This window comes from Triticum urartu, chromosome 5A (assembly GCF_056163025.1).
Source record: "Triticum urartu cultivar PI428250 chromosome 5A, HENAU_Tu73, whole genome shotgun sequence".
NCBI classification, from domain to species: Eukaryota; Viridiplantae; Streptophyta; class Magnoliopsida; order Poales; family Poaceae; genus Triticum; species Triticum urartu.
The window spans coordinates 297,184,577-297,256,665 of NC_141877.1; the positions used below are offsets into that span (position 1 = coordinate 297,184,577).

A 72,089-nucleotide genomic window follows, 5' to 3' on the forward strand; every position below is an offset into this window, starting at 1 on the left:
GTATAAACCTAGCGTGTCCTTTGTCCCGATTAACCCCTTTAAGATTCCTAGTTGCGATGGCTCCACGATCAAGTCCTTGCAAGAGGACATCTGCCGTGACAATTCCAAGACAGTTGGCGCCCACCGTGGGGCCAGCGCACGGTGGATTCGAGTTCTTGAAGGGCAGCTTCGAAGGGCTCAAGGGATACGCAGTCGGCCGGATGATCAAGAGTCATCGCGGCAAGGTCTACATCGACGGCGAAGGCTGGGGCCCCGACGCCGGTTCAATTGAGTACGGTTACCGGGTCCCCTTTGGCGGAATTCACATCTTCATCGGCCGAATTGGTGAGCCGGGCCCTGAGCCGGACAGCTGCATCGACCTCGTCGAGACGGCTCAGCGTGCGAAACCCGCCCGAGCTCAACCCGTTGTGAAGCATGCCTTTGTGGGTTGCATCCATGGAGGTGAACTTCCTGAAGGATCTGAAGGTGATGGTGAGCCGGCCATCCTCTCTGATGGTGATTCATCCGCCGGCTCAACAGATTCGCTGTATCAAGTTCAAGATGGCATGCTTGGGGGCTGTTCCGATGGTAGCACTATTCCTGACCTCTCAGAGTCGCCAAACCGGGCAGGAGTCTTCATGGCTGGTACTCAACCCGGTCAAAATTCTACGGCTTCAGCGGCGATAACGTCCGAGTTAGGAGCAGCCGGGGCAGGAGGCCCCGTGCGCTCACCGGCTCAGGTGCTGATGGATCTCATGGATAAGCTTACGGCTTTGTTAACTGTTACAGTCATCCCTGCGAACCAATCTGAGCATGAGGCTGAGGTGGCTCAGGTTCGCGATGAGATCGCCCGGGTCAAAGAAACCTTAGCAGCTGAGGACGCTAGATTAGCAGCAGAGCGGACGGCTTTGGACGTACAGGCGCATCAACTTCAGGCAGAAGCCTTGCAGGTCACGTTGAGCCTGAACGCATCTAATGAGGTAATGAGGAGGAGACATCAGAAAACTCAGTCCCGTTTACCTCAGAATTATGATCCTCGGAATCTCTTTGCTACACCCGGGGTCGGCCCAAGTAACCTGCCAGGTGCGAATCAGATTATTACATCCGGAGCGGGAGGTCCAGTCCGGCCTCAGGGGATGGCACCGCCTCACGGCAATATGGCACCGCCCAATTACGTACCAATACCGCAGGGTCACTTCTCCAACCCCATGGAGAACTTAATCGCAACATCAGCACATTTGGCGGCTCTCCCGGTAGATGGGGATGATCCGACAGCGGTGGAAACCCGGAAGATCAGAGAACTTGTCCAAACAGCCCTGGCTCAGCAAGAAACCTACTCCTACAGCCGGGATAGGATTTACTTGACTCCTCCGCCCTGGTTAGCTCTGCCTCGTCAAAATCGGAGCCCGAGTTACAGTAGACACATGGAGTCAGAGGCCTTGTCAAGTAATGCTCAGCGCCGGAACCAGCCCAGCGGGTATAACCTGGTTCAGGATCGGATACGCCAGGAGGACGAGCGGGCGGCTCAGCTGGCGGCTCAACTAGCAGCCCAACAGAACTCACCGGCTTACCCGACGACTTTCGTTGAAGCGGGAGTTGCTACTAGAACCGGAGGAGTTCCTTGTCTGGTACCGGCTCTGCGTAATGTACGCCTACCCAAGGATTTCAAAGGGCCTCGGAAGGTGCCGAATTATACGGCCGATTTACAGCCTGGAGCATGGATTGAAAGTTATGAGATGGCTATGGAGCTGCTAGAGGTTAGTGATGAGGCGATGGCTAAATATTTCACCATGATGCTGGACGGAACGGTCCGTTCTTGGTTAAAGGGTTTGCCACCCAACTCCATTAGTTCATGGGCAGAGCTAAAAGCCCGTTTCATCCAGAACTTCAAAGATACTTGCAAGCAGTCTATGTCAATTGTAGATCTGACAAATTGTAAGCAGGAAGAAGGTGAATCTACGACTCATTGGGTGCGCCGGGTCAAGGATATAATACATTCGTCTGACAAGATGGATGCCGGCTCATCAGTTCTCATGCTGGAGAAGAATTGCTGCTTTGAGCCTCTGAGACAGAAGCTGGGGCGCCTTAAGCGTGATTGCAACGATATGGGGACGCTGATGGCGGCTTTAGTCAAGTATGTCGATTCTGATAGTACCAAGGATCCCGCGTCTGATGAGGAAAAGACAGGGAAGGGAAAGAAGAACGGTAATGGAAAGGGTCAGCAGCATAACCCGGTGAGTCAAGGAGGCAATAAGCGTAAGGCGGACAGTAACCCGGAATTTGTGGCCAATGCACAGGGTAACAATCAGAAGCGCAAAGGAAAGCCACTCCGGTTTGGTGGGTCAGGTCTGTCTCTCGAGCAACTACTCAATGAACCCTGCCCGAAACATGGCACCCGGGAACGACCAGCGACTCATTTATGGAAGGATTGCGCAATCATGAAAGCTTTCAAGAATTCTAACACATTTGATGGCAATCAAGGCCCAGGCGGCGGTTCAGGAGCCGGCGGCTTTCATGGCCCGGGCGGTGGTTCAGGATCCGGTTTTCAGGGAAACCAGGGTGGTTATAATCAACAGCAGTCTGGTCAAGGAGGTCAGCAGCAGCAGCAGTCGGGTTATCAGAGCCATCCAAAACAGTTAAGCAGTGGGCAGTATCACGTGTTCACCACAAGTTTGTGTAAGCGTGATCAGAAAGTTCATAAGAGGGCTGTGAATTCTGTTGAACCGGCAGTCCCTCGTTACTTGAGGTGGTCGGAACAGCCTATTGTCTGGAGTAGGGAGGATCACCCTCCCCGGGTTGATAATCCGGGTCAACTGGCCCTAGTGGTGGCACCGCAAGTTGGTGGTTATAAGTTTACCAAAGTACTCATGGATGGAGGTAGTAGCATCAACATCCTCTATTACAAGACCTTTCGGCGCATGGGCTTAACTGACAAGAATTTAAAGACTTCCAACACCGTCTTCCATGGAGTGGTGCCCGGTAAGTCGGCGTATCCTATGGGGAAGATTGAGCTCAAGGTGGCCTTCGGAGACGAGCATGATTCTAGGGCGGAAAAGTTAACTTTTGAGGTGGTCAAAATCAAGAGTCCATATCACGCTTTGTTCGGGCGGCCGGCCTATGCCAAATTCATGGCACGGCTGTGTTATGTGTATCTACAGCTCAAGATGCCGGGTTACAAGGGTACCATCACTGTGCATGGAAGCCGAAAGGTGGCCCTGGAGTGTGAAGAGGGCGATGCGGCTTACGCCGAGTCTGTTTGTGCAGCAGAGGAGCTCAAATTTTATCAAGATAACGTTGACCTGGCAAATATGACTTCTCTCAAGAAGCCGACTATGGAACATGACCCGGCCATGAAGTTTAAATCGGCTGCAGAGACTAAGCTTGTTGATTTCACTCCAGGCGATTCATCTAAGCAATTCAACATCAGTGCCAACTTGGATCCTAAATAGGAAAGCGTGCTCATCGAGTTCATCCGTGAGAACCGAGACATCTTTGCAACCTTCTGACATGCCGGGTGTACCGAGAGAACTCGCTGAGCACACTCTTAATATTGATCCGAAGTATAAGCCGGTCAGGCAATTTCTGCGGTGATTCAATGAAGAGCGACGAAAAGCTATAGGAGAAGAGGTCGCCCGACTCTTGGCAGCTGGGTTTATTGTTGAAGTTTTTCACCCAGAATGGTTGGCTAACCCGGTGCTCGTACTCAAGAAAAACGGCACCTGGCGGATGTGTGTGGATTACACGGACCTAAATAAGGCTTGTCCGGCTGATCCTTTTGCTCTCCCCCGTATTGATCAAATCATTGATGCTACGGCAGGTTGTGCACGTTTGAGTTTTTTGGGTGCTTATTCTGGCTATCATCAGATCAAGATGGCAGTTAAGGACCAGGAGAAAACGGCTTTCATCACCCCGTTCGGAGCCTTCTGCTATGTGTCTATGCCGTTTGGGCTCAAGAGTGCCCAGGCAACTTATCAGCGGTGTGTATAGAATTGTCTTCACGATCAGATTGGGCGCAATGTTCATGCTTATGTGGATGACATAGTAGTGAAATCCAGAGAGGCGGAAACCTTGATAACTGATCTCAAAGAAACCTTTGACAATCTCCGGGTTTACAAAATGATGCTTAACCCAGAGAAGTGTGTATTTGGTGTGCCTGCAGGCAAGCTTTTGGGATTCTTGGTCTCAAACAGGGGCATCGAGGCTAATCCGGAGAAGATTAAGGCAATCACTTCTTTGGCTAAGCTGGCATGTATTAATGATGTTCAGCGATTGGCGGGTCGTGTTGCCGCTTTGAGCCGGTTCATAAGCCGGTTAGGTGAGAAGGCCCTACCGCTGTACCAATTAATGAAGAAGGCAGACACCTTTGTCTGGAGTGATGCCGCTAATGCTGCTTTTGAGGATTTGAAGAGGCAGTTATCTGAGCCGCCGGTTCTTGCGGTTCCCATTGACAAAGAGCCTTTGCTGTTATATGTGGCTGCTAATTCACGAGCCGTCAGTGTGGCGATTGTGGTAGAGCGCAAGGAGGCTGGTAAGGAACATCCGGTTCAACGGCCGATTTATTATGTCAGTGAGGTACTCATCGAGTCAAAGCAAAGATATCCTCATTGGCAGAAGCTTGTTTACGGGGTGTTCATGGCAAGCCGGAAGCTGAAGCAATACTTCCAAGGTCACCCCTATCACTGTGGTAAGTTCTGCCCCCTTGGGAGACATTATTCAGAACAGAGAAGCTACAGGACGAGTCGCCAAATGGGCCATCGAGCTCGGGCCTCATGGTCTGAAGTACGCGCCGCGCACTGCCATTAAGTCTCAAGCTTTGGTGGATTTCATCAACGACTGGACAGAGCTACAGGCACCTGAGGAGAAGCCCGATAACACTTATTGGATTATTCACTTTGATGGGTCCAGACAGTTGGAAGGCTCGGGGGCTGGAGTTGTATTAACTTCCCCTCGAGGTGACAAGTTTTGTTATGTGCTCCGGCTTATGTTTCCTTGCACTAACAATGCAGCTGAGTATGAGGCCCTGCTCCATGGTCTCTGGATGGCCAAAGAGATGAACTTGAGCCGAGTAAGATGCTTAGGAGACTCAGACCTTGTGGCTCAACAGGTGTCAGGCAAGTGGGACTCTAAAGATCCCCTCATGGCAGCTTACCGTCGCGAAGTCGATGCTGTGGCTGGATATTTCAAGGGTTACGTAGTGGAACACATTAATCAAAGGAAGAATGAGGCGGCGGATGCCTTAAGCCGGCTGGGGTCTCAGCGTAAGCCGGTGCCGCCTAACACCTTTCTTGATGTTTTGCATAACCCTTCTGTTAAGTTACCTACAGAAGAAGATCTGGCAATACCAGACCCGGAGGCACAGCTGGTGGCGGCTCTCCATGTTACCCCGGATTGGACAGTGCATTATTTGGCTTACATGACCCAGGGAGAGTTGCCGGAGGACGAGACATTGGCAAGACAAATCGTCCGGCGGTCCAAGTCCATGACAATTGTCAATGGCGAGTTACATCATTATAGCGTCACTGGAGTGATTCAATGTTGCGTGTCACCGGCAGAGGGTCAGGAGATCCTTCGTGAAATTCATGAAGGTGATTGTGGTCATCATGCCGGCTCAAAATCTCTTATGGCCAAAGCCTTCCGTCATGGGTTTTATTGGCTGACGGCTCATGCTGATGCGGAAGACCTGGTCAGTAAATGTGACGGATGTCAGAAATTCTCACGACGAGCCCATGTGCCGGCTCAAGAGTTGAGGATGATTCCAATTACCTGGCCGTTTGCAGTCTGGGGGCTTGATATGATCGGGCCTTTCAAGAGATCTAAGGATAAAAAGACTCACCTTTTGGTGGTGGTTGACAAGTTCACAAAGTGGGTGGAGGCGGAGCTAGTCAGTAAGTGCGATGCAGCCACAGCAGTCCAGTTTATGAAAAAGGTGATTTTTCGCTTTGGTTTTCCACACAGCATCATAACTGATAATTGTACTAACCTTTCCAAAGGAGCTATGGAAGAGTTCTGTCAACAAGAGCATATCCGGCTTGACGTTTCAGCTGTAGCTCACCCTCAATCAAATGGTCAAGCAGAACGAGCCAATCAAGAAATCTTGAAGGGTATCAAGCCCCGGCTCTTGGTCCCTTTATAGCGGACGCCAGGTTGTTGGGTGGAGGAGTTACCTTCTGTACTCTGGAGCATCAATACTACACCTAACAGATCTATGGGTTACACGCCTTTCTTTATGGTGTATGGAGCAGAGGCGGTCCTGCCAAGTGACATCCGTCACGATTCACCCCGTGTGGCGGCTTATGTTGAGGAAGACAATGAAAAAGCTCGGCAAGATGCACTTGACCTGTTGGATGAAGAGCGAGACTTGGCAATAGCCCGCTCGGCGATTTACCAACAAGACCTGCGTCGCTACCACAGCCGTCGGGTTAAGTCCAGAACCTTTCAGGAAGGTGACTTAGTGCTCCGACTCATCCAGGATCAATCTAACATGCACAAGCTATCCCCTCCTTGGGAAGGACCCTTTGTGGCCAGCAAGAATCTAAACAATGGATCATACTACCTTATCGACGTTCGAGAGCACAAAGACTCACGTAAGTCGAAGGAGGAGACCCGTCGGCCGTGGAATATCGCTCATCTTCGGCCTTATTATACTTGAGCCGTCGGCTCTAATGTGTATATACTTATACTATGTATATTATCTAAAGCAATAAAGCAGGACCTCTGTCCTTTTTTCCACTCCCAAAAAGGTTTATGTGTTTTTCCTTGTCAGGTGGTGGAGATAACCAAGGAGAAGCGGATCATATCTGAATCCGGCTTTCCTTTGGTCCGGCTTATGATCATATCTGAATCTAGCCGTTGATCACTTGGGGGCTTCCTGTTCAAACATAGGTCGTATTCGAACCAAAGAGAACATAGATGTCGATACCCGCTTGATCAGCATACTGCCAAACCCACTTGGGGGCTTCTTGATCATATCTGAATCATAGCTTAACTCCTTTTGGGTCTGATGTGGATCGTATTCGAATCAGCGTCATTAATATGGTCACTTGGGGGCTTCCTGTTCAAACATAGGTCGTATTCGAACCAAAGAAAACATAGCTGTCAATACCCACTTGATTGGCATCGCCACAGCCACTGGGGGCTAATAGATCGTATCCGAATCTTAGCTCAACCCCTTTGGAACGGGTCACTGATCGTATTCGAATTAGAAACCCTTGAATTTTGTTCATCATATTTTACAAGTGCCAACATTAGGTATCTTGTGACCCTCTTGAAGATACAATGGAATACATTACAATCTTCCAGAATTAATGTTAGTTACATCAGGTTGTTAAGAACCAGGTGAACTTATATGTGCCAATTTTCAGGAGTTAAGTTTACCCTCAGGGGTTGGTTTATATAAGCCGAAAAAACAGCCGTGAGCACTACAAGGCAATGCAAGGTATTTTTGCAAAAGACATAACAGATTCATACGAACTACAAGGAGAATAATGGCGGCGGCTTATGCAAGTATTAAGGGCCATAAGCATGCGCAGAGGCATAGCAAAACTCAAGGTATCTTCTACTTTGTTACAAGACTCCCCGAGTCTGAATGATGCATTGTTTTCTACGATGACATAAGCAGGTGGCGCCTGACAAGCTACTCTTGGGGTTGACTTGAAGCCCCTGGGTTATCCTTCTCCGTCTCTCCGCCGGCTGTTTTGTCCTGGAAGGATGATGAGGCCCAGTCAATGCCACTCAAGGCTTCAAACTCAGCTTCATCATCTATTAAACCGGTTGGGTCGACTTCAGGGGAAAAGGTGTGCTTACGGGTTGGAGGGATCAAGCTGACATCATCGTAATGCGGCATGGGGATTCTTCGATTCTCCTTGTCATAACCCGGCTGACACTTGGTGAGGTCAGTATCGTTCCCAATAAGAGTAGCCACCGGACGTATATCCTTCACACAGGCGGTGAAATCCTTATCATTAAACACGGTGCCATCTTCCTTTAAACTGGGATACCCAAGAGCAATATCAACGGGTTCTAGTTCTGGAAGCCACGCCTTGGCCCGGCTTAATGTGGCTATAGCTCTGGCTCTTGCAGATGCTCGTCTTAACTCTTGGATTCGCTGAGGTAGCACAACAAGCCGCTTCAGCACATCCTACAGGAGATAAGGAACATCGTTTGATAAAGCCACAACGGCTAGAGCACGTTGTGACCCGGTGTAGAGTTGTTCCACCAGAGTATAAACCGCCTTCAGCTTGATCACCATGTTCTGCTTAAGATTTGTGCTCCTGGGGCCTGCGTTATTAAGCATAAGTTGAGTCAGAGGGGACAACTGAAATGGTCATTCAAGGAGTGTTACAGTGTTTAAGGTTTGAGTAAGTCACTCACCGAAGATTGCTGAAACCATTCGAGATATCTGGCGCTTTAAGTCAGACAGTTCGGCTGTTGCTTCCGCAAGTGATGCCTTTGCTGTCTCGGCCCGGGTCACCAGCGCGGCCTTTTCATCAGCCAAAATTTTCTTCTCCGATTCAAATTTTGCTTCAACTTCTCTTGTTCAGAGACGCTGAATTCAAATTTGGAGTTGGCCTTTTCAATTTCACTTTCCTGGGTTGCCAGGCGATTCTTCAAATCAGCAATCTCCGATTCAAATTTACTTATGGTGGCCTGCATTACACCGGATAGTAGTAAAAGTTATGGTAAGTACTATTAAGTCCCACGCACTTTGCAAGCAAAGATACTTGACACTTGGGGGCTAATGTATACCGAAGCTTTCTAAATTATTGAGCCTGTCCTGAATATTAAGTCCCAAATACCTTGCAAGCAAAGATTTTTGGCACTTGGGGGCTAATGTATATCGCAAGTTAAAGGTATTGAGTTACATCCGGTTCAATTATTTTTTCTTTAAGCCGGGCAAGTAGCTCTAACAATTTTTTCTAAGTCTACAACATATTTATTCATAAGCAATAGACTTGGGGGCTGGTACAGTAAGTGTGATTGAAAGTAAGCTGGCATAAGTCATACCTTAGATTTTTGCTGTATCTGCTTCACCATGTCAATTTCCAGGTCACGGCTGCTTTGTACTTGATTGATATAGCCGGAGACAATCTCTCCAATACTCAAATGAGTATAGTCAGTGACGTCCAGCTTGGCCTTCCGGCGTTCCACCAATTCCTCTTTAGAACACTTGGCAAGTACAGACGGCTGTGCCGGCTCAACAAACTGAGTCTTGAGAATTTCAACTTCTTGATCATTTGCCTTGGCGGGGCTAGGAGCCTCCGGGTTACCAGAATCGTTGAAGGTTTGTTCAGTAGGCGGGTCAGAGGAAGATATAGGAACATCATGAGACGGTTGAGGCGGCGGCTCATGAGCAGAGGCATCAGGAGCAGCTGTGCCCAGCTCTGGTTCAGTCACAACCGGCTCTTGGGGCAGCTTATTCTTTTTTTCCCTTTTGCTAGGTTTTACTTGCACACTGTGGAAAAGGTAGACAGGTTAAATACAGCAAATATGAGTAAAATAAAGCATAAGGTACAACAAGTTTATATTACCCGGGAGCAGTTTTGAAGGCTGGCATGTTGGACTGCATAGACTCACCGGAGGAAGGTGAAATATCCTGATAGTTGGAGTCAGAATAATTGAGAGGCTAACAAATGAAACCCGCCAAAGGAAAAAGAAGGTGTAAATCGGAGATAACCTCAGTCTGGCGTTTCCTGGTCACATCAGGTAAGCCGGAGGAGAGTTCCACGTCTTTGCTGGTCCGGGTCTGCCTCCGGCTCTCATAAATCTGTCGCTTCAAAAGAAAGTCAGGATCTTGGTAAGCCAAAGGATGTGAAAATCTTACTTTCCAGGTTACTCTTCGAATTTTCTGACGCGGCCGAAGCTCGGAGTCGGAGGAGATTACAATTACCTCTTCCTCGACGGGTTGGCTGTTGCCCGTGTCTTCCTGAAAGAAGGTTAGCATCAGTAAGGTAGAAATAAAGGAGAAAGGGAAATTCAAAGGTTACCTCTTCCTCATTATCATCGGTATCATCAAGCTGAAATAGCTCAGAGGCGCCTGGCTTCCTTTTCCTTGAGGTGGTGGGCTTGGTGGTTTTCTTTTCGGCTCTCTTGGCCGCCCTGGCTTTCTTGGCCGCCTCATGATCATATTGCGTGTTCCAGAAGCTATCATTTTCCTGTAAAAGGTTATAACTGGTTATGTGTAAGAATACAGCCTAATATGGTAAAACATAACCCGATGGCTGGAAACTTACTGCAGGGGCCGGGTTCTTCTGGCAAAAAGGTAGTAAGCCGAAGGCATTACTATTCATTGTGCCCTCTTTCAACAAGGACTGAGTTGTAGCTTCCACTACGTCATCTGGTAAGTCGTCAGGGTTATGACGTTGAGGGTCATCCTTCTCGCCTGAATAATTGCACATTAAGCCGGGGCGGCGGCTTAACGGAATTATTCTCCAAGCAATCCAGACTCGGACCAAGTCAATGCCATCTAAGCCGTTCCCTAAAAGAGCTTTAATCCTCTTGATTTTGGGGGTGAGTGGCAGGCGTTCAATAGCTGTCAACTTATCCGGCAGCGGGTGAGTAGGTTCAAGGCGCAATGCACGGAAGCCGGGCAATGGATTTTCGCCAGCCGGAGAAGTATCTTGGCAGTAGAACCATGTCTGGTTCCAGTCCTTTGGATGACTCGGCAATTCAGCATAAGGGAACAGGCAGTCTCTCCGCCTTTGAATTGATATGCCACCAAGCTCCAGACTGGGCCCATTGGCCCGTTCATTCTGCCGGTTCAAATAGAACAATTCCCTGAATAGAAGTAGGCTGGGTTCTTCTCCAAGGTAGACCTCATAGAAAACTTGAAAGTTGCAGATATTTGACACGGAGTTGGGTCCGATGTCTTGAGGTCTTAAGTCAAAGAAGTGCAAAACGTCTCTAAAGAATTTTGAACCGGGAGGAGCAAATCCCCGGCTCATGTGATCGGTAGAAATGATCACCTCCCCTTCCTTGGGTTAAGGTTTCTCTTCAGACGGGTCAGGAGCACGATAAGACATGACGTCCCTCTTGGGCAGATGGCCGGACTTCACAAACTCTGACAGTTTGCTCTCCGTAACAATGGATGGGACCCAGTTGCAGGTAATCGAGGTTTAACAGCTTTGGGTGCCATTGAGTAAATTGAAGCCTACAACAAGATAAAGGAAATTTTCCGGTTTATTATAACCCGGAGAATAAGCATTATTGGGTTGTCTAAGATGGCGGCTTAAGTAGGGGCCTAATGACATACAGGTGGTTATGTGATAATGTTTAAACAGCTGCAGGTATTAAAGATGATGAAAATTGTCTTAAGTCGCCAAAAGCAGGCAGTGCTGACAGTCAGTATTATCTTAAACCGGTCACATGAACTACTATGGCTGAAACAGAGTCAACAGACGCAGTATTTGGTTAAGTGTGGAACAAACAGGTTTCACAAGTTGCAATCATTTTTTTTTGGATCAAACGATGTTCTGGAAAGGAAAAAATTCTAGACCTAAAGCAGCATAGGGAAGTTCATATACTCGAGGAGGGCTTCCAAAAACAAGGAAATTGTTGGGGAACGTAGCAGAAATTCAAAATTTTTCTACGTGTCACCAAGATCTATCTATGGAGAGACTAGCAACGAGGGGAAGGAGAGTGCATCTACATACCCTTGTAGATCGCTAAGCGGAAGCGTTCAAGAGAACGGGGTTGATGGAGTCGTACTCGTCGTGATTCAAATCACCGATGATCCTAGTGCCGAACGGACGGCACCTCCGCGTTCAACACACGTACAGCCCGACGATGTCTCCCACGCCTTGATCCAGCAAGGAGAGAGGGAGAGGTTGAGGAAGACTTCATCCAGCAGCAGCACAACGGCGTGGTGGTGGTGGAGGAGCGTGGCAATCCTGCAGGGCTTCGCCAAGCACCACGGGAGAGGAGAAGGACTTGGGAGAAGGGGAGGGCTGCACTAGAACATTGGTATGGCTGCCCTCCCACCCCCACATATATATAGGGGCAAGGGAGAGGGGGGAGGCGCAGCCTTGGCCCTTCCTCCAAGGAAGGGTGCGGCTAGGAGGAGTCCCTCCTCCCCAAGGCACCTCGGAGGTGCCTTCCCCCTTTAGGACTCTTCCTTTCCTTATCCTTTGGCGCATGGGCCTCTTGGGGCTGGTGCCCTTGGCCCATATAGGCCAAGGTGCACACCCCTACAGCCCATGTGGCCCCCCGGGGCAGGTGGCCCCACCCGGTGGACCCCCGGGACCCTTTCGGTGGTCCCGGTACAATACCGGTGACCCCAAAACTTGTCCGGTGACCAAAACAGGACTTTCCATATATAAATCTTTACCTCCAGACCATTCCGGAACTCCTCGTGACGTCTGGGATCTCATCCGGGACTCCGAACAACATTCGATAACCACATACAAGCTTCCTTTATAACCCTAGCGTCATCGAACCTTAAGTGTGTAGACCCTACGGGTTCGGGAGACATGCAGACATGACCGAGACATTCTCCGGTCAATAACCAACAGCGGGATCTGGATACCCATGTTGGCTCCCACATGTTCCACGATGATCTCATCGGATGAACCACGATGTCAAGGACTTAATCAATCCCGTATACAATTCCCTTTGTCTATCGGTACGATACTTGCCCGAGATTCGATCGTCGGTATCCCGATACCTTGTTCAATCTCGTTACCGGCAAGTCTCTTTACTCGTTTCGTAACACATCATCCCGTGATCAACTCCTTGGTCACATTGTGCACATTATGATGATGTCCTACCGAGTGGGCCCAGAGATACCTCTCCGTTTACACGGAGTGACAAATCCCAGTCTCGATTCGTGCCAACCCAACAGACACTTTCGGAGATACCCGTAGTGTACCTTTATAGCCACCCAGTTACGTTGTGACGTTTGGCACACCCAAAGCACTCCTACAGTATCCGGGAGTTGCACAATCTCATGGTCTAAGGAAATGATATTTGACATTAGAAAAGCTTTAGCATACGAACTACACGATCTAGTGCTATGCTTAGGATTGGGCCTTGTCCATCACATGATTCTCCTAATGATGTGATCCCGTTATCAACGACATCCAATGTCCATGGTCAGGAAACCGTAACCATCTATTGATCAACGAGCTAGTCAACTAGAGGCTTACTAGGGACATGGTGTTGTCTATGTATCCACACATGTATCTGAGTTTCCTATCAATACAATTATAGCATGGATAATAAACGATTATCATGAACAAGGAAATATGATAATAACTTATTTATTATTGCCTCTAGGGCATATTTCCAACAGTCTCCAACTTGCACTAGAGTCAATAATCTAGTTCACATCGCCATGTGATTTACACTCACAGGTCACATCGCCATGTGACCAACATCCAAAGAGTTTACTAGAGTCAATAATCTAGTTCACATCACTATGTGATTAGCACTCAATGAGTTCTGGGTTTGATCATGTTGCTTGTGAGAGAGGTTTTAGTCAACGGGTCTGAACCTTTTAGATCCGTGTGTGCTTTACAAATCTCTATGTCATCTCCTAGATGTAGCTACCACGTTCTATTTGGAGCTATTCCAAATAACTGTTCTACTTGGAGCTATTCTAAATTGTTGCTCCATTATACGTATCCGGTATCTCTACTCAGAGCTATCTGGATAGGTGTTAAGCTTGCATCGACGTAACCCTTTACGACGAACTCTTTTACCACCTCCATAATCGAGAAAATTCCTTAGTCCACTAGTTACTAAGGATAACTTTGAACGCTGTCCTGTGATCCATTCTTGGATCACTCTTGTACCCCTTGACTGACTCATGGCAAGGCACACTTCAGGTGCGGTACACAACATAGCATACTGTAGAGCCTACGTCTTAAGTATAGGGGACGACCTTCGTCCTTTCTCTCCATTCTGCTATGGTCGAGCTTTAAGTCTTAACTTCATACCTTACAACTCAGGCAAGAACTCCTTCTTTGACTGATCCATCTTGAACACCTTCAAGATCATGTCAAGGTATGTGCTCATTTGAAAGTACCATTAAGCGTTTTGATCTATCCTTATAGATCTTGATGCTCAATGCTCAAGTAGCTTAATCCAGGCTTTCCATTGAAAAAACACTTTCCAAATAACCCTATATGCTTTCCAGAAATTCTACGTCATTTCTGATCAACAATATGTCAACAACATATACTCATCAGAAATTCTATAGTGCTCCCACTCACTTCTTTGGAAATACAAGTTTCTCATAAACTTTGTATACACCAAAATCTTTGATCATCTCATCAAAGCATACATTCCAACTCTAAGATGCTTACTCCAGTCCTTAGAAGGACTGCTGGAGCTTTGCATACTTATTAGCATCTTTCAGGATTGACAAAACCTTCCGGTTGTATCACATACAACCTTTCCTCAAGAAAATCGTCGAGGAAACAATGTTTTGACATCCTATCTGCAAGATTTCATAAATAATGCAGTAATCGCTAATATAATTCCAATAGACTCTTAGCATCGCTACGAGTGAGAAAGTCTCACCGTAGTCAACTCCTTGAACTTGTCGGGAAACTTCTTAACGACAAGTCGAGCTTTCTTAATGGTGACATTTACCATCATTGTTCGTCTTCCTTTTAAAATCCATATGTACCTAACAGCCTTACGACCATCGAGCCGTTCTGCCAAAGTCTACACTTTGTTTTCATACATGGATCCTCTCTCGGATTTTATGGCCTCGAGCCATTTATCGGAATCCAGGCCCACCATCGCTTCTCCATAGCTCGTAGGTTCATTGTTGTCTAGCAACATGACTTCCAAGACAGGATTACGTACCATTCTGAAGTAGTACGCATCCTTGTCATCCTACGAGGTTTGGGAGTGCCTTGATCTGAAGTTTCATGATCACTATCATAAGCTTCCACTTCAATTGGTGTAGGTGCCACAGGAACAACTCTTTGTGCCCTGCTACACACTAGTTGAAGAGACGGTTTAATAACCTCATCAAGTCTCCACCATCCTCCCACTCAATTCTTTCGAGAGAAACTTTTCCTCGAGAAAGGACCCGATTCTAGAAACAATCCCTTATTGCTTTCGAATCTGAGACAGGAGGTATACCCAACTATTTTGGGTGTCCTATGAAGATGCATTTATCCGCTTTGGGTTCGAGCTTATCAGCCTGAAACTTTTTCACATAAGCGTCGCAGCCCCAAACTTTTAAGAAATGACAGCTTAGGTTTCTCTAAACCATAGTTCATACGGTGTCATCTCATCGGAATTACGTGGTGCCCTATTTTAAGTGAATGTGGTTGTCTCTAATGCCTAACCCATAAACTATTGTGGTAATTCGATAAGAGACATCATGGTATGCATCATATCCAATAGGGTGCAGTTATGATGTTCGGACACACCATCACACTATGGTGTTCCAGGCTGTATTAGTTTTGAAACAATTTCCACAATGTCTTAATTCTGTGCCAAACTCGTAATTCAGATATTCATCTCTATGATCATATCATAGATCTTTTATCCTCTTGTCACGACGATCTTTCAACTTCACCCTGAAATTACTTGAACCCTTCAATAATTCAGACTCGTGATTCATCAAGTAAATATACTCAACATCTACTCAAATCATCTGTGAAGTAAGAACATAACGATATCCACTACACGCCTCAGCACTCATTGGACTGCACACATCAAAAATGTATTACTTCCAACAAGTTGCTTTCTAGTTCCATTTTACTGAAACCGAGGCTTTCAGTCATCTTGCCCATGTGGTATGATTTACATGTCTCAAGTGATTCAAAATCAAGTGAGTCCAAACGGTCCATTTGCATGGAGTTTCTTCATGCATATACACCAATAGACATGGTTCGCATGTCTCAAACTTTTCAAAAACGAGTGAGCCCAAAGATCCATCAACATGAAGCTTCTTCATGCGTTTTATACTGATATGACTTACGTGGCAGTGCCACAAGTAGGTGGTACTATCTTATATCTTTTGGCATGAACATGTGTATCACTACGATCGAGATTCAATAAACCATTCATTTTAGGTGCAAGACCATTGAAGGTATTATTCAAATAAACAGAGTAACCATTATTCTCCTTAAATGAATAACCGTATTGCGATAGACATAATCCAATCACGTCTATGCTCAACGCAAACACCAAATAACAATTATTTAGGTTTAACACCAATCTCGATGGCAGAGGGAGCGTACGATATTTGATCAACCTTGGAAATACTTCCAACACATATCGTCATCTCACCTTTAGCTAGTCCCCGTTTATTCCGTAGCGTTTGTTTCGAGTTACTAACACTTAGTAACCGAACCGGTATCTAATACCCTGGTGCTACTAGGAGTAAAGTACACATCAACACAATGTATATCCAATATACTTCTATCGACCTTGCCAGCCTTCTAATCTACCAAATATCTAGGGTAATTCTGCTCCAGTGGTTGTTCCCCTTATTACAGAAGCACTTAGTCTCGGGTTTGGGTTCAACCTTGGGTTTCTTCACTAGAGCAGCAGCTGAATTGCCGTTTCATGAAGTATCCCTTTTTTCCCTTGCCCTTCTTGAAACTAGTGGTTTCACCAACCATCAACAATTGATGCTCCTTCTTGATTTCTACTTTTGTGGTGTCAAACATCGCGAATATCTCAAGGATCATCATATATGTCCCTGATATATTATAGTTCATCACGAAGCTCTAGCAGCTTGGTGGTAATGACTTCGGAGAAACATCACTATCTCATCTGGAAGATCAACTCCCACTCGATTCAAATGATTGTTGTACTCAGAAAATCTGAGCACAAGCTCAACAATTGAGCTTTTCTCCTTAGTTTGTAGGCTAAGAAAATCGTCGGAGGTCTTATACCTCTTGACGTGGGCACGAGCCTGAAATCCCAATTTCAGCCCTCGAAACATCTCATATGTTTCGCGACGTTTCAAAAACGTCTTCGGTGCCTCAACTCTAAACCGTTTAACTGAACTATCACGTAGTCATCAAAACGTGTATGTCAGATGTTCGCAACATCCACAGACGACGTTCGAGGTTCAGCACACTGAGCGATGCATTAAGGACATAAGCCTTTTACGAAGCAACGAGGACAATCCTCGGTTTACGGACCTAGTCCGCATAATTGCTACTATCAACTTTCAACTAAATTTTCTCTAGGAACATATCTAAACAGTAGAACTGAAGCGCGAGCTATGACATAATTTGCGAAGACCTTTTGACTATGTTCAGGATAATTAAGTTCATCTTATGAACTCCCACTCAGATAGACATCCCTCTAGTCATCTAAGTGATTACATGATCCGAGTCAACTAGGCCGTGTCCGATCATCACGTGAGACGGACTAGTCAACATCGGTGAACATCTTCATGTTGATCGTATCTACCATACGACTCATGCTTGACCTTTCGGTCTTCTGTGTTCCGAGGCCATGTCTGTACACATGCTAGGCTCGTCAAGTCAACCTAAGTGTTTCGCGTGTGTAAATCTGTCTTACACCCGTTGTATGTGAACGTTAGAATCTAACACCCGATCTTCACGTGGTGCTTCGAAACAACGAACTGTCGCAACGGTGCACAGTTAGGGGGAACACTTTCTTGAAATTTTAATGAGGGATCATCTTATTTACTACCGTCGTTCTAAGCAAACAAGATGTATAAACATGATAAACATCACATGCAATCAAATAGTAGTGACATGATATGGCCAATATCATATAGCTCCTTTGATCTCCATCTTGGGGCTCCATGATCATGTTGTCACCGGCATGACACCATGATCTCCATCATCATGATCTCCATCATCGTGTCTTCTTGAAGTTGTCTCGTCATCTATTACTTCTACTACTATGGCTAACGCTTAGCAATAAAGTAAAGTAACTACATGACGTTTATGTTGACACGCAGGTCATAAATAAATTAAGACAACTCCTATGGCTCCTGCCGGTTGTCATACTCATCGACATGCAAGTCGTGATTCCTATTACAAGAACATGATCAATCTCATACATCACATATATCATTCATCACATCCTTTGGCCATATCACATCACATAGCATACCCTGCAAAAACAAGTTAGACGTCCTCTAATTGTTGTTTGCATGTTTTACGTGGCTGCTATGGGTTTCTAGCAAGAACGTTTCTTACCTACGCAAAGACCACAACGTGATATGCCAATTGCTATTTACCCTTCATAAGGACCCTTTTCATCGAATCCGATCCGATTAAAGTGGGAGAGACAGACACCCGCTAGCCACCTTATGCAACTAGTGCATGTCAGTCGGTGGAACCAGTCTCACGTAAGAGTACGTGTAAGGTCGGTCCGGGCCGCTTCATCCCACGATGCCGCCGAATCAAGATTGGACTAGTAACGGTAAGCATATTGAACAAAATCAACGCCCACAACTACTTTGTGTTCTACTCGTGCATAGTAACTACGCATAGACCTAGCTCATGATGCCACTGTTGGGGAACGTAGCAGAAATTCAAAATTTTCCTACGTGTCACCAAGATCTATCTATGGAGAGACTAGCAACGAGGGGAAGGAGAGTGCATCTACATACCCTTGTAGATCGCTAAGCGGAAGCGTTCAAGAGAACGGGGTTGATGGAGTCGTACTCGTCGTGATTCAAATCACCGATGATCCTAGTGCCGAACGGACGGCACCTCCGCGTTCAACACACGTACAGCCCGACGATGTCTCCCACGCCTTGATCCAGCAAGGAGAGAGGGAGAGGTTGAGGAAGACTTCATCCAGCAGCAGCACAACGGCGTGGTGGTGGTGGAGGAGCGTGGCAATCCTGCAGGGCTTCGCCAAGCACCACGGGAGAGGAGAAGGACTTGGGAGAAGGGGAGGGCTGCACCAGAACATTGGTATGGCTGCCCTCCCACCCCCACATATATATAGGGGCAAGGGAGAGGGGGGAGGCGCAGCCTTGGCCCTTCCTCCAAGGAAGGGTGCGGCTAGGAGGAGTCCCTCCTCCCCAAGGCACCTCGGAGGTGCCTTCCCCCTTTAGGACTCTTCCTTTCCTTATCCTTTGGCGCATGGGCCTCTTGGGGCTGGTGCCCTTGGCCCATATAGGCCAAGGTGCACACCCCTACAGCCCATGTGGCCCCCCGGGGCAGGTGGCCCCACCCGGTGGACCCCCGGGACCCTTTCGGTGGTCCCGGTACAATACCGGTGACCCCAAAACTTGTCCGGTGACCAAAACAGGACTTTCCATATATAAATCTTTACCTCCAGACCATTCCGGAACTCCTCGTGACGTCTGGGATCTCATCCGGGACTCCGAACAACATTCGATAACCACATACAAGCTTCCTTTATAACCCTAGCGTCATCGAACCTTAAGTGTGTAGACCCTACGGGTTCGGGAGACATGCAGACATGACCGAGACATTCTCCGGTCAATAACCAACAGCGGGATCTGGATACCCATGTTGGCTCCCACATGTTCCACGATGATCTCATCGGATGAACCACGATGTCAAGGACTTAATCAATCCCGTATACAATTCCCTTTGTCTATCGGTACGATACTTGCCCGAGATTCGATCGTCGGTATCCCGATACCTTGTTCAATCTCGTTACCGGCAAGTCTCTTTACTCGTTTCGTAACACATCATCCCGTGATCAACTCCTTGGTCACATTGTGCACATTATGATGATGTCCTACCGAGTGGGCCCAGAGATACCTCTCCGTTTACACGGAGTGACAAATCCCAGTCTCGATTCGTGCCAACCCAACAGACACTTTCGGAGATACCCGTAGTGTACCTTTATAGCCACCCAGTTACGTTGTGACGTTTGGCACACCCAAAGCACTCCTACAGTATCCGGGAGTTGCACAATCTCATGGTCTAAGGAAATGATATTTGACATTAGAAAAGCTTTAGCATACGAACTACACGATCTAGTGCTATGCTTAGGATTGGGCCTTGTCCATCACATGATTCTCCTAATGATGTGATCCCGTTATCAACGACATCCAATGTCCATGGTCAGGAAACCGTAACCATCTATTGATCAACGAGCTAGTCAACTAGAGGCTTACTAGGGACATGGTGTTGTCTATGTATCCACACATGTATCTGAGTTTCCTATCAATACAATTATAGCATGGATAATAAACGATTATCATGAACAAGGAAATATGATAATAACTTATTTATTATTGCCTCTAGGGCATATTTCCAACAGAAATGAGATCTGTTTTCATACAGAATAAGCACAAAACATCCTCCGCAGCAGTTCTATGTTATTTTACGATCTGAGCAAGGGATTAGAGGTGAGAGCTAATGGAGGTTTGCATCGGGCGGCGGTGAACGTCGATGAACTAAAAAACAGTGCCAATGCAGATCTGAGAAAGGGGATAAAAAGAACTCACAGATGCGGACAAGCTGCGGAGGGTCGCCGTCGTTTTCTGGTCCAAATCAGGGTGATGCAGCGGCCGGAGTCTATGAAGACAAGGGGTTCGATGGCGGCGGCGGCAGAGCTTGAGCACTGAAGAAAGGAGATGCGAGGAAGAAGACGACTGAAGAAGGAGAATGGGAAAGGACCTAGGTCGCGCCTATTTATAAGGAAGGACCGACCAAGACGACGCAAAAAACGAGGAGACCAAAGCATCATTATCCAGCGGCCCCGACGCCTCAATTCTCGGGATGGTCAATAAAGTCAAAGATTTGTTGGAGGACATGATGGATTAAAATATGAAATTTATTGAAGATGACGTCACAGAGATTTGACCCGGATCCAGATGATGACGTCACGGCGGGTTAGAATTTCCGCACAAAACAGAGGACTAAGGGCTAGTTTATAAGGTTTTTTAAGATTGACATGAATCGGTTCAAATCAATCTGGGGCCTAATGTTGGGGATATAATTATGTACATAAGCCGGCCAGGAGGGGCCGGGTTACGCAAAGAGAAGCCCATCTGAAGCCTGAGACCAAGATGTGAAGATGGCGGTTCAGTAAAGGGTCTAAAGGCCCACAGACGATTTAGGGCCCATGGTAATAAGCCACCATGAGGGCGCAACTTGTATTGTAAGGTAAAAATAACTAGTCACCGAGCCGGACATTGTTTATGAGCCGTCCGGGACTCTGTAAGCCGTAGGGCGTCAACCCGTGTATATAAGGGGACGGCCCGCTGGCGGCTTAGGACAAGAAACAAGAGATCGAGAACCGGGCATAGCGTATCTCGCTCCCTGGTCATCGAAACCTCAAGCAATTCCAACCCAACTAGACGTAAGCCTTCCTTCACCGTAAGGGGCTGAACTAGTATAAACCTAGCGTGTCCTTTGTCCCGATTAACCCCTTTAAGCTTCCTAGTTGCGATGGCTCCACGATCAAGTCCTTGCAAGAGGACATCTGCCGTGACAATTCCACGACAGAGGCGCTGCACTACTGGGTGCGGGCCCAAGGGCTGCCACGGTGGACAGGCGTGCAACGCCCCAGAGCTGGGCGTTGCACCGTATGGTGTGGCGCCTGCGTGGCGGGCGCTACACAAAAGGGTCAGTGCTGTGAAATAGTTTCACGGGCAGTTCATTCCGTGAATTTTTGTCCCAAGGTCAAAATTGTCAAATTTGCCGCAGGGCTGGCCTTCAAATTTGTCGTCAGACCCAGCCTCGCTTGACCGAACAATGTTGGGAGTAGCCTTGACTGAGTAAGCTTGACAAAGTGATTGCGGGCAGCAAACTTATACTCCATCCGTTCCCAAATATAAGTCTTTCTAGAGATTCCAACAAATGACTACATACGGAGCAAAATGAGTGAATCTACACTCTAAAATGTGTCTACATACATCTGTATATTGTAGTCCATTTGAAATGTCTAAAAAGACTTACATTTAGAAACGGGGGGTGTAGTTTTAGAACTAAGTTGTGCTATTGTTGGATATATCTTTTTCCAAAAAAGGCAGAATGCATACATTAAATAAAACCAGCATCTGCCAGAACTTCCTTGCAGTGAAGTCCTTGAAGAAATCAACACAGTTATCCGTTCGTGGCCAAAGCTCGTTGTTGTTCTGGGCCTCCGTCTCATCGGAGCAACCTTGTTGAAACTCAGGAGCTTGTAGAAGCAGTGGCCGAAAAGTCGTTGATGCAGACAAAAGATGCCGCCAACCACGAATTGGATGGGACAATGTGGATGGAAAGACGTCGGTGAGTGTGAATTGGATGGGACGATGTAGACAAAAAGATGCGGACGGCTGTGAATTGGATGGATAATTGTCCTGGAGAAGTCGGTGCGGAGGAGGGCCAAAAGACAATCCTAACCCCGACCCGACAAAGGAGGGGGACACAAACCTCATAAGTTCCTCAATGGAGCCATATCTGACTAAGCTTCATCAAGCAGAGATAGAACTAGAGAACGAAAAGACGATGCAATGTCATCCCTCTACATGGCATTGTCGTCGTGAACATACGCTGATAATCGCGTCAGACCAAGTGCCCATATATGCACTCCATCCTTCCACTCGTCGACACCGAGGAAGGACATCGACATGAGGAAAACATATGAACCATTATTCTCATCGCCACCCCCGTCCCAACTGCATCGACGATGAAGAACTTGAAAATTGCATGTAACACGGACCTGGATACTCAGATCCTTCCCCCATCCTACTGCCATCGTAGAGTCTGGTGGAGGCCAGGGTAACCCGCAGTGTTGGCGTCGGGTTGAGGGGAAAAGTTGGCTGCCTCATGACTGCCTCCTCTCTATCAAACCCTAGAATTGTGCTTTTTAGACTCTTATGTTTGTTGGATGGGCGATACTCAACGTCGGTCGATAGGCAAAAGCGCCAAATCGGTCGCCCTACCCAACGTTAGATGTCCTTGTAGGCAACTATTTGATCAAACTTGCTCATGTCCTCTCGTTTGTCCCTCACGGACCACATGTTCGCACCGCCCATCCCCACCCATGCACTCTGGCTGGATTTCAATGCCATTTGGACGAGCTCGCAGCACATGCCGCCTCAATCGCTGGCGAGGCCGTAAAACACGTCGCCGTGATTGCCGGTCATAGCACCATGGTTCGCCCGTCATAGCTCCAGTAGCCACTGGACGAAGCAAAATGCCTCACCGGTGCCAGCAAAAATGTGCGTCGGTCGCAACATCCTCGAAGCGTGCTCAGGCGCGCGGTGCTCGTCGTAGCTCCCCTTGTCGCCGATTGCAGCACACCGCGCCCAGATCAGCGAGGAAAGCGTAGAGGTTGTTGACATTTTTGTTGTGGGGTTTTACGCCGTCGTCCTCGACGTCTCTAACCACCTCTGACCTTGACACGCCAGACACTTACAAGATAAGGGTGAGGGTAGAAACACCATTGACCCTTGTGTTTCCCATGTATATGGTGTGATTGCTTTTGCTAAAGCACATCTCATAAGTATTGCATATCTAAATCCTATCTCATTGATCTTGCACGAAGATTCATGCGAGTATTTTATTTTTATTTTTCTTTTCTTTTTATACTTGATTGAGTCCTTTATATTTGCAATAATTAAAACACATCTAGATGTTCCTAGACATATCTGAAAAATCAAATCATAGAATACTCAGGGTAAGTCCATTGTAAACTTTCTTAGCAAGGTCAATATTTTGACCCCCGTTGGTATTGTGTTGTGTTGGTGTCCCTCTGCACTGCACTCCTATTGTTTAGCAGCAAACACGGAGTAGAGAGCAGACCGCCTCCGCTGCGCGCGCGTCCTTCCAAATGTCGCGCTCCCGAGCTCGGCTCCCTCCCGACAACTCCTCCCAGCCCTCCCTACCCACCCAAAACTCGCGACCCCATGCGACGGACTCGAGACCACGCAGCGTCGACGCCATGCACGCCCTCGTTCCACCTTCAGCTCCGGCTCCGTCCTTGTGATCGACCGCGCGCGGCCGCGTCCTGCACGCTCGCACCCAGCCTGTAGCGCCAATGGCGTCGACGGGGAAGAAGATGAACCAGATCCCTGCGCCGGCCGGCCGTCTCTGGGAGGCCAGCATCCGCAAGCTCACCAGCATCCGCCGCGGCGCTTCGGCCTTCCCCGCCGCCGTCGCCGGCGTCGACGGCCTGGTTGACCCTGCCGGAACCCTCGCCGTCACCTCCTCCAGCACCGCCTACCAGTACAGCGGCAGCGAGGACGCCGCCGAGGGCAATGGTGCCGAGGAGGGTGACGAGGAGGAGGCGGGGTCCTCGCTCGGCGAGCCCAGCCACTCGGAGCAGCTGCTCGACAGCGGGGACTTTTACCAGGGCGACCTGCGCGGGGACCTCCCGCACGGCACCGGCAAGTTCCTCTGGACGGACGGCAGCATGTATGAGGGCGCCTGGCGTTGCGGCCGCGCAGCCGGCCGCGGCAAGTTCTCCTGGCCCTCGGGCGCTACCTACGAGGGCGACGTCGCCGGCGGCTACATGCACGGCCAGGGCACCTACATTGGCGAGTTCGGGGACACCTTCGCCGGGCTCTGGGCCAACAACCTCCGGCACGGCCGCGGCACGCAGGCCTACGCCAACGGCGACGTATACGACGGCCACTGGCGCGACGGCCTGCAGGACGGCCACGGCCGCTACATCTGGCGCCACGGCCACGAGTACATCGGCACCTGGAAGGCCGGCGAGATGCACGGCTGCGGGACCGTGATATGGTCGGACGGCGACCGCTACGACGGCTCCTGGGAGGACGCCAAGCCCATGGGCCAGGGCACGTTCCGGTGGGCCGACGGCGGCATGTACATCGGCACCTGGTGCCAGGAGTCCGGCGTCACGCACGCCAAGGGCGTCTACTACCCGCCGTCCGGAGGCCCCGCGGTGCCCGTGCCCCGGGAGCCCCGCGACGCCATCACCAAGTTGCTCGAGGAGCTGGAGGTTACCGAGGGGAAGACGGTGTCCCTACTGCCATCGCAGAAGATCCTCACATGGCCCGGGGTGGAGGCCGTGCTGAAGAAGCCGGTGTGGCGGCCGCCGGAGGTCAGCGCCGACCAAGGGAGGGTGTCGGTGTCGAGCGTGCGCCGGAGAAGCAGCGTGTCGGACCTTGACAGTCTCACCACCGGGGAGGACGGCGGCGAGGATGCCAGCACTCGGGCGGACCGGGCATGGTCGCGGACGCTCTCGTGCATCCGCGCGCCGCCAAGGCCGGGGAAGAAGCAGGGGGAGACGATATCCAAGGGGCACAGGAACTACGAGCTCATGCTCAACTTGCAGCTCGGCATCAGGTCTCTTTCCTTTTCCTCTTCTTGGCTAGCTACCACCATCACTGCACCGCATCCATTGCCATTTCCTCTCTGTCGTTGCTGGCTCATCCATTCATATCCATTTTGCCGCCGCCATTTCTGTGCATAGGCATGCTGTGGGAAGGCAGTCAGCGCCGACATCACTGGATCTCAAATCGTCAGCATTTGATCCCAAAGAGAAGGTGTGGACAAGGTTTCCTCCCGAAGGATCCAAGCACACGCCGCCTCACCAGTCGTGTGATTTCCGGTGGAAGGACTACTGCCCGTTGGTTTTCAGGTCTGCTGCATGCATGCTGTCTCTCACCTGCTTCCCATAGTAGTCTCCAAACACGGCGCTATAATTTCTTCTTCTGTGATCCGACGCAGGACATTGCGCAAGCTCTTCGACGTCGACCCCGCGGATTACATGATCTCGATATGCGGGGATGATGCGCTCCTTGAGCTTTCATCACCCGGCAAAAGTGGAAGCTTCTTCTACCTCACCAACGACGACAAGTACATGATCAAAACAATGAAGAAAGCAGAGGTCAAGGTAGGTTCTTCTCTCCTCTTTTTTTTTTTTTTTAAAAAAAAAAGGTTCTTCTCTCCACCTTAGCTAGCCCACACACGCAAGTTTTAAGCATGTCTGAGATGGATCACGGTTTTGATCATCGACAGGTGCTTCTTAGGATGCTTCCGGCCTATTATAAACACGTCCGCAACTACGACAACACTCTAATAACAAAGTTCTTTGGCCTGCACTGTGTTAAAATCACAGGGGGCATTCAGAAAAAGGTCAGGATGCTTTCAGAAATTGGCCAGTGTATTGAGATTATATATATTATCACTATATATAATATATAATATGGAATGCAGGTTCGGTTCGTGATAATGGGGAATCTTTTCTGCTCTCGCTATTCAATCCATCGGCGTTTTGACTTGAAAGGATCTTCGCTTGGCCGCATGACAGACAAGCCCCTTGATCAGATTGACGAGACCACCACGCTCAAGGATCTTGATCTCAATTTCATTTTCCGGTTAGCAGGATCCTGGTTCCAGGAATTCTGCAGGTACATCTCCCATCTGCCGGATTGCACAGGATTCTGTTTCCTCTCATTTTGTTACTTACATGTACCATAAATAATCTTATGTAAAAGAATCGCAACTGTATTTGAAGAGACCTAAGTACCCACTCTGCTCACGACTCTCTATATTTCTTACCAGGCAAGTGGACAGAGATTGCGAGTTGCTGGAGCAGGAGCGGATCATGGATTACAGTCTTTTGGTCGGCGTTCATTTCAAGGATCGGTGCAAAGATACGTTGCCCCCATGACTGCTTCTTAAAAATACATGCAATTAGAAAACTATTCGGTAGATACATTGGAAGCCACGAGCCTGATTTATTCTTCTTCCTTTTTCCCCTTCTTACAGACAGCGGCAATGCTGACAATGGGACACCTACTACCACGGATGAAGATTCTGAGCAAAAAAGGTATCTACACCATACATTTTAGAAGCTTTGAAGAATCATAAGATGCTTTACGTTGCAGTTTTCCTTCACTCAGCTTAGGCTGCTCACTTCATGCCAGCAACTTCTGCATTGCATTCATCTTGATATTGTGACAAACATCGACCTCATTGGTGCAGAAAAGCACAAGAAAAACTAGGCATTAGCATGCCCTCAAGGGTGGAGAACATAGTGAGAAATCCTGAAAGTGAATCCCTGCTCATCGGCGAGCCCACGGGCGAATTCCAGGACGTGATCCTCTTCTTCGGGATCATCGACATCCTGCAAGACTACGATATCAGCAAGAAGCTCGAGCACGCCTACAAATCCATGCAGTACGATCCCAACTCCATATCCGCGGTCGACCCGAAGCAGTACTGCAAGCGGTTCCGAGACTTCATTTTCAGGGCTTTCGCGGAGGATGTACAGTAGCGACTCCATTGACAAACAGAAGATTTATACTCAAGAGAGCAGACCTTAACAGTTGGCTGGTGTTTCTTCTTTGCCCACCATCCAGTATTCTTTTGTAGGTAACATAATCGATTCTTTCGGTTGTAGACGGCAGCACGTCGATATCACAGTGATTTCTTCTTCATGTATGTGTTCATAGACTTTGTACATCTACTGAATCTTCTCTGTGCTTATGTAATTAGATGTAGGGTGACTGTATTCATGCCTGTTGGTATGAAAATCATGTAGAACAGAGACTATTGTTTATGTAACCATTCCCTACTTGTTTTCCTCTTCTTCCAAAGAGCTATTCTTTGTGCATAGGGTCAATTCATCCATCACTATCAGTTTACCTAGTTACAACTTACAAACATATGCCTTTTTACCTAAATTAACCATCAGAAGTTTCTTTTACCAAAATTAATCATTAGAAGCTCACAAAACTTGCATTTTAGATCCCAAAAGAAGTTCAAAAACTGATTTTGGAATCCCAACAAAAGCTGAAAAACTACAGAGAGAATAGAAGTCCTAACAAGCATGCTAGAGATACTCCCTTGTCTGAGCTTATTGGATCTCCTCGTATTTAGGGTCACACTTTGACTATAAATTTAACTAATAAAAATAGGAAGTATACTATATGTTATAAAATTATACCGTGGTATTACTCTTTTTTTTTCGAAAAGGGGGATCGCCCCAGCCTCTGCATCGTAATTACTCTTTAAAATACACATTGAATATTGGCAAGTTTTAACATGCTCCTAATATCTCCCTTTGAGTTTATTAGTCCTTGTTGTATTTTGGAATAAAGTTTGATCACATATTTGATTAGCAAAATGTTAATGCATGTCACCAAAAATTGTATTGTTGCATTCATATTTGAATGTAGTTTCCGATGATATTAATTTTTGCTACTTATAGTATTTATAGTTAAAATCATGATCAAAATACGATCCAAAATATGGACGGGACTAGTGAAACAGGACGGAGGTTACATCTGGGATCCCAACGGAAGCTCAGAAATTACAAAGAGAACAAAAGTCCTAAACAATTAGGACGAGAAAACAAGGCCATACCACATTTGAGATCCCAACGGAAGTTCAGAAACTACAGAGAACAGAAGTCCTAAAACAAGACTGTCTATTGGACAGTCGGCTGAAAAGCAATTCGGTTTCAGTCAAATTTTTGAGCCAATCAAATTGCTGCAGCTGTATTTTCTGAAAAATGAACGCCCGCTGTTTTTTAGTGGGAAACGTATGTGCGCTGTTTGTATGTACGCTAATGGGTATCTCATTCAACTGTTCCCCTCACCCGATACCCAAAAAGACATAAAAAACAACTGACAAACACTCGTCCTGTTTCCCCTTTGCCCTCTTCTTCTCCTTTCCCTATGAATGCAAAAACCTTGGACGTACCCCTTTTTAGTGCCTTCTGTACACAAGAGGAGGAAATAAGTACTCAGTGAACCATGGATATTCACTAGGAAAAGGAATTACACAACTATAGCATAGATATTACATGGTGAAAAGACTAGATCTGCTATGTGTACAGTTACATTGTGGCAGAGGAGAATTAACAATTAATTTACAGTATACTTGCAGTAGAGTTACAGTGTAAACACAGTAGAAGCTACAGTCTACAATGTAATTTAGAGGAGTTACTTAATTGGTAGATTTCTTTACAGTGAAATTCACAGTGATTTACACCAAAATTACAGTGTAAATTACAATGCAAATATAGTATTTATTGTGAAGATTTACAGTGTAATTTATAGTAGAGTTACAGTGTAATTATGTTAGATTTCTTTACAATGTAATTTACAGTAGACTTACACTAAAATTACAGTGTAAACACATATTTACCACGAAAGATTTACAGTGTAAATTACAATAGATATGTAAATCAGTTGAATTACACTAGTATACATTTATAGTTTTACAGTGGAGTTTATACTGTCAATTTGCAATAGAATTACACTAGTAAAATATACAGTTTTTATAAACGAAACACTCTTGACCGTAAATTGCTCTCACAGTAAGAGAGCGCTACATGGATAAACCACCAAAACTATCTAGAAAAATGATGTTACCTGAACAAACCCCCCAACATACATATACAGTACTACAGTGCAAATGGTGGCTGAAAATGTAGTGAGTTTTGAATTACAATCACATAGAATTACTTGTAATATATAGTACATTTGTAGTGTAATTAACAGAATAATTGACATGTAACTACAGTAGAATTGCAAGTAATTTGCATGCAACTGTAAAACTAACTGAAAACTTACAGTGAACCACTAACTGAAGGAACATAACTGAAACACTAAACATTGGCAAAGCCCAAAGACATATAGAATATAGATGGATGTTACACTCCATAGAAAACCCCCAGAAAAATAAGAATATATAAGGATATGGAGCTGCTATTGCCAAACATAGACAAACCGGAAAAAGAACCTTTATGTGAGCTACTCTAAGTAATCACCGAAATTACAGTATACAATACATACAATGAACATTGCCCACTATAGTTACACTGAAATTACAGTATAGTAACACTGTAATTACACTGTAATCACAAATCAATTTTACTGTAATTACACTGTAATACCAGAACAAAATTCAGTGGAACTACAGTGAATCTGCTGTAAATATGAATTGTTGACGACAGTATAAATGCATTGAAATTTACACTGAAACAACACCGAAACTCCAGTATAATCTACGCTGAAATTACACTATGATCTACACTGAAATTATAATGAAATCTGAGACTGTAAGTTGACATTTTCAGAGATTACAACCTGGGCAGAAGTTGACATTCAGGTGTATTGACATGTTCTAATGATAATATGTTCTATCGAAATGATCCACCCCAATTTGCAGATGCATGGAATAAAGCAAACAAATCAATGAAGAGGACGTGCTAACATTAGGGTCACAGGAAGAAATGTGTCTCCTAAATAATGTAAGATCGACTCGCATGGGTTTGCGGTAGCAAAACAACAAAATCTGCACAGATATTTAAGTGCTCCTCTATGAAATATTAGAAGTTTAAGAACCACATTTGATTTCAGGGGATCAAACAATAACAACTACCGGGGGGATATCAGAACGAACGACGATAAAATATAAGAAATGACAAGGGGGTACATTGCTACATCCAGATTAAAAGCTACATATGCAACAATCAAGGAGAGCCAACGAATCGACTGCCTCCATCTACAGCAAACACCGGTGGAATTCAAGCTGATGCAACCTCATCAAATGCCATGGCAAAATGAAATCACAACATCTGCACCTACGTATTCATCAACCTCTACATCTACACATACACCTGCATCTAAGAAAATGATGGAAGATCTGGACGGGGCATGAGCACAGAAACATGAAATCGAAAAGATGGAATGGGGAAGACAAGTTCCACGAAGCACATAAAGCTCGGGGAGAGGCAGAGCTCGCCATGGACTATGAACAAAATTGCAAAGGAATCACCTCTTCCGCTCTGCTTCTGTAGCTCTCTCCTCTCCCCTCTCTCTCTTTCTGCCCAAAGAAGACAGCACCCCCGACATGTGCAGTAGCGGGCTGACCCGAAAGTAGAAGTGCGCCCGACATGAGAAAACCGCCCCGAAAATAGCCAGCTCCAGCGTGAATCTCTGCAAAAGATCGAGCGGCCAACAATTTGAATGAAAGCGAATTGAAAATCAGTCGACTGAAAAATAGCAAACCCGTAAAACAATTATGCTACAAACAAGGTCCATGGGGCCAGGGCAGGCCACCCTACAATTCTACAAAGTTCTTCTACATATCATGCACGGAGAAGCACCGCGTCACTTGCTCCGTCAGCCAGTCCATTGCGCTTCTCAGTCGCCCCGCTATGCCGATGGATGCCACGACGAGCACAGCGATGTACGCCGAGACCCCGACGACCAGCGCCAGGACGTACGCAGACGTCCTCACCCTCCGGCAGCTCCCAGCGGCGTATGCACCCATGAGTCCAAACAGGTCCAGGATCATGGCGGCGTGCAGCGCCAAGAGCGCCGGTGACGTGTCGCTCACCCTCTTGATCAGCAGGAGGACCATGATCACCAGGGACGCCATGAAGGACGTCGCGTTGCAGTAGAAGAAGGCCTTGTACCGGCGCGGGTAGTTGCTCGTGAGAACCGGATCGCCGGCGACGTGGCCGGTGGCGTCGCCCCAGAGGCCGCCCGGCGGGCTCATCGCGGCCTGGTACGTGACGGCGGCGGCGAGCGCGGCGAGCAGCAGCAGGTACTTGGGCAGCTTCTCGTCCCAGAGATCACGCGCCCCTCCGGCGGCGACGCCCGTGCCATGCCGCCCGTCGCCTCCGGCTTGGTCTTCGCCCGCGCCGAGCTTTGACAGGAGCCTCTTGGCAAGACCTCGCGCCGTCTCCGACAAGACCAGCGTGACCTGGAGAAAGATGCAGAGCAGAACTGCGAATGTGAGAACGAGGACGTAGATCGAGGTCGACACCTTCCGGCAGCTCCCGGCGGCGAAGGCGCCCATGAGGCCGAGGAGGTCGAGGATCACGCACACCCGCAGTCCGTAAGACCGTATCCCTCTCGCCGAGAGCTTCCTGTTCGCCAGCAGCATGATGACGGCAAGGGACGCGACGAAGGCCGTCGCGTTGCAGTAGAAGAAGGCCACGTAGCGGCGCGGGTAGTTGTCGTTGAGCACCGGGTCGCCGGCGACATGGCCGAGCTTGCTCTCTTGCCAGAAGCCGCCCGGCGGGCCCATGCCGGCTTGGTAGGTGAGGCTCGCCGCAAGGATCGCAAGAAGCAGCAGAAGCTTGCGCCTCTTCTCCAGTGTCCGTTCGACGTCCGCCGCCTCCTCCTCCCCCTGCTCGGGGTGCTCGAACAGCTCCTTGAGCCAGCTGGGTGCGCATTGCTCCATCTTCTCGCTCAACGCTTGGATCCATGCCGGGCGAGCCGGCCACACTTCTAGCATGAAGACCACGACATGGATGCCGACGTAGAAGAACACAGGAACGACGAGCAGGGAGACGTACACGGATTTGGACACTTGCCGGCAGCTCCCGGCGGCGTAGGCGCCGATGAGGCCAAACAGGTCCAGGATCATGGCGACCTGCAACGCGCAGTACTTGATCCCCTGGGTGCTGAGTATGTTGCTCAGGAGGAGTATGAGGATGACGAGCGACGCGACGAAGGCGGTGGCGTTGCAGTAGAAGAAGGCCAGGTATCGCCGGGGATACGTGATGTGGAGGATCGGGTCGCCGGCGAGGTAGCGGTGGCGAGCGTCGGCGGCGGCATCGCCTTGCCAGAAGCCGCCCGGCGGGTTAAGTCCGGCTTGGTATGTGACGCTCGCCGCAAGAATCCCGAGCAGCAGCAGATACATCCGCGACTTCCTCAGAATCTGGTACGCGTCGTCGTTGCCGTGCACGGGTGCTCTGCTTTGCTGCTGCTGCTGACTTTGCTGCTCCAATCTCTCAAATTTGTTGAGGTACCTTTCAAATGCTTGTTGCACGTCGTGGATCAAATTCTCCACGGGCTTGCAAAAGAAGACGAGCGCCTGAATGGCGATGTAGAAGAGAACGGCGGCCACCAGCGCGACGACGTACATGGAGGTCTTGATGCTCCGGCAGCTCCCGGAGGCGAAGGCGCCCATGAGCCCGACCATGGCCGCGCCCGTGCACACCCAGAGCGCGCATGACCGGAACCCGTGCTGCGTCACGGTGTTGCTCATGAGCAGCATGACGACGACCAGCGACGCGACGAACGCGGTGGTGTTGGAGTAGAAGAAGACCATGAAGCGGGACGGGTGCTGGACGCGGAGCATGGGGTCGCCGGCCAGGTGGTCGCTGTCCTGGCTGCCCGGCCAGAACCCGCCCGGCGTGCTGACACCGGCCTGGTACGTGATGGTCGCCGCCAGCGTCGCGAAGATGAGCAGGTACTTGCGCGCGCGCTCCACTCTGTCGGCCGGCGTGACCTTGTCGCCGCGCGCTGTCGGGGCGAAGAGCACGAAGACGAGGACGTGGGCGGAGACGTAGCAGCCAACCAAGGCGACGAGAACGAAGACGTAGGCGGACATGGCCGCGTCCCTGCAGCTGCCCGCGGCGTAGGCCCCCATGAGACCGAACTGGTCGAGCAGCATGGCGGCCTGGAGCGCGCGCAGCCACCGCCGGCGGTGGGCGAGCGAGCGGACGAGCAGGAGGTTGACGATGACGAGGGAGGCGACGAAGGCGGTGGCGTTGCAGTAGAAGAAGGCCTTGTATCGGCGCGGGTAGGTGACGAGGAGCACCGGGTCGCCGGCGAGGCGCGCGCCTTCGTCGGCGTCGTTGTCGGGCCAGAACCCGCCTGGCGGACTCAGCCCCGCGGAGTAGGTGACGGAGGCCGCGAGCGTGGCGAGGAGCAGCACGTACTTGCGCAGCTCCCAGAGGAACTCCGCCTCCGCGGTGGCACCGTCGACGTCGATGCCGGGTGGTGGAACGGCCACTGCCGTAGCTACCCTCTCGAGGCTAACGTCAAGAGCAGCAGGCGCCGCCATCGCCGGCTCCCGGCGTCTAGAAGTTCGGAGCTCGTGAATGGACAGAGACAGACGCTCGCTCTCGCTTGTTGCCAAGCTCTGAATGTGAGCAGCTCAGTGGCGAACTAGGGGTGGTTTTATTGAGATTTGAGAGCGATGGTCCGTGGTCGCGAGGAATGTTCTTGGATGATCGCGAGGGGATCGTGGAGATATCACGCCAATTTCGCGGGAGCGAGGACGCGGTAAGAACGTCGGTCTTGTCACGGCGACGCGGCCGGCGAAGGGAGGACGGTGAGTGCTAAGCTGACTGCGGTGGCACACTCGTGGCTTTCGGCGGCATCGAAAATACACGAAAAAAAGCAAGGTCCGCGCATACAGGTACTTTCTAAGGCCCTGTTTTGTTCATAAGTTTTAAGATTTTTTTAGTCCCAACTTATAAGTCTCAAGTTTCTAAAAAATCTCTACATGTTTGGTTTCCAGGACTTATAAGTCTCTATAAGGCCATATTACAACTATAAGTCCCTATAAGTCCCTCCTTAAGAGCCTTATTCCATAAGTACCAGATGTCCACTTTAAGTCCCTATAAGTCCTTCCTGTTTGGTTTAGATGGGACTTATAGGGACTTATTTAAGTCCCTAGACCAATAAGTCCTTGGAAACAGACACCCTCTAATTCGGTCAAGTGATCTATATGAACCTGAATATTTGATCGATAATATAACGTTTTTTTAGTTGGATTATTATTATTTTTCAATAAATGACATTTTTATTGACTCAAAATGTAGCATCAAGCGGATACAAAACATGATAAGCATCGCCCTGTCTCTGCATAGCTAAAATGCACACAACCAAACAAAAACAAATTAAAAGAAGATTATAAAAAAGTGACAAATCAGCAATAATAGGATCATATAGAACCGATGGTATGCCTATGTCGAAGGAGTTGGTGCGTCAATACGGAGATTATGCTGCCACCCATGCTGGGTGAAGACCTCAGTGGCCACCCGCTCCAACCACGTACACACCGCCTTAAATAGCGGTTGATACTCTGTTCGATGTAGCGTAGACCACGTGCGAAGCAAGTGCGTACAACGGAAAAGAACCTGCAAAGGAGAGGTGTTTTTGCCCTCGAAAACCAAATCATTTCTACATAGCCAGAGTGCCCATAATAAGGTATATGCTCCCACCCTAATTAGCATTTTGAACCTATTTGAAATTCCGTCCAATCAATGACCAAAAATATTGGCAACATTTGTTGGCGGATACAAATTGGATGCTATTTGAATGACTGATCGCGTAGAACGCGCAAACTTGCATTGGAAAAAGAGGTGTTTGATTGTCTCATCATGAGTACAAAAACTACACTTCTTACTTCCATGCCAATTGCGACGGGCGAGATTGTCTTTGGTTAGCACAACTCCCCTTCGAAGATACCACATAAAGATTTTAACTTTTAGTGGAATCTTCGACATCCAAATTTTCTTGTTATTATCCACTGGGACCTCTGAATGCGTGAGCGCACGATACATAGAGTCAACTGTGAAGGACCTAGATGTCGTGAGGTTCCAGCGGAACATGTCACGTCCTTGTGTCAGGTTAATCAACTCCAATCGAGATACCAGATTTTGCCATGACATAAGATGAGGGCCAATCAAATCCTGCCTGAAAGAAATATTCGACGGGAATGAACTGAGCACCTGCACTAGAGTATCATTCTTACCGCGAACAATGCGGTACAGAGCTGGATATTGTTCTCAGAGGCTGGCGTCTGAAATAATCCAGCCTCTGCAAGACCCCTTTTGGGAGTTGGAAAAAAAAAGAGCATATGGAGAACCATATTTGTGAGGACCGAGTTGATTAAGACCAGTCGTCCTCCAACATAGAGCAACTTGCCTTTCCAACTACTCAAACATTTCTCTAAGCGCTCCTCTACATGTTTCCACTACGCATTAGTGAGACGTCGATAATGAATCGGAATTCCCAAGTATTTCATCGGGAATTGGCCTTGCGCACAACCAAACAGGTCGGCATACTCATGCGCTGCCTCGCTGGCTTCAAGCAGAACAATTCACTTTTATGGAACTTAATTTTAAGGCATGACATCTGCTCAGACACTGAAAGCAATAATTTCATGTTTCGAGCCTTATTCAGGTCGTATTCCATAAAAAGAATTGTATCATCGGCATATTGCAGAATAGAGAGGCCACCATCCACAAGGTGGGGGGCACCACTCCTGCAATTTGGCCGTCCTGCGTGGCACGATCAATCAGAATAGACAACATGTCAGCTACAATGTTAAATAACATTGGAGACATGTGATACGTCTCCAACGTATCTATAATTTATGAAGCATTCATGCTGTTATATTATCATTCTTGAATGTTTTACAGTCATTTTATATCAACTTTATATCATTTTTGAGACTAACCTATTGACCCAGTGCCCAGTGCCAGTTGTTGTTTTTGCTTATTTTTTACATCGCAGGAAATCAATATCAAACGGAGTCGAAACACCGCGAAACTTTTTGTGAATTTTTATGGACTAGAAGACTCCCGAGAGCAGCACCTGGGGGGGAGGGGTGCCCCGAGGGGGGGCACAACCCACCAGGGCGTGCCTGGGGGCCCAGGCGCGCCCAGGTGGGTTGTGCCCACCTCGGTGGCCTCCCGCACCCCCTCTTTGCCATATAAAATCCCAAATATTTCAAAAACCCTCGGGGATAACCTAGATCAGATGTTCCGCCGCCGCAAGGCTTTGTAGCCACCGAAAACCAATTTAGACCCCGTTCCGGCACTCTGGCGGAGGGGGGATCATCTCCGGCGGCCATCTTCATCATCTCTGCGACCACCATGATGAGGAGGGAGTAGTCCACCCTCGGGGCTGAGGGTTTGTACCAGTAGCTATGTGTTTAATCTTTCTCTCTCTCATGTTCTTGAGATGTCACGATCTTGATGTATCGCGGACTTTGTTAATATAGTCGGATCATATGGTGTTTTCCCCTCTCTATTTTGTTGTGATGAATTGAGTTTTTCCCTTTGAGATTTCGTTGTTATCGGATTGAATACTTTTATGGATTTGAGAACACTTGATATATGTCTTGCATATGAATACTCGTGGTAACAATGGGGTATCATATTGATTCACTTGATATATGTTTTGATACTCAACTCGCGGATTTCCGAGGTGACAATGGGGTAATCTACGCATAGGGGTTGATCACTACTAGGGAAAAGCCTATACACAGAATTTTACCAGTAGCGCTGTACAAAATCAAGCACTGCTGCTACTTAGTAGCAGCGCGCGTAAATAAACCGCGCTACTGCTATGACTTTAGCAGTAGCGCGTACTAGCAAAAAGCGTTGCTGCTACGTTTGAACTGGGCGCACATGGCTAGCCCAACCTAGCAGTAGCGCGTATAATGGCCCAACGCTACTGCTAATCTCCTTAGCTGCAGCGTGTATTCCAGAACGCACTGTAGCTAACGTAGCAGTAGCGCCCTTTCTGGAACGCGCTACTGGTACTTCTGACTTAACCACGCGGTTCGTCCTTCCCCACGGCCACTTCATCCCCCAAATCAACTCCACTCTCGCCGCCGCCGTCGCCCCTCGGCCGCTGCGCGCTCTCCCCACGCCGCCCTTGACCCCAGATTCAACGCCGGCCCCGCCCCCGACCTCAACGCCGCCCGGGACGCCGCCCCCGACCCCGACCTCAACGCCGCCCCGGACGCCCCCCCCCGCCCCCCCGACCTCAACGCCGCCCCGGAGCCCCGACCACGACCTCGACGCCGCCTGCCCCTCCCTCATTGCAGGCACCCGAGGTGAGCACGCCTGCTCCTCCCTCTCCCCTACCTCTGCCTAGGGTTTCTACCTCCATCAAATTAGTTAGGGTGGAAAGGAATCGGATGTGGATGCGGCTCAAATGAGTTAGGGTTCATGTAAGGGTGGAAACGAATCAAATTTCTAAGATAAATCATAAAACGAGTAAAATTTGACCACTTATTTCACTTTATAGTTGGATAATTGGAGTATGCGCTACCACTTTCCACCCCTATAGGTTCATCAAATTAGATGGTAATTAGGGCAGTAGTTCTTAGGTACTAATTAGTTAGTAAGAACTAGGTACTAATTAGGTACTAGAATATTTTTATTTATAGTAAGTTTATTTTTAGTAAGAACTAGTTGAATTAATAGAACTAGTTAGTAAGAACTTGTTGCTATTTTTTTAGTTAAAGCAATTTTCCCGCATCGACGTGGACGATGCCTATCCCGCATCCTCGTCGTCGAGTCGGCGGAGGACGACACCTGCTTGACCAGATGGGCCATGTCCGGGACTGGGCTCCACCGGGGTGGTACTGGGAGGCGCTACCTACCGAGGGGCGCAGGTTGGTGAGGAGCCAGCCTGTCGTTGACCCGAACCTTCTTTGGTGGCGGTCGCGTGGGCCAGTGACGGTCCAGAGGCTCGAGGACTCCGCGGAGGTGGTGCGTCACCGTGTCAGTGAGGAGGACGCGCACGTCCGTCGCTACTTGTTTGCGTTGGAGCACAGGTTCTCCAATACCTGGCAGGTTCTCCAGGGATCTCACTGGAGCTATGATCCCGTGATGGTTCCTTCTCTGTGGGTGTCCACCGCCCGCGCCGATACCCGTCGTGTGCTAGGGTTTTAGTTGTACTAGTGATGTTATATGTATGACACTATTCGGGATGTATTAGTGATAATATTCGACGATGTACGGACGCATGAGATGATTTACTTTTGCTTATTGAATGCATGCTAATTTGAGTCTTATAAGATATTTTGAAATGTATATCTTGTGTTGCTCAATATCCAAGTGGCCGGTCATGTTTGCAGGTTACACCTCCAGTGGCCTATGTTTTGCCGGAGTGTTGATTCATTTTCGTTCCGGGAAATTTCAGGCGCTCGATATATCCTATTTTAGCAAAGGTCATGCCGGATTTTTCCGTGAATTTTGGCATGACTTTTGCCAGAATATGTAGGAAATATCGAGTGCCCCGGATTTGTGTGTTGAGTACCCTGGTAGTTGTCTTTTATCGATTTTCAATTAATGTTTTAACTATGAACATAGGAAATGTATGACGACAAAAAGGATGTCGGTATTTGCAAATACTGCGAAGACGAGCGCGGCCTGTGCGACGGAATCTTCCTAGATGATGATTGGCGCTTCAGCATCAAGCTGGATGAGAACTTCGAAGTGGATACAGTAAGTCACAACGACAAGTCTTTTTTCGTAATTAAGCATGACATCTGCTTCAACTTTTTTTTTATTATTCTACTAGCGTATCCCCTGCCATGCAAGAGTTTTTGTATTGGATAAGATAGGTTTCAGTCATACTATAGAGGTAAAGAAATTTTATTTGAAGACCGGGCATGGTTATATTTTCCACGCAAAATTATACAATTCAGACGACTACACCTATTTTGGATGCAAAACATGGCGAGCACTATGCAAGACTTATGCATTTCAGCCTGATATGGTTATCACCTTTGATATTCGTCCGGAAGATGATATTGAAGGTAATACCGACATCTGGGTCGATGTGCAGACGCCTCCAGTTACACCAAAATGTAAGTTTCTCAACCATATTTATGTCTTTGATATTGTTTATTCAAAAATAGTTGACAACTAATTTGTATTGTTAGCTTATTTCGGTGCAAGCAAACATGTCCAGCGCTTGGTAGACAGGACCTACTACTATCCCGGGGCTGAACTAAACTGCGAGGAGCTAAGTCATTATGTTTCATGGCTTGAGGATCTTGATACCGTCAAGACAAATTTTCTTTCTGGACTTAGAAATCTTAGCACTGAAAACATGCGACCAATAGTGTTTGTCATGAACTACGGTCACATCTATTTAGGAAGGATGGTAAGATTTTTACTATTTGTCCTCAGTGCATCTTTTCCATACATTATTTGTGAAGCTAAACTTCATTGCTAAGTATGTGACCATACGATGTTCTTCAACAGGGACTCCCGATGAATGTTGTGCCTTATGGGATCGAGACTAAAGGTACCATGAGTATTATTAGCTTACGGCCAAGATATCCTACATGTTACTTTAGTGCATTCAAGATCAGCGATGAATGCTTAATAGTGCAAGACTGGACCAGATATGTGATGGGAGAGCGCAGACAAGTACTAGGGGGCAGTAAACAGATGTGCTACCCAAAATTAGGAGACAGGTTCATCTGCATGCTCCAACTTGATCAAGGAGGAGAGCTACACATGTTTTATGTTGTTTTACCTAAGAGAGAGCAGCAGGAGTGATTAGCTAGAAATGAGTTTGAGGATGATGATGTGCTACACTATTACTATGATGATAAAATAGCTAGTGTTGGTGGTAATGACTGATTATTATTAGCTAGTGTTAGTGGTGATTAAATAATATTGTTGGTGCTAATGATTATGATGATGATTAAATAGCTTGTGCTGGCGGATTAGATTCAAGTGGAGGCAACATGTGGTGCACATCGAAAGTACTACTAGTCCAAACTAGATCAAGTTTGTATTAGTAGTATACTTTTGACATGCACCACATATTGCCTCCACTTGAACCTAATCCACCTTCATTTGACACACTGTTATGGACATAATGATGTAAACCTCATAACTGGTATTGTACCAATATTTGTACGATGGCGCATAAATACACTAAAAATAAAAAATAAAAAAACAATACTAGTAGCGATGGAAAGAAAACACGCTGCCAGTAGTTACATTAGCAGCAGCGTGGGAGTGAACAAGCGCTGCAGCTATTTGTCCTAGCAGTAGCGCGTGCGGCACGCGTTACTGCTAAGCAATAGCTGTAGCGCCTTATTAGTAGCGCGCCTACCCGCGCTACTAGTGAGCACAAAACCAGTGCTACTGCTAGGGTTTTCCCTAGTAGTGGATGCACGTTCTTGTCTTTGTTTCTCCCGTAGAAATCTTGGGGCACTCTATGAGGTTCTTTGTATTGGATCGAGTATTATGAATCTGAAATTATTTGGTGTTATTTTAGTACGAACACTTGGATAGATCGATCGGAAAGAATAGCTTCGAGGTGTGAAAGCACAAGTGCTCCCTGGGTGGTTTTGATAATTAATGTCAACATATCTCCCGTTGAACTAATGTTTTTCATCTAGTATATTTCAGACAAGTTCAACAGATGGAGTGGCGTGGACAAGAGGATATGGAACCCTTTCAAGATGCTAAGGACAAATGATTGGCTCAAGCTCAAAAGCTCAAGACTCTACATTTTACTTTTAGTGATCCAAGATCACATTGAGTCCATAGGAAAGCCAATACTATTAAAAGGGGATGAGGTGTTGCTTAATGGCTTGCTTGCTCAAAATGCTTAGTGATATGCTCCAAAACCCTCAACCACTTTCCCGTATCCACATATGTCCCAAACCAAAAGTCAAACTCGGCCCCACCAAAAATTTCCATCCGGCGCCATGATGACCCACAAGTATAGGGGATCTATCGTAGTCCTTTCGATAAGTAAGAGTGTCGAACCCAACGAGGAGTAGAAGGAAATGATAAACGGTTTTCAGCAAGGTATTCTCTGCAAGTACTGAAATAAGTGGTAACAGATAGTTTTGTGATAAGATAATTTGTAACGAGCAACAAGTAAAAAAAGTAAATAAAGTGCAGCAAGGTGGCCCAATCCTTTTTGTAGCAAAGGACAAGCCTGGACAAACTCTTATATAAGGAAAAGCACTCCCGAGGACACATGGGAATATCGTCAAGCTAGTTTTCATCACGTTCATATGATTCGCGTTCGATACTTTGATAATTTGTATGTGGGTGGACCGGTGCTTGGGTGCTGTTCTTACTTGAACAAGCATCCCACTTATGATTAACCTCTATTGCAAGCATCCGCAACTACAAAAAGTATTAAGGTAAACCTAACCATAGCATGAAACATATGGATCCAAATCAGCCCCTTACGAAGCAACGCATAAACTAGGGTTTAAGCTTCTGTCACTCTAGCAACCCATCATCTACTTATTACTTCCCAATGCCTTCCTCTAGGCCCAAATAATGGTGAAGTGTTATGTAGTCGACGTTCACATAACACCACTAGAGGCTAGACAACATACATCTCATCAAAATATCGAGCGAATACCAAATTCACATGACTACTAATAGCAAGACTTCTCCCTTGTCCTCGGGAACAAACGTAACTACTCACAAAGCATAAACATGTTCATAATCAGAGGGGTATTAATATGCATATAGGATCTGAACATATGATCTTCCACCAATTAAACCAACTAGCATCAACTACAAGGAGTAATTAACACTACTAGCAACCTACTAGCACCAATCCCGGACTTGGAGACAAGAATTGGATACAAGAGATGAACTAGGGTTTTGAGATGAGATGGTGCTGATGAAGATGTTGATGGAGATTTCCCTCTCCCGATGAGAGGAGCGTTGGTGATGACAATGGCGATGACTTCCCCCTTCGGGAGGGAAGTTTCCCCGGCAGAACAGCTCTGCTGGAGCTCTAGATTGGATCCGCCAAGGTTCCGCCTCGTGGCGGCAGAGTTAGGGCGCGCCCCCCACCCTCGTGAGCAGGGTGTGGCCCCCTGGTCTTCATCTTTGGCGAGGATTTCTTATTATTTATTATAAGGTGTTCCGTGGAGTTTCAGGACTTTTGGAGTTATGCAGAATAGGTCTCTAATATTTGCTCCTTTTCCAGCCCAGAATTCCAGCTACCGGCATTCTCCCTCCTTATGTAAACCTTGTAAAATAAGATAGAATAGCCATAAGTATTGTGACATAATGTGAAATATCATCCCATAATGCAATAAATATTGATATAAAAGCATGATGCAAAATGGACGTATCAACTCCCCCAAGCTTAGACCTCGCTTGTCCTCAAGCGAAAGCCGATCAATAAATATGTCCCCATGTTTAGAGGTAGAGGCATCGATAAAAATAAAATACAGACATGAAGGCATCATGATTATTCTCATAACAGCAACATATACAGATATTGGCATATGATTACTTATGTTCAAGTGATGATCTATTCACAATGCAAAAGTATGAATCATAAACATTATTGAGAACCAAAAAACTATAACCTCAGTCATTGAAGCAATTGCAATTTATCATAACATCAGAAAGAGTCTATGTCAGAGCTAAAAAGTAAGTCCACATACTCAACTATCATCTAGTCCTTCATAATTGCTAACACTCACGCAATACTTGTGGTTACGGAGTTTTAATCGGACACAGAGAAAGATAGGGGCTTATAGTTTCGCCCCACAACATCTTACCTCAAGGGTAATGTTAGCAATAATAACTCATGCCCCCCTACATCCAATTAGATATATCTATCAGGATCTTTCCAACACACTGTGCTTGCCAAAGGATAAAATGTAAAAAGGAAAGGTGAAGATCACCATGACTCTTGCATAAGGTAGGAGATAATAATAAAAGATAGGCCCTTTGCAGAGGGAAGCAGTGGTTTCCATGCACTTTTATGGTTGGATGTACAAAATCTTAATGCGAAAGAACATCACTTTATATTGCCCCTTGTGATATGAACCTTTATTATGCAATCCGTCGCTTTTATTACTTCCACATCACAAGATCGTATAAAGCTTATTTCTCCCACACTAATCATACATATTTAGAGAAATTTTATTGCTTTGCACCGATGACAACTTACTTGAAGGATCTTACTCAATCCATAGGTAGATATGGTGGACTCTCATGGCAAAACTGGTTTAAGGGTATTTGGAAGCACAAGTAGTATCTCTACTTGGTGCTGAGAATTTGGCTAGCATGAGGGGGAAAGGCAAGCTCAACATGTTGGATGATCCATGACAACATACTTTATCTCAGATATAAGAAAACATAACCCATTACGTTGTCTTCCTTGTCCAACATCAACTCTTTAGCATGTCATATTTTGATGAGTGTTCCCAATTATAAAAGATGTCAATAATAGTATATTTATATGTGAAACCTCTCTTTCCTTATTACTTCCTATTAATTGCAAAAATGACCAAAGTTATGCCTGCCAACTCCCAACAACTTTTAGTCATCACACTCTTTCTGTGTGAAGTCATTACTATCAATAAGATTAATATGAACTTTTGTTTCTTTTTATTCTTTTTCTCTTTTATTTTCTTTATTCACCCAAGATCATAGCAAGAAAACCAAGCCCTTGACGGACTCGATTACATAGAGAGATCATAAAGCAAAACTTAAAACTAGATCATGACATAAACTTTATTCTACTAGATCAAAATACTACTAATAGGATCGAATTAAGGAAAACAGTAAAGATATGAGTTGTGATTGTGATACGATACCGGGGCACCTCCCCCAAGCTTGGCAGTTGCCAAGGGGAGTGCCCATACCCATGTGATTATGTCTCCTGGGTTGGTGAAGAAGGTGGTGATGGATAGTCGCACATCGAGCGTAAGAGGTCCTCTAGCTTGTGAATAATGCCCTTGAGTGCTAAGATATGCTCCTTCAACAAAATATTTTCACTTGTGAGATACTTGTTTTGAATATGAGTTAACTCAATCATCTGGAAAGCTTTGATCTCAGTTGGGGTAAGAAGGTTGTGATCAAGTTGAAGGATGTCTTCTGTTGCTCGAGCTTGGTTCTCCGTGGCCTTCTTGATCCCTTCATCCTGTTGGGTAACGTAGTAATTTCAAAAAAATTCCTATGCACACGCAAGATCATGGTGATGCATAGCAACGAGAGGGGAGAGTGTGATCTACGTACCCTTGTAGATCGACAACGGAAGCATTTGGTTGATGTAGTCGTACGTATCCACGGCCCGACCGATCAAGCACCGAAACTACGGCACCTCCGAGTTTTAGCACACGTTCAGCTCGATGACGATCCCCGGACTCCGATCCAGCAAAGTGTCGGGGAAGAGTTCCGTCAGCACGACGGCGTGGTGACGATCTTGATGCACTACTGTAGCAGGGCTTCACCTAAGCACCGCTACAATATTATCGAGGACTATGGTGGCAGGGGGCGCCGCACACGGCTAAGAATATGATCACGTGGATCAACTTGTGTTCCTCTGGGGTGCCCCTGCCTCCGTATATAAAGGATCAAGGGGGGGTGCGACCGGCCTAGGAGAGGCGTGCCAGGAGGAGTCCTACTCCCTCTGGGAGTAGGATCCCCCCCCAATCCTAGTTGGAATAGGATTCGCGGAGGGAGGAAAAGAGAGAGGGGGGCCGGCCCCCTCTCCTTGTCCTATTCGGACCAAGGGAGGGGAGGGGCGCACGGCCCATCTTGGGCTGCCCCTTCTCTTTTCCACTAAGGCCCACTAAGGCCCATATAGCTCCCGGGGGGTTCCGGTAACCTCCCGGTACTCCGGTAAAATCCCGATTTCACCCGGAACACTTCCGATATCCAAACATAGGCTTCCAATATATCAATCTTTATGTCTCGACCATTTCGAGACTCCTCGTCATGTCCGTGATCACATCTGGGACTCCGAACAACCTTCGGTACATCAAAACGTATAAACTCATAATATAACTGTCATCGAAACCTTAAGCGTGCGGACCCTACGGGTTCGAGAACAATGTAGACATGACCGAGACATGTCTTCGGTCAATAACTAATAGCGAGACCTGGATGCCCATATTGGCTCCTACATATTCTACGAAGATCTTTATCGGTCAGACCGCATAACAACATATGTTGTTCCCTTTGTCATCGGTATGTTACTTGCCCGAGATTCGATCGTCGGTATACAATACCTAGTTCAATCTCGTTACCGGCAAGTCTCTTTACTCGTTCCGTAATACATCATCTTGCAACTAACTCATTAGTTACATTGCTTGCAAGGCTTAAGTGATGTGCATCACTGAGAGGGCCCAGAGGTACCTCTCCGACGATCGGAGTGACAAATCCTAATCTCGAAATACGTCAACCCAACATGTACCTTTGGAGACACCTGTAGAGCACCTTTATAATCACCCAGTTACGTTGTGACGTTTGGTAGCACACAAAGTGTTCCTCCGTCACACGGGAGTTACATAATCTCATAGTCATAGGAACATGTATAAGTCATGAAGAAAGCAATAGCAACATACTAAACGATCGGGTGCTAAGCTAATGGAATGGGTCATGTCAATCAGATCATTCAACTAATGATGTGATCCCGTTTAATCAAATGGCAACTCTTTGTCTATGGTTAGGAAACATAACCATCTTTGATTAACGAGCTAGTTAAGTAGAGGCATACTAGTGACACTTAGTTTGTCTATGTATTCACACATGTATTATGTTTCCGGTTAATACAATTCTAGCATGAATAATAAACTTTTATCATGATATAAGGAAATAAATAATAACTTTATTATTGCCTCTAGGGCATATTTCCTTCAGTCTCCCACTTGCAATAGAGTCAATAATCTAGATTACACAGTAATGATTCTAACACCCATGGAGCTTTGGTGTTGATCATGTTTTGCTCGTGGAAGAGGCTTAGTCAACGGGTCTGCTATATTCAGCTTCGTATGTATCTTGCCAATCTCTATGTCTCCCACCTGGACTAGATCCCAGATGGAATTGAAGCGTCTCTTGATGTGTTTGGTCCTCTTGTGAAATCTGGATTCCTTTGCCAAGGCAATTGCACCAGTATTGTCACAAAAGATTTTCATTGGACCCGATGCACTAGGTATGACACCTAGATCGGATATGAACTCCTTCATCCAGACTCCTTCGTTTGCTGCTTCCGAAGCAGCTATGTACTCCGCTTCACATGTAGATCCCGCCACGACGCTTTGTTTAGAACTGCACCAACTGACAGCTCCACCGTTTAATGTAAACACGTATCCGGTTTGCGATTTAGAATCGTCCGGATCAGTGTCAAAGCTTGCATCAACGTAACCGTTTACGATGAGCTCTTTGTCACCTCCATATACGAGAAACATATCCTTAGTCCTTTTCAGGTATTTCAGGATGTTCTTGACCGCTGTCCAGTGATCCACTCCTGGATTACTTTGGTACCTCCCTGCTAAACTTATAGCAAGGCACACATCAGGTCTGGTACACAACATTGCATACATGATAGAGCCTATGGCTGAAGCATAGGGAACACCTTTCATTTTCTCTCTATCTTCTGCAGTGGTCGGGCATTGAGTCTGACTCAACTTCACACCTTGTAACACAGGCAAGAACCCTTTCTTTGCTTGATCCATTTTGAACTTCTTCAAAATCTTGTCAAGGTATGTGCTTTGTGAAAGTCCAATTAAGCGTCTTGATCTATCTCTATAGATCTTTATGCCTAATATGTAAGCAGCTTCACCGAGGTCTTTCATTGAAAAACTCTTATTCAAGTATCCCTTTATGCTATCCAGAAATTCTATATCATTTCCAATCAGTAATATGTCATCCACATATAATATCAGAAATGCTACAGAGCTCCCACTCACTTTCTTGTAAATACAGGCTTCTCCGAAAGTCTGTATAAAACCAAATGCTTTGATCACACTATCAAAGCGTTTATTCCAACTCCGAGAGGCTTGCACCAGTCCATAAATGGATCGCTGGAGCTTGCACACTTTGTTAGCTCCCTTTGGATCGACAAAACCTTCCGGTTGTATCATATACAACTCTTATTCCAGAAATCCATTCAAGAATGCAGTTTTGACATCCATCTGCCAAATTTCATAATCATAAAATGCGGCAATTGCTAACATGATTCGGACAGACTTAAGCATCGCTACGGGTGAGAAGGTCTCATCGTAGTCAACCCCTTGAACTTGTCGAAAACCTTTTGCGACAAGTCGAGCTTTGTAGACAGTAATATTACCGCCAGCGTCAGTCTTCTTCTTGAAGATCCATTTATTCTCAATTGCTTGCCGATCATCGGGCAAGTCAACCAAAGTCCATACTTTGTTCTCATACATGGATCCCATCTCAGATTTCATGGCTTCAAGGCATTTTGCGGAATCTGGGCTCACCATCGCTTCTTCATAGTTCGTAGGTTCATCATGATCTAGTAGCATGATTTCCAGAACAGGATTACCGTACCACTCTAGCGCGGATCTTACTCTGGTTGATCTACGAGGTTCAGTAGTTTCTTGTTCTGAAGTTTCATGATCATTATCATTAGCTTCCTCACTAATTGGTGTAGGTGTTGCAGAAATAGGTTTCTGTGATGTACTACTTTCCAATAAGGGAGCAGGTACAGTTACCTCGTCAAGTTCTACTTTCCTCCCACTCACTTCTTTTCGAGAGAAACTCCTTCTCTAGAAAGGATCCATTCTTGGCAACGAATGTCTTGCCTTCGGATCTGTGATAGAAGGTGTACCCAACAGTCTCCTTTGGGTATCCTATGAAGACACATTTCTCCGATTTGGGTTCGAGCTTATCAGGTTGAAGCTTTTTCACATAAGCATCGCAGCCCCAAATTTTAAGAAATGACAACTTTGGTTTCTTGCCAAACCATAGTTCATAAGGCATCGTCTCAACGGATTTTGATGGTGCCCTATTTAACGTGAATGCGGCCGTCTCTAAAGCATAACCCCAAAATGATAGCGGTAAATCAGTAAGAGACATCATAGATCGTACCATATCTAGTAAAGTACGATTACGACGTTCGGACACACCATTACGCTGTGGTGTTCCGGGTGGCGTGAGTTGCGAAACTATTCTGCATTGCTTCAAATGTACACCAAACTCGTAACTCAAATATTCTCCTCCACGATCAAATTGTAGAAACTTTATTTTCTTGTTACGATGATTTTCAACTTCACTCTGAAATTCTTTGAACTTTTCAAATGTTTCAGACTTATGTTTCATTAAGTAGATATACCCATATCTGCTTAAGTCATCTGTGAAGGTGAGAAAATAACGATATCCGCCACGAGCCTCAATATTCATCGGACCACATACATCTGTATGTATGATTTCCAAAAAATCTGTTGCTCTCTCCATAGTGCCGGAGAATGGTGTTTTAGTCATCTTGCCCATGAGGCATGGTTCGCAAGTACCAAGTGATTCATAATCAAGTGGTTCCAAAAGCCCATCAGTATGGAGTTTCTTCATGCGCTTTATACCGATATGACCTAAACGGCAGTGCCACAAATAAGTTGCACTATCATTATCAACTCTGCATCTTTTGGCTTCAACATTATGGATATGTGTGTTACTACTATCGAGATTCATCAAAAATAGACCACTCTTTAAAGGTGCATGACCATAAAAGATATTACTCATATAAATAGAACAACCATTATTCTCAGATTTAAATGAATAACCGTCTCGCATTAAACAAGATCCAGATATAATGTTCATGCTCAACGCTGGCACCAAATAACAATTATTTAGGTCTAATATTAATCCCGAAGGTAGATGTAGAGGTAGCGTGCCGACCGCGATCACATCGACTTTGGAACCATTTCCCACGCGCATCGTCACCTTGTCCTTTGCCAGTGTTTGCTTAATCCGTAGTCCCTGTTTCGAGTTGCAAATATTAGCAACAGAACCAGTATCAAATACCCAGGTGCTACTGCGAGCTCTAGTAAGGTACACATAAATAACATGTATATCACATATACCTTTGTTCACCTTGCCATCCTTCTTATCCGCCAAATACTTGGGGCAGTTCCACTTCCAGTGACCAATCTGCTTGCAGTAGAAGCACTCAGTTTCAGGCTTAGGTCCAGACTTGGGTTTATTCTCTTGAGCAGCAACTTGCTTGCTGTTCTTCTTGAAGTTCCCCTTCTTCTTCCCTTTGCCCTTTTTCTTGAAACTAGTGGTCTTGTTGACCATCAACACTTGATGCTCCTTTTTGATTTCTACCTCCGCAGCTTTCAGCATTGCGAAGAGCTCGGGAATAGTCTTATTCATCCCTTGCATATTATAGTTCATCACGAAGCTCTTGTAGCTTGGTGGCAGTGATTGGAGAATTCTGTCAATGAAGCAATCATCTGGAAGATTAACTCCCACCTAAATCAAGTGATTATTATACCCAGACATTTTGAGTATATGCTCACTGACAGAACTGTTCCCCTCCATCTTGCAGCTATAGAACTTATTGGAGACTTCATATCTCTCAATTCGGGCATTTTCTTGAAATATTAACTTCAACTCCTGGAACATCTCATATTCTCCATGACGTTCAAAACGTCGTTGAAGTCCCGATTCTAAGCCGTAAAGCATGGCACACTGAACTATCGAGTAGTCATCAGCTTTGCTCTGCCAGACATTCATAACATCTGGTGTTGCCCCAGCAGCAGGCCTGGCACCCAGCGGTGCTTCCAGGACGTAATTCTTCTGTGCAGCAATGAGGATAATCCTCAAGTAACGGACCCAGTCAGTGTAATTGCTACCATCATCTTTCAACTTTGCTTTCTCAAGGAACGCATTAAAATTCAACGGAACAACAGCACGGGCCATCTATCTACAATCAAACATACATAAGAAAGATACTATCAGGTACTAAGTTCATGATAAATTTAAGTTCAATTAATCATATTACTTAAGAACTCCCACTTAGATAGACATCCCTCTAATCTTCTAAGTGATCATGTGATCCAAATCAACTAAACCATAACCGATCATCACGTGAAATGGAGTAGTTTTCAATGGTGAACATAACTATGTTGATCATATGTACTATATGACTCACGCTCGATCTTTCGATCTCAGTGTTCCAAGGCCATATCTGCATATGCTAGGCTCGTCAAGTTTAACCTGAGTATTCTGCGTGTGCAAAACTGGCTTGCACCCGTTGTAGATGGACGTAGAGCTTATCACACCCGATCATCACGTGGTGTCTGGGCACGACGAACTTTGGCAACGGTGCATACTCAGGGAGAACACTTTTATCTTGATAATTTAGTGAGTGATCATCTTATAATGCTACCGTCAATCAAAGCAAGATAAGATGCATAAAAGATAAACATCACATGCAATCAATATAAGTGATATGATATGGCCATCATCATCTTGTGCTTGTGATCTCCATCTCCGAAGCACCGTCATGACCACCATCGTCACCGGCGCGACACCTTGATCTCCATCGTAGCATCGTTGTCGTCTCGCCAATCTTATGCTTCCACGACTATCGCTACCGCTTAGTGATAAAGTAAAGCATTACAGCGCGATTGCATTGCATACAATAAAGCGACAACCATATGGCTCCTGCCAGTTGCCGATAACTCGGTTACAAAACATGATCATCTCATACAATAAAATTTAGCATCATGTCTTGAACATATCACATGACAACATGCCCTGCAAAAACAAGTTAGACGTCCTCTACTTTGTTGTTGCAAGTTTTACGTGGCTGCTACGGGATTAAGCAAGAACCAATCTTACCTACGCATCAAAGCCACAACGATAGTTTGTCAAGTTGGTGCTGTTTTAACCTTCGCAAGGACCGGGCGTAGCCACACTCGGTTCAACTAAAGTTGGAGAAACTGTCACCCGCAAGCCACCTATGTGCAAAGCACGTCGGGAGAACCAGTCTCGCGTAAGCATACGTGTAATGTCGGTCCGGGCCGTTTCGTCCAACAATACCGCCGAACCAAAGTATGACATGCTGGTAAGCAGTATGACTTATATCGCCCATAACTCACTTGTGTTCTACTCGTGCATATAACATCAACACATAAAACCTAGGCTCGGATGCCACTGTTGGGTAACGTAGTAATTTCAAAAAATTTCCTACGCACACGCAAGATCATGGTGATGCATAGCAACGAGAGGGGAGAGTGTGATCTACGTACCCTTGTAGATCGACAACGGAAGCGTTTGGTTGATGTAGTCGTACGTCTCCACGGCCCGACCGATCAAGCACCGAAACTATGGCACCTCCGAGTTTTAGCACACGTTCAGCTTGATGACGATCCCCGGACTCCGATCCAGCAAAGTGTCGGGGAAGAGTTCCGTCAGCACGACGGCATGGTGACGATCTTGATGCACTACTGTAGCAGGGCTTCGCCTAAGCACCGCTACAATATTATCGAGGACTATGGTGGCAGGGGGCGCCGCACACGGCTAAGAATATGATCACGTGGATCAACTTGTGTTCCTCTGGGGTGCCCCTGCCTCCGTATATAAAGGATCAAGGGGGGGGGTGGCCGGCCTAGGAGAGGCGCGCCAGGAGGAGTCCTACTCTCTCTGGGAGTAGGATTCCCCCCCCCCAATCCTAGTTGGAATAGGATTCGCGGAGGGGGGAAAAGAGAGAGGGGGGCCGGCCCCCTCTCCTTGTCCTATTCGGACCAAGGGAGGGGAGGGGCGCGCGGCCCATCTTGGGCTGCCCCTTCTCTTTTCCACTAAGGCCCACTAAGGCCCATATAGCTCCCGGGGGGTTCCGGTAACCTCCCGGTACTCCGGTAAAATCCCGATTTCACCCGGAACACTTCCGATATCCAAACATAGGCTTCCAATATATCAATCTTTATGTCTCGACCATTTCGAGACTCCTCATCATGTCCGTGATCACATCCGGGACTCCGAACAACCTTCGGTACATCAAAACGTATAAACTCATAATATAACTGTCATCGAAACCTTAAGCGTGCGGACCCTACGGGTTCGAGAACAATGTAGACATGACCGAGACATGTCTCCGGTTAATAAACAATAGCGGGACCTGGATGCCCATATTGGCTCCTACATATTCTACGAAGATCTTTATCGGTCAGACCGCATAACAACATACGTTGTTCCCTTTGTCATCGGTATGTTACTTGCCCGAGATTCGATCGTCGGTATCCAATACCTAGTTCAATCTCGTTACCGGCAAGTCTCTTTACTCGTTCTGTAATACATCATCTCACAACTAACTCATTAGTTACATTGCTTGCAAGGCTTAAGTGATGTGCATCACCGAGAGGGCCCAGAGATTCCTCTCCGACGATCGGAGTGACAAATCCTAATCTCGAAATACGTCAACCCAACATGTACCTTTGGAGACACCTGTAGAGCACCTTTATAATCACCCAGTTACGTTGTCACGTTTGGTAGCACACAAAGTGTTCCTCTGGCACACGGGAGTTACATAATCTCATAGTCATAGGAACATGTATAAGTCATGAAGAAAGCAATAGCAACATGCTAAACGATCGGGTGCTAAGCTAATGGAATGGGTCATGTCAATCAGATCATTCAACTAATGATGTGATCCCGTTTAATAAAATGACAACTCTTTGTCTATGGTTAGGAAACATAACCATCTTTGATTAACGAGCTAGTTAAGTAGAGGCATACTAGTGACACTTAGTTTGTCTATGTATTCACACATGTATTATGTTTCCGGTTAATACAATTCTAGCATGAATAATAAACTTTTATCATGATATAAGGAAATAAATAATAACTTTATTATTGCCTCTAGGGCATATTTCCTTCACATCCTTGTTGATCTCCATAGGTTCTTCCCTCTTCAGCTCTATCTTCATTAGCCAAGCATCTTTGTCACCATTGTTGGAGGAGGGGGACGAGATGATGCCTGGCCTTGACAACCCTAACAGAGAACAACCCAAAACAAGAACAGAGGATATTTGCGTGATACGGGAGTCAAAACCTTCGGGAGAATATATAGTGAATTTTTACCGACCAAAATATGTATCGTGCAAGAAAACGGAGTCCGGAAGGCACACGAGGTGCTCACGAGGTAGGGGGCGCGCCCAGGGGGGTAGGGCGCACCCTCCACCCTCATGGGGCCCTCGTGTCCTTCCCGGACTGCTACTTAATTTTCTATTTTTCTAAATATTCCAAAATGGAGAAATATTGCCTTAAAAAATTCGAGTCGGTTTACTTACGTACCACATACCTATTCCTTTTCGGAGTCTGAAACGTTCTAGAAAGTGTCCCTTGTGTATTCCTCCGGGGTTACAGTTTCAATAATATTGGTTTCAACATTTATGGGATTACCTGAGATATAATGTTTGATTCTTTGACCGTTTACCACCTTCGGGTTTGTGCCTTCAAAGTCGTTGATTTATATGGCTCCGGAACGATAAACCTCCTCGATAACATAGGGGCCTTCCCATTTAGAGAGAAGTTTCCCTGCAAAAAATCTTAAACGAGAGTTGTATAGCAATACATAATCACCTACATTAAACTCACGCTTTTGTATCCTTTTGTCATGCCATCTTTTAACTTTTTCTTTAAACAACTTGGCTTTTTCATAAGCTTGTGTTATCCATTCATCAAGTGAGCTAATATCAAATAACCTCTTCTCACCGGCAAGTTTGAAATCATAGTTGAGCTCTTTAATAGCCCAATATGCCTTATGTTCTAGTTCAAGAGGTAAGTGACATGCTTTTCCATATACCATTTTATACGGACACATACCCATAGGATTTTTATATGCAGTTCTATATGCCCATAATGCATCATCAAGTTTCTTGGACCAATTCTTTCTAGACCTATTGACAGTCTTTTGCAAAATTAATTTGAGTTCTCTATTACTCAACTCTACTTGACCACTAGACTATGGGTGATACGGAGATGCAATTCTATGATTGATGTCATATTTAGCAGGAATTTTACGGAAAGCACCATGAATAAAATGTGAACCACCATCAGTCATTAAATATCTAGGGACTCCAAACCTCGGAAAAATAACTTCTTTAAGCATTTTAATAGAAGTGTTATGATCAGCACTACTAGTTGGAATAGCTTCTACCCACTTAGTATCGTAATCAACAACAACTAAAATATGTGTATATCCATTAGAGCCAGGAAAGGGTCCCATATAATCAAAGCCCCAAACATCAAATGGTTCAATAACAAGTGAATAATTCATAGTCATTTCTTGACGTCTACTAATATTACCAATTCTTTGACATTCATCACAAGATAGGACAAACTTACATGCATCTTTGAAGAGAGTAGGCCAATAAAAACCGGATTGCAATACCTTATGTGTAGTTCTATCTCCCGCGTGGTGTCCTCCATAAGTTTCGGAGTGGCACTTGCGTAGGATCTGTTCCTGTTCATGCTCTGGTACACAACGTCTAATAACACCATCTACTCCTTCTTTATAAAGATGTGGGTCATCCCAAAAGTAATGTCTCAAATCATAGAAGGACTTTTTCTTTTGTTGGTATGTGAAGCTAGGTGGTATGAATTTAGCAATTATGTAATTAGCAGAATCAGCATACCAAGGAGTACTACGAGAAGTACTTATGACATTTAATTGTTCATCAGGAAAGCTATCATCAATAGGTAGTGGGTCATCAAGAACGTTCTCTAACCTAGATAAGTTGTCTGCAACGGGGTTCTCAGCTCCTTTTCTATCAACAATATGCAAATCAAATTCTTGTAGCAAGAGAATCCATCTAATAAGTCTAGGCTTAGCATCTTTCTTTTCCATAAGATATTTAATAGCAGCATGATTAGTGTGGATAGTTACTTTAGAATCAACAATATAAGATCTGAACTTATCACAAGCAAATACAACTGCTAGAAGTTCTTTTTCAGTAGTAGCATAATTTCTTTGAGCATTGTCTAGAGTCTTACTAGCATAATGGATAACATTTAATTTCTTATCAACTCTTTGCCCTAGAACAGCACCTACAGCATAATCGCTAGCATCACACATAATTTCAAAGGGTAAATTCCAATCAGGTGGCTGAACAATAGGTGCAGAGACTAATGCTTTCTCAAGTATTTCAAATGCTTCTACACAATCATCATCAACGCCAAATGGTATATCTTTTTGTAATAAATTAGTCAGAGGCCGAGAGATTTTTGAGAAGTCCTTAATGAACCTCCTATAAAATCTGGCGTGACCAAGGAAACTTCTTATACCTTTGATGTCCTTGGGACATGGCATCTTTTCAATACCATCAACCTTGGCTTTATCAACTTCAATACCTCTTTCAGAAACTTTATGCCCCAAGAAAATACCTTCATTAACCATAAAGTGGCACTTTTCCCAATTCAAGACAAGATTAGTTTCTTCACATCTCTGCAAAACTCGATCAAGATTGCTCAAGCAATCATCAAAAGAAGATCCATAGACGGAAAAGTCGTCCATGAAAACCTCACAAATCTTTTCACAAAAGTCAGAGAATATAGCCATCATGCATCTTTGAAAGGTAGCAGGTGCATTACATAAACCAAAAGGCATACTTCTATAAGCAAAAGTACCAAAAGGGCATGTAAAAGTAGTCTTTGATTGATCTTTAGCCGACACAGGTATTTGAGAGAAACCAGAGTAACCATCTAGAAAGCAGTAATGTGTATGTTTGCATAATCTTTCTAGCATTTGATCGATAAAAGGTAAGGGGTAATGATCTTTCTTAGTAGCCTTATTTAATTTGCGGAAATCGATTACCATCCTATAACCTGTAATAATTCTTTGTGGAATCAATTCATCTTTATCATTCGGAACAACAGTAATACCTACCTTCTTAGGGACACAATGAACAAGACTTACCCATTGACTATCAGCAACTAGATAAATTATACCTGCCTCCAGAAGCTTTAGTATTTCTTTTCTTACCACTTCTTTCATTTTAGGATTCAGACGTCGTTGAGGATCACGAACTGGTTTGGCATTGGCTTCCAAATTTATTTTATGTTGACATAGAGTGGGACTAATGCCCTTAAGATCATCAAGAGTATATCCAATAGTAGCACGGTGCTTCTTCAGAGTTTTCAATAATCTTTCTTCTTCATGCTCTGAAAGGTTAGCACTAATAATAACAGGATATATCTTCTTTTCATCAAGATAAGCATATTTAAGATTACCAGGCAATGGTTTAAGCTCATACACGGGATCACCCTTAGGTGGAGGGGGACCCCCTAGGATTTCAACAGGCAAATTGTGTTTCAGAATAGGTTCCTACTTAAAGAATACTTCATCTATTTCCCTTCTTTCATTCATAAACATATCATTCTCATGGTCTAGCAAATATTGTTCTAAAGGATCACTAGGAGGTACGACAATAGAAGCAAGACCAATAATTTCATCCTTACTAGACAATTCTTCTTCACGGTGTTGTTTAATAAATTTAGATAAATTAAATTCATGAGTCATATCATCCAAGCCAATAGTAACAACATTCTTTTCGCAGTCTATCTTAGCATTAACAGTGTTCAAGAAGGGTCTACCAAATATAATGGGACAAAAGCTATCTTGTGGGGAATTAAGAACAAGAAAATCAGCAGGATATTTAGTTTTCCCGCACAAGACTTCAACATATCTAACAATTCCCACTGCTGAAATAGTATCTCTATTAGCAAGTTTAATTGTGACATCAATATCTTCTAACTCAGCAGGTGCAATTTCATGCTTGATTTCTTTATACAAGTTATAAGGTATAACACTAGCACTAGCACCCATATCACATAAGCCATGATAACAATGTTCTCCTATTTTAACAGAAATAACAAGCACGCCTACCACATGTATATTTTTATCTTTAGCACAAGGTTTAGCAATTCTAGCAGTTTCACCACAGAATTGAATAACATGCCCATCAATATTATCAGACAAGAGATCTTTAACAATTGCAATATTAGGTTCAACTTTAACTTGCTCAGGAGGTGTATATGTTTTAATATTGCTTTTACGAACCACAGTTGAAGCTTTAGCATGATCCTTTATCCTAATAGGGAAAGGTGGTTTCTCAACATAACAAGTAGGAACAATAGGATCATTATAAGTGACAGTCTTTTCTTCAACTTTAATAGGTGAAGCTACTTTTACTTCTATGGGAGGATGATATTTAAACCACTTCTCCTTAGGGAGATCAACATAAGTAGCAAAAGATTCGCAGAAAGAAGCTACTACCTCAGAATCAAGTCCATATTTAGTGCTAAACTTATGGAAAATATCGATATCCATAAAAGATTTAACACAATCAAACTTAGGTGTCATACCTGACTCCTTACCATTGTTGAGGTCCCAATATTCAGAGTTGCATTTAATTCTATCCAATAAATCCCATCTAAATCCAATAGTCTTCATCATAAAAGAGCCAGCACAAGAAGTATCGAGCATGGTGCGATTATTTTCAGAAAGCCGAGCATAATTTTTTTTGAAGAATTGTTTCTCTTGGGAGCTCATGATTGGGGCATGAATATAACATTGATTTAAGCCTCCCCCAAGCTTGAGCGATGCTTTCTCCTTCGCGAGGCCAAAAATTATATATATAATTGCGATCATGATGAACAAGATGCATAGGATAAAACTTCTGATGAAATTCCAATTTCAATCGTTTGTAATTCCAAGACCTCATATCATCACATAGCCTGTACCATGTCAATGTGTCTCCCTTCAAAGATAAAGGGAAGACCTTCTTCTTAGCAACATCATCGGATATACCTGCAAGCTTAAATAATCCACAAACTTCATGCACATATATTAGGTGTTCATCAGGATGCTTTGTTCCATCTCCTGTAAAAGGATTAGCTAGCAGTTTTTCTATCATGCCTGAAGGATACACATAAGGAATTTCATTTTCAATAGGTTCATTAGGTTGAGGAGTAACTCTTTGCTCTACTGGTCGGGGTGAAGATACCCCGAACAAGCCCCTAAGAGGATTACTTTCCATAGTAACAAGTGACAGTAAATTTCAGCACACTATATAAATTTTTCCTTACCAAATTCCACCTACCAAAGGCACTTCACTCCTCTGCAACTGCGCTAGAAAAGAGTCTTGATGACCCATAAGTATAGGGGATCTATCGTAGTCCTTTCGATAAGTAAGTGTGTCGAACCCAACGAGGAGCAGAAGGAAATGATAAACTGTTTTCAACAAGGTATTCTCTGCAAGTACTGAAATAAGTGGTAACAGATAGTTTTGTGATAAGATAATTTGTAACGAGCAACAAGTAACAAAAGTAAATAAAGCGCATCAAGGTGGCCCAATCCTTTTTGTAGCAAAGGACAAGCCTGGACAAACTCTTATATAAGGAAAAGTGCTCCCGAGGACACATGGGAATATCGTCAAGCTAGTTTTCATCACGTTCATATGATTCGCGTTCGGTACTTTGATAATTTGGTATGTGGGTGGACCGGTGCTTGGGTGCTTTTCTTACTTGAACAAGCATCCCACTTATGATTAACCTCTATTGCAAGCATCCGCAACTACAAAAAAAGTATTAAGGTAAACCTAACCATAGCATGAAACATATGGATCCAAATCAGCCCCTTACGAAGCAACGCATAAACTAGGGTTTAAGCTTCTGTCACTCTAGCAACCCATCATCTACTTATTACTTCCCAATGCCTTCCTCTAGGCCCAAATAATGGTGAAGTGTTATGTAGTCGACGTTCACATAACACCACTAGAGGCTAGACAACATACATCTCATCAAAATATCAAACGAATACCAAATTCACATGACTACTAATAGCAAGACTTCTCCCTTGTCCTCAGGAACAAACGTAACTACTCACAAAGCATAAACATGTTCATAATCAGAGGGGTATTAATATGCATATAGGATCTAAACATATGATCTTCCACCAATTAAACCAACTAGCATCAACTATAAGGAGTAATTAACACTACTAGCACCAATCCCGGACTTGGAGACAAGAATTGGATACAAGAGATGAACTAGGGTTTTGAGATGAGATGGTGCTGATGAAGATGTTGATGGAGATTGCCCTCTCTCGATGAGAGGAGCGTTGGTGATGACGATGGCGATGATTTCCCCCTTCGGGAGGGAAGTTTCCCCGACAGAACAGCTCTGCTGGAGCTCTAGATTGGATCCGCCAAGGTTTCGCCTCATGGCGGCGGAGTTTCATCCCGAAAGGTTGCTTCTTCTTTTTTTGTCGATGAAAGACTTCATATATGAGAAGATGGTCATCGGAGAGCCACCAGGGGGCCCACGAGGTAGGGGGCGCGCCCTAGGGGGGGCGCCCCCCACCCTCGTGTGCAGGGTGTGGGCCCCCTGGTCTTCATCTTTGGTGAGGATTTTTCATTATTTATTATAAGGTGTTCCGTGGAGTTTCGGGACTTTTGGAGTTGTGCAGAATAGGTCTCTAATATTTGCTCCTTTTCCAGCCCAGAATTCCAGCTGCCGGCATTCTCCCTCCTTATGTAAACCTTGTAAAATAAGATAGAATAGCCATAAGTATTGTGACATAATGTGAAATATCAACCCATAATGCAATAACTATTGATATAAAAGCATGATGCAAAATGGACGTATCACGCCACTGAGTTCACTTGACATAGCCACTTCCACAAACCCTAATCAATTCGGTCTCACCGAGATGGGCTTGCAAACTCTCTGTTACCTATTGCAATAATTTCGGTCCCACTGAGATATACAATCGGTCCCACCAAGTTTGCTTGACCAACTCTCTGTTTTGCTTATTACCAGAACCGGTCTCACCGAGTTTGTGTAATCGGTCAAACCGAGATGAGGTTTTACCCTAACCCTAGCAAATCGGTCCCACCGAGTTGATCATGTCGGTCCCACCGAAATGCCTAACGGTCACATTTTGAACTAAATCGGTCTGATCGAGTTCCCTGATTCGGTCCCACTGAGTTTGGTGATTTGTGTGTAACGGTTAGATTTTGTGTGGAGGCTATATATACCCCTCCACCCACTCTTCATTCGAGAGGAGAGCCGTCAGAACATGCCTACACTTCTAGCATACATTTTGTGAGAGAGAACCACCTACTCATGTGTTGAGGTCAAGATAATCCACTCTAACGACATAAATCTTGATCTCTAGCCTTCTCCAACTTGCTTTCCACTCAAATCATCTTTCTACCAAATCCAAATCTATGAGAGAGAGTTGAGTGTTGGGGATACTATCATTTGAAGCACAAGAGCAAGGAGTTCATCATCAACACACCATCCATTACCTTTTGGAGAGTGGTGTCTCCTAGATTGGTTAGGTGTCACTTGGGAGCCTCCGTCAAGATTGTGGAGTTGAACCAAGAAGTTTGTACGGGCAAGGAGATCGCCTACTTCGTGAAGATCTACCCTAGTGAGGCAAGTCCTTCATGGGCGATGGCCATGGTGGGATAGACAAGGTTGCTTCTTGGTGGACCCTTCGTGGGTGGAGCTCTCCGTGGACTCACGCAACCGTTACCCTTCGTGGGTTGAAGTCTCCACCAACGTGGATGTACGATAGCACCACCTACCAGAACCATGCCAAAAATCTCCGTGTCTCCAATTGCATTTGCACACTCCGATTCCATCCCTTTACATATTTGCAAATTGCATGCTTTACTTTCCGCTGCTCATATACTCTTGTCATGCTTGCTTGATATGTATTGTGAATGTTTAAACTTTTGCTAAAGCTCTACCTTAACTTGAGGAAAATAAAAACTGCAACCTTTTTCTTGTCAAGAGTCTATTCACCCCCCTCTAGACACCTCTTCTCGTTCCTTTCAATTGGTATCAGAGCATTGGTCTCCATTTCTTTGGTTTAAACACCTTTGGAGGAAGATGGATGAGTCTACGTTGGGGAGTCTTAGACGTTGAGTGCCTATTCTTGATGGAGAGTATTTTCATGAGTGGAAAATTGAGATGCTTGAGATTTTCAATGAATATCATTTGAACAAGTATATTACTAGCCCTTGTGCACCTCATGTTGATCCTTTGCATCCTACCCTTGATGAGTCTATTGACATGATCCGTAATCTTAGAACTGTCAATTTAATCACTAGAGGATTGCATAGAAACTTGTTTGCTAGCTTGCCTGCTCTTGATTGTGCCTACACCATATGGAGATTTCTTGAGGAACTATTTCCAAACTATTCCTTGCAAAACTTGGATGAAATTCTTCATAAATCTATTGCCCTGAGTAAGATGAGTTCCAATGATCCCAAATTGGGTGATTGTCTATTTGAGCTTACTAATCTTACGAGTGCCAAAGGAGACGTTGGAATCATAAGCAATATCATCTCCGAAGCCATTAGAATTCATAAAGATGACTATTGTGATGACCATTTATTTAATGAATTGCCCTCTCTAGGAATTGATTCATCATAAGATGATGTTGAACATGGGTATGATGAGGTTGATGATAGTGACCTTGATCTCGATGAGTCTATGAGACACTTTGGTCTTATGGCTAATCTTCGTCGCTAAATGGCCGGACGCAAAGAATGGGTCCTTGATAGTGGATGTACTGATCATATGACCGGAGACAAAGATATGTTTCGTGAGCTTGCTGAAAACGATGGCCCTCGAAAGTATGTCACTTTTGGTGATAACTCAAAGGGTAAGGTGGTTGGCCTTGTTAAGGTGGCCATATCACATGATAGCTCCATACAAAATGTTATGCTCATTGAATCTCTTGGCTACAATTTACTTTCCGTATCTAGACTTGCTGACTTTGGTTCCAATGTCCTATTTACTGAAGTAGATTGCCAAGTGTTTTGTAGAGATAATCATAAAATGGTCTTTACCGACGTAGAGGTGATCTTTACATTGTTGATTTCACTAGAAAGGCTCAACCTAGAACTTGCCTAATTGCTAAATCCTCGAAAGGCTGGTTGTGGCATAGAAGGTTAGGTCATGTGGGCATGCAAAATATTGATAAGCTTATTAAAGGTGATCACATCCTTGGAGTAAAAGATGTTATATTTGACAAGGATAGATTGTGCAGTGCTTGTCAAGCAGGAAAACAAGTCAGAGGAAGTCATCCCATGAAGAACATCATGACCATGAGGAGACCGCTCGAGCTACTTCACATGGATCTCTTTGGTCCCAATGCCTACAAAAGTCTCGGTGGAAACTCATTTGGTCTAGTAATAGTCGATGATTTTTCATGATTTACGTGGGTGTTCTTTCTTGATGATAAATCGCAGGTCCAAAAGATCTTCAAGAACTTCTCTAGGAAGGCCCAAAATCAATTTGAAGTGAAGATCAAGAAGGTTCGCAGCAACAACGGAACGGAGTTCAAGAACACAAATGTGGATACCTTTCTTGACGAAGAAGGGATTTCACACGAGTTCTCGGCTACATACACGCCTCAACAAAATGGAGTTGTTGAGAGGAAGAACCGAACTCTTATCGAGATGGAAATAACGATGCTTGATGAGTACAAGACTCCAAAACACTTTTGGGCGGAAGCGGTTGAGACAGCTTGTCATGCAACAAATCGCTTGTATCTTCACAAGCTACTCGGCAAGACAGCATACGATCTCCTCACCGGTAACAAACCCCAAGTTGGATACTTTCAAGTATTTGGCTCAAAGTGTTACATTCTTGACAAGCATCATCGTTCTAAATTTGCTCCTAAATCTCATGAGGGTTTCCAACTTGATTATGTCTCAAACTCTCACACTTACCATGTCTACAACAATTTCACCCGAAAGGTTGAAGAGACGGTAGATGTGAAGTTTGGTGAATCTAACGGCTCGCAAGTAGAGCAATTGCCAATTGATGTAGGAGACAAAGACCCTTCGGAAGCAATCCAAGACTTGTCTATTGGCAAGATTCATCCAACAGAGGTGAAGGAGAGTACCTCGTCCGTCCAAGTGGAAGCTTCTACCTCACGATAAGGTGAACCAAGAGTTGACATGGAAGCATACACAAGTGGGACACGCCACGATGAAGAAAACGAGGAAGTACACCAAAATGAACCTCATCAACCTCCTTCTCCACCACGACGAGAGAACGACAACTTCAACAATGAAGAAGGCCAAGAAGAAGAACGAGATGATGAAGAAGATGCTCCACACCGACCCAAACAAAATCTCCCACGAGTTCGAGCAAGAGTTTCATGAGACCATCCCATTGAACAAATCTTCAACGATATTCAAACCGGGAGAATCACTCGCTCTAAAACTTGTTTGGCTAATTTTTGTGAACATTATTCATTCATCTCTAGAATTGAACCTATGAAGGTTGAAGAAGCATTGGAAGATCTAGATTGGATAAATGCTATGCATGAAGAGCTATACAACTTTGAGAGAAATCAAGTGTGGACATTGGTCGAGAAGCCCGACAACAACCACAACATCATTGGTACCAAATGGGTGTTTCACAACAAGCAAGACGAAGATGGTCAAGTCATCCGCAACAAAGCACGTCTCGTCGCCCAAGGCTACACTCAAGTCGAAGGTATGGACTACGGTGAGACATATGCCCCCGTTGCTAGACTTGAGTCTATCCGCATCTTACTTGCCTATGCTAATCACCATGATATCACCTTGTACCAAATGGACATCAAAAGTGCGTTCCTTAATGGTGAAATTGAGGAGGAAGTTTATGTTAAACAACCTCCCGGCTTTGTTAATCCTAAGAAACCCGGCCATGTTTACAAACTTCACAAAGCTCTTTATGGTCTTAAACAAGCTCCTAGAGCGTGGTATAAATGCTTGACCAAGTTCCTTATTGAGAAAGGCTTTGAGATTGGCAAAATAGATTCTACTCTTTTTACTAAAAGGGTCAATGGTGAATTATTTGTGTGCCAAATTATGTTGATGATATCATATTTGGTTCAACTAACCCTCATTTTAGTGAAAAGTTTGGAAAGCTAATGTTGGAGAAGTTTGAGATGTCTATGATGAGTGAACTCAAGTTCTTCCTTGGTTTGCAAATCAAGCAAACTAAGGAAGGCACCTTTGTTTCTCAAACAAAGTACACCAAGGAATTATTCAAGAAGTTCAACATGCAATAAATGAAAGGTATGAAAACTCCCATGCCTACTAGTGGACATCTTGACTTGACCAAGGATGGCAAACCGGTTGACCAAAAGGTTTATCGCTCTATGATTGGTTCATTGTTATATCTATGTGCCTCCCATCCCGATATCATGCTAAGTGTGTGCATGAGTGCACGATATCAAGCGGCCCCTAAAGAATGTCATCTTAAGGCTGTGAAAAGGATAGTGAGATACTTAATACATACATCAAATTTTGGCATATTGTATCCTAAGAGGTCTTCTTTTGATCTTGTTGGCTACTCTGATTTGGACTATGCCGGAGACAAGGTTGATAGAAAGTCCACTTCAAGTACTTGTCAATTTCTTAGTAGATCTCTTGTATCTTGGTGCTCCAAGAAACAAAACTCGGTATCCTTATCCACCGCCGAAGCGGAATACATTGCCGCCGGTTCATGTTGTGCTCAATTACTTTGGATGACCCAAACTCTTAAAGATTATGGGATCTATGTGAAACATGTTCCATTGCTTTGTGACAATGAAAGTGCTATTAAGATTGCTCACAAACCCGTGCAACATTCTCGAACTAAGCATATTGAAGTTCGTCATCATTTCATTCAAGATCATGTTGCTAAATGGGACATTGATCTTAAGCATGTTCGTATCGACAAGCAATTGGCGGATATATTCACCAAACCGCTTGATGAGAAATTCTTTTGCCGTTTGAGAGGTGAATTGAACATCATTGACGCTTCAAAATTGGAGCAGGAACTCCATGTGGATACATGCAAGGCATGAGCCTATGAATAACCCTTGACTCTTCTCTTATGATGATGATCATGTGTCTTGGATATATTTGTACCCTTGCATGTTATCTAACCCTTGTAGGTACTTGGATGAACCAAAATCTATGAGATTGCAAATCACTCACATCTTGAGCAATCTCTACATCTCGAAGTCTCTACAATATGGTGGTTGAAGACAAGGAAGCATGAAACCTTTCAACATATCCATTGACCATTTCTATATATCAAATTTCATTTGATATTGAATTCATGATTGTCAAATTAGATACACAAGTGCTCTTCCTTGCAAGACTAACCCATGTAGGTAGATGAACTCAAACTGCAAGTGGTGCTCTAAATATTTGATGATCTACATCAACCTTGAGCATCCCACACAAGTTCAACTACATGATCAAGTTCAACACCACCACCCAAGGTATGTTATTCCATCTTAGAGGAGCTTTACCCCAAGTCATGGGTCAAAGCAACTCAACAAGATGTGAATACATCAAATGCTTAAACGAAAAATGGTAACCCCATTTTGAGCTTAAACGATGAGTATGACCTACGATCAAGTGTTCTCACTTGACTCCTCGGTCAATATACTCTAACATAGGTGACTTTGTCACCGCCCAATTCTAGATGAAGTTCTCTAGTGTTCTACATTTTCTGCATCCAATTCATTGCAAATCCTTCAGTTAATTCCTTGCAAATCTTTGTGAGATCTTATTTGCCTAGTGACCTGAGGTGACTATTGCTCTTTTTCTGTGTTGAACTCGGACACACCGGTTTGCTACTTTCGGTCCAACCGAATCCTTTTGGTGCAACCGAAGAACACAACTCGGTGCCACCGATTTCACTTCAGAAAAGAAAATTTGCCCCTTGTTCCTACATTTTTGTTCCAGCTCCACTCGATGATTCTTGTCCTCTACCAACATCACAATCTATGCTGCTTTGCTCTATGACTCAAGGACCAAACCTATTTTTACTGACACTCCAGAAGACCCCTTCTTAGAAATTGATGTCAAAGGGGGGGAGAGAGATCACATCAAATCTTATTCTCTTCAAAAGGGGGAGAGAAAGAAAAAGGGAGAGAGATGTAATCACATCAAAGGCCCCAGATGCTTGGTATTCAATAGGAGAGAAGTCACATGTCTTTAAGAGGGGAAAGGCATGTCTATGTTATGTTTATGTTTATGATCTATTTTGCTCTAATTTTGTTTCCCTATGTTCTCCCATTATCCAATACAAGATTCAGGGGGAGAAAGACTATTAGGGAAGGAAGTCTTTGAATTCATTGCATATATTTTACCTTTGGGGACATGCCTATATCCAATGGGAGTACCTAGTACTCATTCTCTACATGTCATCCCAATCTTGGTACTCTTCTGGCTTCTTTTGTTTGCTCTGTCTAGTAGATTTATCTGTGTTATCTAACCTTGTTTACTCAGGTTCATCTCTTCCTAAGCCAGCTCAAGACCACAAGGTAAGTATATGCATCACACTCATGTGCATGATGATTTGTTGCTGATGTACATATTGTTTGCAAGAAGGAATCATGAACATGAAGTTACACTTCATATATTCATATCATTTGCCCTGATGCATATAGCCAAGATACATGTAACACTTTGCCTACTCTGTCATGATTATGCATTCACATGCTGTTACATTTCATATTGACATGATTGCATACATGTAGGGGGAGCCTATGCATGTTACATGTCTTTCCAAAGCTTTACTTGTTATCCTCTGTATCTTTATCTAAAGCTTTGATGTATGTTGTCATCAATTACCAAAAAGGGGGAGATTGAAAGAACAAGTGCTCCCTAGGTGGTTTTGATAATTAATGTCAACATATCTCCTGTTGAACTAATGTTTTTCATCTAGTATATTTCAGACAAGTTCAACAGATGGAGTGGCGTGGACAAGAGGATATGAAACCCTTTCAAGATGCTAAGGACAAAGGATTGGCTCAAGCTCAAAAGCTCAAGACTCTACATTTTACTTTTAGTGATCCAAGATCACATTGAGTCCATAGGAAAGCCAATACTATTAAAAGGGAATGAGGTGTTCCTTAATGGCTTGCTTGCTCAAAATACTTAGTGATATGCTCCAAAACCCTCAACCACTTTCCCATATCCACATATGTCCCAAACCAAAAGTCAAACTCAGCCCCACCGAAATTTTCCATCCGGCGCCACCGAGTTCACTTGACATAGCCACTGCCACAAACCCTAATCAATTCGGTCTCACCGATGGGATCTCGGTCTCATCGAGATGGGATTGCAAACTCTCTGTTACCTATTGCAATAATTTTGATCCCACCGAGATATGCAATCGGTCCCACCGAGTTTGCTTGACCAACTCTCTGTTTTCCTTATTACCAAAATCGGTCTCACTGAGTTTGTGTGATCAAATTGAGATGAGGTTTTACCCTAACCCTAGCACATCGGTTCCACCGAAATGCCTAACGGTCACATTTTGAACTAAATCGGTCTGATTGAGTTCTCTGATTCGGTCCCACCGAGTTTGGTGATTTGTGTGTAACGGTTAGATTTTGTGTGGAGGCTATATATACCCCTCCACCCACTCTTCATTCGAGAGGAGAGCCATCAGAACATGCCTACACTTCCAGCATACATTTTCTGAGAGAGAACCACCTACTCATGTGTTGAGGTCAAGATAATCCACTCCAACCACATAAATCTTGATCTCTAGCCTTCTCCAACTTACTTTCCACTCAAATCATCTTTCTACCAAATCCAAATCTATGTGAGAGAGTTGAGTGTTGGGGATACTATCATTTGAAGCACAAGAGCAAGGAGTTCATCATCAACACACCATCCATTACCTTTTGGAGAGTGGTGTCTCCTAGATTGGTTAGGTGTCACTTGAGAGCCTCCGTCCAGATTGTGGAGTTGAACCAAGAAGTTTGTACGAGCAAGGAGATCGCCTACTTCGCAAAGATCTACCCTAGTGAGGCAAGTCCTTCGTGGGCAATGGCCATGGTGGGATAGACAAGGTTGCTTCTTCGTGGACCCTTCGTGGGTGGAGCCCACCGTGGGATCGCGCAACCGTTACCCTTCGTGGGTTCAAGTCTCCATCAATGTGGATGTACGATAGCACCACCTATCGGAACCACGCCAAAAATCTCCGTGTCTCCAATTGTGTTTGCACACTCCAATTCCATACCTTTGCATTCTTGAAAATTGCATGCTTTACTTTCCGCTGCTCATATACTCTTGTCGTGCTTGCTTGATATGTATTGTGGATGTTTAAACTTTTGCTAAAGCTCTACCTTAACTTGAGGAAAATAAAAACTGTAACCTTTTTCTTGTTAAGAGTCTATTCACCCCCTCTAGACACCTCTTCTCGATCCTTTCAATTGGTATCAGAGCATTGGTCTCCATTGCTTTGGTTTAAACACCTTTGGAGGAAGATGGATGAGTCTACGTTGGGAAGTCTTAGACGTAGAGTGCCTATTCTTGATGGAGAGTACTTTCATGAGTGGAAAATTGAGATGCTTGAGATTTTTAATGAATATCATTTAAACAAGTATATTACTAGCCCTTGTGCACCTCATGTTGATCCTTTGCATCCTACCCCTGATGAGTCTATTGACATGATCCATAATCTTAGAACTGTCAATTTAATCACTAGAGGATTGCATAGAAACTTGTTTGCTAGCTTGCCTGCTCTTGATTGTGCCTACACCATATGGAGATTTCTTGAGGAACTATTTCCAAACTATTCCTTGCAAAACTTGGATGAAATTCTTCATAAATCTATTGCCCTGAGTAAGATGAGTTCCAATGATCCCAAATTTGGTGATTGTCTATTTGAGCTTACTAATCTTACGAGTGCCAAAGGAGACGTTGGAATCATAAGCAATATCATCTCCGAAGCCATTAGAATTCATAAAGATGACTATTGTGATGACCATTTATCTAATGAACTGCCCTCTCTAGGAATTGATCCATCACAAGACGATGTTGAACATTGGTGCTATGATGAGTATGATGATAGTGACCATGATCTCGATGAGTCTATGAGACACTTTGGTCTTATGGATAATCTTCGTGGCTACATGGCCGAAGGAAAGGAATTGGTCCTTGATAGTGGATGTACCGATCATTTGACCGGAGACAAAGATATGTTTCATGATCTTGCTGAAAACGACGGCCCTCGGAAGTATGTCACTTTTGGTGATAACTCAAAGGGTAAGGTGGTTGGCCTTGGTAAGGTGGCCATCTTGTTGGGGATCGTTGGAGAAATTAAAAAAAATTCTACGCATCACCAAGATCAATCTATGGAGAAACTAGCAACGAGAGAGAGAGAGAGGAGTGCATCTTCATACCCTTGAAGATCGCGACACGGAAGCGTTAGAAGAACGCGGATGAGGGAGTTGTACTCGTGGAGATTAAGATCACGACTGATTCTGATCCAAGCGCCGAACAACGGCGCCTCCGCGTTCAACACACGTGCAGCCCGATGACATGTCCCACACCTTGATCCAGCAAGGAGAGAGGGAGAGGTTGGGGATGACAACTCCAACAGCAGCACGGCGGTGTAGTGGTGTTGGAGCAGCGTGGTACTCCGGCAGGGCTTCGCCAAGCGTCACGGGAGGAGGAGGAGGTGTTGGGGAGGGGGAGGGTTGCGCCTTGGATGTGGTGCGGCTGCCCTCCCACTTCCCCTCTATTTATAGGGGCAAGGGAGAGGGGGTGATACGTCTCCAACGTATCTATAATTTTTGATTGTTCCATGCTATATTATATTCTGTTTTGGACATTATTAGGCTTTATTATACACTTTTATATTATTTTTGGGACTAACCTATTAACCGGAGGCCTAGCCCACAATTGCTGTTTTTTTTTTGCCTATTTTAGGGTTTCGCAGAAAAAGAATATCAAACGGAGTCCAAACGGAATGAATCCTTCGGGAACGTGATTTTCGGAACAAACATGATCCAGAGGACTTGGACCCTACGTCAAGCAATCAACGAGGAAGGCACGAGGTAGGGGGCGTGCCTACCCCCCCTGGCGCGCCCTCCACCCTCGTGGCCCCCTGTTGCTCCACCGACATACTCCTTCCTCCTATATATACCTACGTACCCCCAAACTACCAGATACGAAGCCAAAACCCTAATTCCACCGCCGTAACTTTCTATATCCACGAGATCCCATCTTGGGGCCTTTTCCGGAGCTCCGCCAGAGGGGGCATCGATCACGGAGGGCTTCTACATCAACACCATAGCCCCTCCGATGAAGTGTGAGTAGTTTACTTCAGACCTACGGGTCCATAGTTATTAGCTAGATGGCTTCTTCTCTCTTTTTGGATCTCAATACAAAGTTCTCCCCCTCTCTTGTGGAGATCTATTCGATGTAATCTTCTTTTGCGGTGTGTTTGTTGAGACCGATGAATTGTGGGTTTATGATCAAGTTTATCTATGAACAATATTTGAATCTTCTCTGAATTATTTTATGTATGATTGGTTATCTTTGCAAGTCTCTTCGAATTATCAGTTTGGTTTGGCCTACTGGATTGATCTTTCTTGCAATCAGTCGGTCAACGCACCTCCTCTTGGCATATCACTGACATGTGGGTCAGGAGTGTGAACAAACCGATCTCAATTGACGGTAAAGAGGAGACATAGTTATGGCGGCTCCTCTCCTCTCCGCTCCTCCCACCTGCTCCACCTCTCCTCATGGATCTAGCCATTGATCCACGTCATGGAAGGGCTCCTACACTGGGATTTCAACCCTGGCCTTGCGGTGGCCGATCAGGTACGCCATCGGTTTGGAGAGACGGTGCACTTCTCTCCTTCACGCAAGACCAATGAATTTTTCTTGGTTGTCTCCTTTTCTTCAGCTTCATTCCCCCTCAATGAGGAATCTGTGGGCGTGGCTCTACAGTGTTGCATTGGTGGTCATCACCTCGGTTTTAAGGTTTCTAAGATCTTTGAGAGGTCATATCGCTTTTCAGTGGCTGGAAGCAAGGTTGGACATATGGCCTCAAGGACCGTATTTGGCCCGATTTCGTCTGCCATTTCCATCTGTACAATGGTCGTTTCAATGGTTTCAAGCATTTGGATTATCGTTGGCATGCTGATGAACGTCTTGAATCTATTGCTCATCGAAGTCCTGTGGCTGTGCACATTGCTCCTCATGTTTTCACACACCACTTACGAACTGATCCTTCAACCTCAACTGAGTTATGCAAATTTGGAATTGTGCCTATCGTTTCAATGGATTTCACTGATAAGAACAGTCATGAAGCTTCATGTTCTTATGATGCACCGCAAGCCCGTGATCATGAGGTACGTTCCATGGTGCTTTCGGAATCCGCAGACACGAGCATTCAATGCCCCGAAAATTCTTCGGAGTCTTTACTTCAGATTGGCTCTTTCCAGTTTCCATGCAATATTATTTACCCGAAATTACCACAAAGTTTCCTTGCGTCAGCGTTCAAAAATGCTCCTCCAAATACTTCCTGGTCGCCTTTACTCTCCAAGGCACATATCTCGGATTTATTGCAGGCAGGATATAACTCCATGGAAGTGAACGATTTGGTTCATGCTTGGGGAGTCCTATGTGCTAATTGTTTACAATGGGGGCACAACAAATTTAACTGTCACGCCCAGATTATTTGTTTGCATTGTTCGGCCCCAGGGCACAAAGGGATTCATTGCCCGTCTCAGCCTCGAGCTTCTTTAAATGGCAAGACTTTTATGGGTGCCGATTCGGATCTTTCAATCAAATCAACTCACTCTGGGCAGCAAATCAAGTATCCTTCTGCGGAGCAGGCTTACCCGTTTACGGTACCCAGGAGCCAACCTCCCCCCACTGTGCGATGTACTGCATGTGGGAACTACGAACACCTGGCGCAATCTTGCTGGCAGCGTCGATGGGCCCAACGCTGGCAATGGAGACCAAAAACCCCCCCGTCCACCTTTGACGCCCCGCATTCTCTCGCTTTGCCCGCCTCGATTCCCAATGGAACAGAGCGCTCTGCTCTAGCACCACCTTCACCCCTGCAAACCACCGCCGCTGTTGATACCCCCACCCCACCCACCACCATGGCCAACTACCCTGTCAACCCTCTTCCGTTCCTTCCGCCTGGCTGGTCCATTGAGCTAGGGCCAG

At 45.3% G+C, this 72,089-nt stretch overlaps 2 protein-coding genes across 2 annotated transcripts; one reads left to right on the forward strand and one right to left on the reverse strand.

Annotated features, from left to right (window-relative positions):
* The first annotated feature begins 23,746 nt into the window (after positions 1–23,746).
* LOC125555879 (phosphatidylinositol 4-phosphate 5-kinase 6-like) lies at positions 23,747–27,421 on the forward strand. Its single transcript, XM_048718688.2, has 8 exons — positions 23,747–25,163; positions 25,291–25,458; positions 25,548–25,713; positions 25,839–25,955; positions 26,037–26,230; positions 26,385–26,480; positions 26,596–26,652; positions 26,808–27,421. Exons 1-8 carry the CDS (start codon positions 23,890–23,892, stop codon positions 27,097–27,099), a joined length of 2,364 nt encoding a protein of 787 aa, XP_048574645.1. The 5' UTR covers positions 23,747–23,889; the 3' UTR covers positions 27,100–27,421.
* Positions 27,422–30,813: 3,392 nt separating this feature from the next.
* LOC125508586 (uncharacterized) lies at positions 30,814–33,744 on the reverse strand. The gene has a single exon (XM_048673341.2). It carries the CDS (start codon positions 33,636–33,638, stop codon positions 30,918–30,920), a length of 2,721 nt encoding a protein of 906 aa, XP_048529298.2. The 5' UTR covers positions 33,639–33,744; the 3' UTR covers positions 30,814–30,917.
* Positions 33,745–72,089: the final 38,345 nt, after the last annotated feature.

Bases quoted from the DNA above. Each gene is read 5' to 3' on its own strand.
- LOC125508586 (XM_048673341.2), bottom strand. From the start codon at position 33,638: ATGGCGGCGCCTGCTGCTCTTGACGTTAGCCTCGAGAGGGTAGCTACG.
- LOC125555879 (XM_048718688.2), top strand. From the start codon at position 23,890: ATGGCGTCGACGGGGAAGAAGATGAACCAGATCCCTGCGCCGGCCGGC. The intron at 25,459-25,547 runs GTCTGCTGCATG...GATCCGACGCAG, and splicing joins TACTGCCCGTTGGTTTTCAG to GACATTGCGCAAGCTCTTCG. The intron at 25,956-26,036 runs GTCAGGATGCTT...TATGGAATGCAG, and splicing joins CAGGGGGCATTCAGAAAAAG to GTTCGGTTCGTGATAATGGG.